This window comes from Triticum urartu, chromosome 3A (genome assembly GCF_056163025.1).
Source record: "Triticum urartu cultivar PI428250 chromosome 3A, HENAU_Tu73, whole genome shotgun sequence".
Classification (NCBI taxonomy): domain Eukaryota; kingdom Viridiplantae; phylum Streptophyta; class Magnoliopsida; order Poales; family Poaceae; genus Triticum; species Triticum urartu.
The window spans coordinates 19113137-19185225 of NC_141875.1; the positions used below are offsets into that span (position 1 = coordinate 19113137).

The window sequence follows — 72089 nt, forward strand, 5'->3', positions numbered from 1 at the left end:
GTTCAAAATGGATCAGTCAAAGAAGGGGTTCTTGCCTGTATTGCAAGGTACGAGATTGAGCACGGCTCAATGCCCGACCACGGCAGAAGATAGAGATAAGATGAGTGTCGTCCCCTATGCCTCGGCCATAGGGTCTATCATGTATGCTATGTTGTGTACCAGACCTGATGTAAACCTTGCCGTAAGTTTGGTAGGAAGGTACCAAAGTAATCCCGGCATGGAACACTGGACAGCGGTCAAGAATATCCTCAAGTACCTGAAAAGGACTAAGGAAATGTTTATCATTTATGGAGATGACGAAGAGCTCGTCGTAAAGGGTTACGTCGATGCTAGCTTCGACACAGATCTGGATGACTCTAAGTCACAAACCGGATATGTGTATATTTTGAATGGTGGGGCAGTAAGCTGGTGCAGTTGCAAGCAAAGCATTGTGGCGGGATCTACATGTGAAGCGGAATACATGGCAGCCTCGGAGGCAGCACAAGAAGCAGTCTGGGTGAAGGAGTTCATTACTGACCTAGGAGTCATACCCAATGCGTCGGGCCCGATGACTCTCTTCTGTGACAACACTGGAGCTGTTGCCCTTGCCAAGGAGCCCAGGTTTCACAGGAAGACCAGGCATATCAAGCGTCGCTTCAACTCCATTCGTGAAAGTGTTCAAAATGGAGACATAAAGATTTGTAAAGTACATACGGACCTGAATGTGGCAGATCCGTTGACTAAACCTCTCCCTAGAGCAAAACATGATCAACACCAGAACTGCATGGGTGTTCGATTCATCACAATGTAACTAGAATATTGACTCTAGTGTAAGTGGGAGACTGTTGGAAATATGCCCTAGAGGCAATAATAAAATGGTTATTATTATATTTCTTTGTTCATGATAATTGTCTATTGTTCATGCTATAATTGTGTTATCCGGAAATCGTAATACATGTGTGAATACATAGACCACAACACGTCCCTAGTGAGCCTCTAGTTGACTAGCTCTTTGATCAAAAGATAGTCATGGTTTCCTGACTATGGATATTGGATGTCATTGATAACGGGATCACATCATTAGGAGAATGATGTGATGGACAAGACCCAATCCTAAGCATAGCTCAAAGATCGTGTAGTTCGTTTGCTGTAGCTTTTCTGAATGTCAAGTATCATTTCCTTAGACCATGAAATTGTGCAACTCCCGGATACCGTAGGAGTGCCTTGGGTGTGCCAAACGTCACAACGTAACTGGGTGACTATAAAGGTACATTACAGGTATCTCCGAAAGTGTTCGTTGGGTTGGCACAAATCGAGACTGGGATTTGTCACTCCGTATGACGAAAAGGTATCTCTGGGCCCACTCGGTAATGCATCATCATAATGAGCTCAATGTGATCAAGTGGTTGATCACGGGATCATGCATTACGGTACGAGTAAAGTGACTTGCCGGTAACGAGACTGAACAAGGTATTGGGATACCGACGATCGAGTCTCGGGCCAGTAACGTACCGATTGACAAAGGGAATTGTATACGGATTGATTGAATTCTCGACATCGTGGTTCATCCGATGAAATCATCGTGGAGCATGTGGGAGCCAACATGGGTATCCAGATCCCGCTGTTGGTTATTGACCGGAGAGTCGTCTCGGTCATGTCTGCATGTCTCCCGAACCCGTAGGGTCTACACACTTAAGGTTCGGTGACGCTAGGGTTGTTAGGAAGACTTGTATGTGATTACCGAATGTTGTTCGGAGTCCTGGATGAGATCCCGGACGTCACGAGGAGTTTCGAAATGGTCCGGAGGTAAAGATTTATATGTGGGAAGTTGTCAAACGGTCGCCGGAAAGGTTCGGGGGCATATCGATATTGTACCGGGGCCACCGGAGGGGTTCCGGGGGGGTCCACCGGGAGGGGCCACCGCTTCCGGAGGGCCTTATGGGCTGTATGGAGAAGGGAACCAGCCCAAGTGGGCTGGGGCACCACACCCTCCTAGGGCCCATGCGCCTAGGGTTGGGGGAAAACCCTAAGGAGGGCACCCCCCTCCCCTTGGCCGCCCCCCCTCTAGATCTCATCTAGAGGGGGCCGGCCCCCTTCCCCTTCCCCTATAAATAGAGGGGTGAGGGGAGGGCTGCATACAACATCCAAGGCACAGCCCCTCCCCTCCCCAACACCACTCCTCCTCCGTAAGAGCTTGGCGAAGCCCTGCCGGAGTACTGCAGCTTCACCACCACCACGCTGTCGTGCTGCTGTTGGAGCCCTCTTCCTCAACCTCTCCCTCCTCCTTGCTGGATCAAGGCGCGGGAGATGTCCTCGCTCCGTACTTGTGTTGAACGCGGAGGTGCCGTCCGTTTGGTGCTAGGATCTTCGGTGATTTGGATCACGACGAGTACGACTCCATCAACCCCGTTCTCTTGAACGCTTCCGCTCGTGATCTACAAGGGTATGTAGATGCACTCCTCTCTCCCTCGTTGTTAGATGACTCCATAGATTGATCTTGGTGATGCGTAGAAAATTTTAAAATTCTGCTACGTTCCCCAACACTCCGCAATTATCTTCCCTACACACACATGATTGCTTCCTTCAGATTTGTTTACCGATTGGCTAGCACCATTATCACATGCAAAAATATCGGGAGCAACAAAATCGCCAGAGAGATCGCTCTATTTATTGCATTGTATACTCTTACTCTGAGTTGAAACATCGCATCCAGCGAGAAATTTGGTGAGTCTACGGCGGATAAGACGGAATCACACAGCAGTCAATTTTTTGAGTCTTTTGATATTCGTTTTGCTAGAAGGACATCAAATGTTGATACTCATGAGTCATGACTGTGCATGAGTGGCGCAGAAGTACGTTGGCGCCAGGTAAACCACGGTGATAGAAGAAAGGAACTGATTGAAAGAAGGAAGGAGATAGAAGGAAGGAATTGATTGAAAGAAGGAAGGATTGATCACCGTCATCGAGTTATTGTCTTATCAAATCAGATTTTTTTTATTACCATGCATGAATTGATTGCGTTTGGTTACCATACATGAATTATTTGTTTATACCAAAATTAGAAGAAGGGAGTGAAAACCAAGGATAAAACCGGTAGGGAGAAAACCGGTGCAGGGAGAAAAGAAAACCGATGGAGGGGAGAGGGGGTCGTACGAGAGGTTGGACGAAGCGAGGGGAACGTAAGAAGGGAGAGGGAACCTTACATTTCTTTTACATAGTAGAGATTTCTTAACATTTGAATGGTCTGGCGACCTGCCTTCCACCATGGTCGTCCTCGATGTCGTGATGCACGCCCTGACATTCTTGAGTATCGCCCTGGCATCATGCCCGGCTACGGCGTCCTCCATGGTGTTGCGCACGACGCCCCTTCGCAGGGGCACGCGGATGTGTACGCCCATAAGAAAAAGATATATTATTTTTATTATATTAGGAAACTTGTGATTGTCAATTAACAGTAGAGATAATGATAATAGTAAATGGCATAATGCGCGGGGTTAATGATTTTCTGTTAAGAAATATTGCATTTTGTTTTGAAAGGTTACAGAGAAAAATATTATGTCTATATTTTAGGAAGGTGATCTCACATATATGGTGCGATTTCCAAATCATCAATTACCTACTATTTACATGATTAAAATGAATCAACACCTGCCAAAGTAAGCACGAAACAAGATCTCTCTATAATGAGATTTAGTTTTTAAATAAAAGGAGAAAACTCATGAGAGGATGGTGGAGGAAATAAAACCGGACGAAAATAAAATTGAAATACCAGGCTACCAACTGTTTCGTTAGGAGTAGAAATTATATTTGAATGTTTCCCAAATAAAAAAATCAGACATTATACACTGTACTTGCAAAGCGAACGTGGAACCTACAGAGATGTACTGTACTACTGTACGTAGTTGGTCAAAGGAGTTGGCGATGGAGCGCGCGAGCGCACGCCCGATCGAGGCCAACGCTGCTACGTGCCGTGTGGAGACGAGCATCATCAGTTCTTTGGTTAGAGCTAGTCTAGAGTTAGTTTAAGATTAGAATCTAATTTTAACCTCTAACTAAGTTAGAGTATACAAACAGGGCTTAGTCGATGATACGGATGGATAAGAAAGAGACGGAGTAGGCGTGATCTGGACGTGGCAGCAACCCGAACCAATCCCTGCGATGGTCGTACGTCCATCGACGTGCCCTCCCAAGCCGTCCCAGCTCACTGTACCACTGTGCAAGTAGGTATGGACACAGGTTTATTTACCAGATGGTCTTCAGCTTTTCCGCGGCAAAAGGAGTAAAACTCCTGTACCACTGTGCATGCACGTATGGGTACTAGCACAAGCCGAAGAATCTGGCGTCCGCCGGTCCACAGCCGCCGGCGACAGAGACAGATAGGTACGCGTTTGAGCCGCTTTTGAGTGAAACGGACAGTGCTCGGACAGGCAGGATGCACGCGTTTGTCTTTTTTTGACGCGCCCTTCAGTGACACAAAGCACCGGTCCGGCGCCCCACCACCCTCCTACCATGGTCGAAGCGCCGCCGAATTCCGGCGGTCAGGACGTCGATCCGTCCGGAAAGGTGAAGAAGAAGGCGGCGGCCAAGGGTCCGAAGAAGCTGCAGTCGGAACTCACGGCGGCGGGGTTCGCAAAGCTGGACATGGAATCGGCCAAGAGGAGGAACCGAAGGGCGGCGGCCAAGGGAAAGAACGCCGCGGCCAAGTTCGCCGTCGAGCGCACTGCGTTGGAGGCCCCGCGGCGCAAGGCCGACGTCGACGAGAAGGAGGACATCGTCAACAAAGCACACCCTCCTCATGCTTGGGACTTGCCGTCCGATGAGTTTCTCGGCAGCGTCCGTCGGCTCGGCGAGCACAGGCTCGTCGGTCGCCCAGCCTCCGCAGTGCCCCTCGTCGACGTCGCGGACCACGCCTTTGTCGCCCGGTTTTTCTCCGCCAAGGTACGAAGGCCAGACCCGTTTCTCGGGGTCGCCGGACGTTGGCGTGATCGCGCCGTCCACCCCGCGCCCCTCGGGCATCATTGACATCAACGTCACACTGGGGTCCAGCGGCGGCGGTCGCCCGTCCATCGAGATGCAAAGAAAGCAAGCACAGTCATCGTCTATGGCTACCATGTTGTCGCCCCGCGTCCTGTTCGGCGAAATGCCAACACCAACACCAACGGTCGACGACCCCTTCTACAACCAGTTCATGGATAATGTCATCTACAAGGGCCATGGCGAGGCCTTCCAGATGGGTGGGCGTGGCGATGCCTACGATCCCGAGGAGACCCAGAGTCAGGATGGCCGCGGCCAGTACGTTGCCGATGAAGACATTGAGGCCCACAACCATGGTGAGTCATGACATGAAGATGATGACATCTATTGCGAAGGTGAAGGTGATGAAGAAGAGGAAGGCATCGATATTGGGGGCGAGCCATTGTTCATCGACGAGCTCGCCAAAAAAGCGGAAGCGCAAAAAAGGAAGAAGAGCATTCGTACGTGATCATACTCACAAGAGGAGGACAAGTTGATTTGTCAAAGTTGGATGGAGGTTGGCCAAGATCCAAGGACCGGTGCACAACAAAAGGAACTTGTTTTTTAGACAAGAGTTTACAAAACATTCCATGAAAGAAAGTTGTTTCCGCCCTACCAATTTACGAGCGACCGTGGCATCACCTCGATTCAAAAGAGGTGGTTGTTCATCCAACAAGAATGCAACAAGTATTGTGCCGCACTTGAGAGTGTTGAAGCACGTCCCGTGAGTGGTCTTGGGATTGGGGACATGGTATGGTCTCTTATATTTCGTTGCTACGGCCATGACTTCGGCCTTCTATATGTTTGCATGTCCAATAGTTTGTTGATCGTGTAGGCATTTCAATCTTTGGAAGCATTCAAGGCCCGACACAATAACAAGTCATTCACTTTTACGCATTGTTGGACGCTCATCAACAATTTCCCTAAGTTCAAAGATCAATACCGTGAAGTTAAAAAAATAGGCAAGAAAATGGCCCCGTTGGCCGGAGGCGGAGATGGTGAGGCGTTGAAGAGGCCGAGGGTCAAGACCAACTCCGAGATGGACGACAAGCGTGATGCGCCATCCTTTGCCTTGCATGAGACTTTGCAGGGCATGATGTCTCAAAAGGATGTGAGGAACGAGAAAAAGCGACAATGCAAGGATGAGTAAATGAAGCAATACCTGGAGCTTCAAACAAAGAAGCTTGAGATGGAGGAGGCGGCCAAGAAAAGGAAGATCGACATGGAGGAGGTGTCCCGGCAGAGGCAGCTCGACATCGAGGCCGCCAATGCCGCGGCCAGGCAGAGGCAACTCAACATCGAGGCTGCCAATGCCGTAACCAAAGAAAAGGAGGTGGCGCTAGCGATCATGAACATGGACTTGAGCAAGATGAGCGAGAAGACGAGGAGGTGGTTCGAGGCCCGGCAGAACGAGATGTTTGATGCCGACGGCCTGAACTAGGTGGTCTGTTCAGCCGTGGCCGATCTTTTTGGAGGCTGGCATGGGTGTCGGGCACTGGATGTGTGCTGGCGACAAACCTATTCATTTTGGAGGCTGGTTGTGTTGCCGGCGACAAAACTATTCATTTTGGAGGTTGGCTATGTTGCCGGCGAGGTCGTGTAGGCTAGCTGTGTTGCCTGCATGAACTAGGGCCGCTAGCATGAACTATGGGTGTGGTTTTATTCGAATACTTGCATTTCAAAAGGAGGCGGACAGAATGCGGCCAAAGGATGCGTCCGCGCGTTGGGCGCACGGCCATCGCATCCCAGAAAAGACCCGGACAAGACCCCATTGCCCGCCCCAAACGGACAGAATCCGGGCTAGACGGACGTTCATTTGGGGTCGTGCGCTGGAGTTGGCCTTAGAGCATCTCTAGCAGACCCCGTATAACGCTGACCCACAAAACGTGTTTACAGTTCGCGTAAAAATGGCTTTGCGGGCCGGCGCGGGTGGCCATAGAGTCAAACCCCGGAAATGGACCCGTACAAAAGGATATTCGCAGAAGATGCTTTTTACGGGTCGGCTACCCCGGCTTTGCTCGGGCACCGCCGCGTCGACACGCAAACCGAAAACCCCCAATAAGCGAATTTAACAGCGATTCCGACAAATGAGTTCAAATTCAAACGATACAACATAGTTCGAGCGCAAATAAAAGCATAGTTTTGTAGGACAAATGCAAAAGGACTTGCAAAAGAGAGGACCACGTCCTTGATCATCTTGGTCGCTCTTTACTCCGCACCACCTCCATCGAGGTTATCGCCGGCACTTGTCCCAATTCCAGCACCGAAATCACCGGCGGGCGCACTGAATGCATTGGCGATATTGGTTTCAAATCCCGATGAGAAAACATCATCGACACTGTAACACGCACCGACCTACACAAGCATCCTCCTCTTCAAGATGTCCCTCCTTGCCATATCATGCCATTCTTTGGTGATGTCGTCCATGTCATTGCGGTTCAATGTCATGATCCTATTCTCTTCGGCAAAAGCTTGGACAAGGCTTTGTTCTCAGCGGCACGTGCTCTTCTCTCCTCAATGGCCGTCTTGCGCACCCCCTCGTCCTTGAGAAATTGCCACTTCTCTTGCTTCTCCCGCGCCTTCTCGGCCAACTCTTTCTTTGTCTTCAATGTCTTTGATAACATCAACTCATTTGGTTGCACCATGACATCTATCTTGCCCCACAAGCTCGATGCTTCGTGTTCCCTCTTGATCTTCTCCTTTGTCTTCTTGTCATCATCGGGCTTGTTTAAGTTACTTGGGCCATCATCATCTTCATCCATGTTCGTAAGTGAACCTCTCTTCGATGGGGATTCCTTGTCAATCAACTTCCACTTCTCGCACTCTTTGAGCATATCCCAACAATGCTCTAGCTTAAATTTTTTGCCTTCGAAAGCTTCCATGTCTTTGTATCTTTGCTGGGCAATTCTCTCCTACACAATTTAAACAAAGTTAAATGATGCAATCACTTCATATGATACAAAATGATGTGCACAACTTGGGACGTGAAAACGAACTCACATAGTCAGATTCCATGGTTCCACTTGGAGATGCATTGCATACTTGTTCCAAGCAAGCTGCCCAACGGCTGCAAATCGGCTTGATCACGTCCCAACGCCCTTGGAGTGACCGAAAGGTCCGTGGTGTCCTATTGGGATGCTTAGCCATCATGTGGAAGTATTGATCCTCGATTCTTTGCCAATATCTCTTGGAGGTTTGAGATGTGCCCGTGCAAGCATCAAGAGACACCACACTCCAAGCCTTGATCAAGATTTGATCTTCCAAGATCGTGTAGTTCTTCGATCTCATGCTTTTTTTGCTTGTGCTTCCTCATACGCCCCCTCATCTACCTCCTCCACTTCATCTTCACCACCGTGATCATGTTGGAAATATGCCCTAGAGGCAATAATAAAAGTATTATTATTATATTTCTTTGATCATGATAATTGTCTTTATTCATGCTATAACTGTATTATCCGGAAATCGTAATACACGTGTGAATACATAGACCATAATATGTCCCTAGTAAGCCTCTAGTTGACTAGCTCGTTGATCAACAGATAGTCATGGTTTCCTGGCTATGGACATTGGATGTCATTGATAACGGGATCACATCATTAGGAGAATGATGTGATGGACAAGGCCCAATCCTAATCATAGCACAAAGATCGTGTAGTTCGTTTGCTAGAGCTTTTCCAATGTCAAGTATCTTTTCCTTTGACCATGAGATCGTGTAACTCCCGGATACCGTAAGAGTGCTTTGGGTGTATCAAACGTCACAACGTAACTGGGTGACTATAAAGGTGCACTACAGGTATCTCCGAAAGTGTTTGTTGGGTTGACACGGATCGAGACTGGGATTTGTCACTCCATATAATGGAGAGGTATCACTGGGCCCACTCGGTAATGCATCATCATTATGAGCTCAAGGTGACCAAGTGGTTGATCACGGGATCATGCATTACGGTACGAGTAAAGTGACTTGCCGGTAACGAGACTGAACAAGGTATTGGGATACCGACGATCGAATCTCGGGCAAGTAACATACCGATTGACAAAGGGAATTGTATACGGGGTTGATTAATCCTCGACATCGTGGTTCATCCGATGAGATCATCGTGGAGCATGTGGGAGCCATCATGGGTATCCAGATCCCTCTGTTGGTTATTGACCGGAGAGTCGTCTCGGTCATGTCTGCATGTCTCCCGAACCCGTAGGGTCTACACACTTAAGGTTCGGTGACGCTAGGGTTGTGAAGATATGTATATGCAGTAACCCGAATGTTGTTCGGAGTCCCGGATGAGATCCCGGACGTCACGAGGAGTTCCGGAATGGTCCGGAGGTAAAGAATTATATATAGGAAATGCTGTTTCGGCCATCGGGACAAGTTTCGGGGTTATCAGTATTGTACCGGGACCACCGGAGGGGTCCCGGGGGCCCACCGGATGGGGCCACCTGTCCCGGGGGGGCCACATGGGCTGTAGGGGCTGCGCCTTGGCCTACATGGGCCAAGGGAACCAGCCCCTATAGGCCCATGCGCCTAGGGTTTCCATATGGGAGGAGTCCCACTAGTGGAAGGCACCCCTAAGTGCCTTGGGGGGGGGAGGGAAACCTCCCCTGGCCGCCGCACCTAGGAGATTGGATCTCCTAGGCTGCGCACCCCCCCCCCTTGGCCCTCCTATATATAGTTGAGGAGAGGGAGGACTTCAGACCTCAGCCTTGGCGCCTCCCTCTCTCCCCGTTACATCTCTCTTTCGTAGTATAGGCGAAGCCCTGCTACTGTGACGCCCTGCATCCACCACCACGCCGTCGTGCTGCTGGATCTTCATCAACCTCTCCTTCCCCCTTGCTGGATCAAGAAAGGAGGAGACGTCATCCGTTCCGTACGTATGTTGAACGCGGAGGTGCCGTCCGTTCGGCGCTTGGTCATCGGTGATTTGGATCACATCGTGTTCGGCTACATCATCCCCGTTCTTTGAACGCTTCTGCTCGCGATCTACAAGGTACGTAGATGCATCTAATCACTCGTTGCTAGATGAACTCCTAGATGGATCTTGGTGAAACCGTAGGAAAATTTTTGTTTTCTGCAACGTTCTCCAACAGTGGTTTCAGAGCTAGGTCTATGCGTAGTTCTCTTGCACGAGTAGAACACAATTTGTTGTGGGCGTTGATGTTGTCAACTTTCTTGCCGCTACTAGTCTTATCTTGCTTCAACGGAATTGTGGGATGAAGCGGCCCGGACCAACCTTACACGTATGCTTACGTGAGACCGGTTCCACCGACAAACATGCACAAGTTGCATAAGGTGGCTGGCGGGTGTCTGTCTCTCCTACTTTAGTTGGAGCAGATTCGATGAACAGGGTCCTTATGAAGGGTAAATAGAAGTTGACAAATCACGTTGTGGCTTTCACGTAGGTAAGAAAACGTTCTTGTTAGAACCCTACTTCAACCACGTAAAACCTGCAACAACAATTAGAGGACGTCTAACTTGTTTTTGCAGCAAGTGCTTTGTGATATGATATGGCCAAAGTTGTGATGAATGATGAATGATCTATATGTGATGTATGAGATGTTCATGCTATTGTACAAGGAATCACAACTTACATGTCGATGAGTATGACGGTGACAGGATGATCATGGAGCCCCAAGATGGAGATCAAAGGAGCTATGTGATATTGGCCATATCATGTCACTATTATTATTTGATTGCATGTGATGTTTATCATGTTTTGCATCTTGTTTACTTAAAACGACGGTAGTAAATAAGATGATCCCTTACAACAATTTCAAGAAGTGTTCTCCCCTAACTGTGCACCGTTGCTACAGTTCGTCGTTTCGAAGCATCACGTGTTAATCGGGTGTGATAGATCCTTACGTTCACATACAACAGGTGTAAGGCAGTTTTACACATGCAAAAACACTTAGGGTTAACTTGACGAGCCTAGCATGTACAGACATGGCCTCGGAACACAGAGACCGAAAGGTCGAACACGAGTCGTATGGAAGATACGATCAACATGAAGATGTTCACCGACGATGACTAGTCCGTCTCACGTGTTAATCGGACACGGCTTAGTCGACTTGGATCGTGTAACACTTAGATGACTAGAGGGATGTCTAATCTGAGTGGGAGTTCATTAATAATTTGATTAGATGAACTTAATTATCATGAACTTAGTCTAAAATCTTTACAATATGTCCTGTAGATCAAATGGCCAACGTTGTATTCAATTTCAACGCGTTCCTAGAGAAAACCAAGCTGAAAGACGATGGCAGCAACTATACGGACTGGGTCCGGAACCTGAGGATCATCCTCATAGCTGCCAAGAAAGATTATGTCCTACAAGCACCGCTAGGTGATCCACCCGTCCCACAGAACTAAGACGTTATGAACGCTTGGCAGACACGTACTGATGACTACTCCCTCGTTCAGTGCGGCATGCTTTACAGCTTAGAGCCGGGGCTCCAAAATCGTTTTGAGAGACATGGAGCATATGAGATGTTCGAAGAGCTAAAAATGGTTTTTCAAGATCATGCCCGGATCGAGAGATATGAAGTCTCCGATAAGTTCTTCAGCTGTAAGATGGAGGAAAATAGTTCTGTCAGTGAGCACATACTCACTATGTCTGGGTTACATAACCGCTTGACTCAGCTGGGAGTTAATCTCCCGGATGACGCGGTCATTGACAGAATCCTCCAGTCGCTTCCACCAAGCTACAAGAGCTTTGTGATGAACTTCAATATGCAGGGGATGGTAAAGACCATTCCTGAAGTATTTGCTATGCTGAAATCGGCAGAGGTAGAAGTCAAGAAGGAACATCAAGTGTTGATGATGAATAAAACCACTAAGTTCAAGAAGGGCAAGGGTAAAAAGAACTTCAAGAAGGACGGCAAGGAAGTTGCTGCGCCCGGCAAGCAAGCTGTCGGGAAGAAGTCAAAGAATGGACCCAAGCCTGAGACAGAGTGCTTTATTGCAAAGGGAAGGGTCACTGGAAGCGGAACTGCCCCAAATACTTAGCGGACAAGAAGGCCGGCAACACCAAAGGTATATTTGATATACATGTAATTGATGTGTACCTTACCAGTACTCGTAGTAACTCCTGGGTATTTGATACCGGTGCCGTTACTCATATTTGTAACTCACCGCAGGAGCTGCGGAATAAACGGAAACTGGAGAGGGACGAGGTGACGATGCGCGTCGGGAATGGTTCCAAGGTCGATGTGATCGCCGTTGGCACGCTACCTCTACATTTACCTACGGGATTAGTTATAAACCTCAATAATTGTTATTTAGTGCCATGTTTGAGCATGAACATTGTATCAGGATCTCGTTTAATACGAGATGGCTACTCATTTAAATCCGAGAATAATGGTTGTTCTATTTATATGAGAGATATGTTTTATGGTCATGCTCCGATAGTCAATGGTTTATTCTTAATGAATCTCGAGCGTATTACTACACATGTTCATAGTGTGAGTACCAAAAGATGTAAGTTTGATAATGATAGTCCCACATACTTGTGGCACTGCCGCCTTGGTCACATAGGTGTCAAACGCATGAAGAAGCTCCATGCAGATGGACTTTTAGAGTCTCTTGATTATGAATCATTTGACACGTGCGAACCATGCCTCATGGGAAAAATGACCAAGACTCCGTTCTCAGGAACAATGGGACGAGCAACCAACTTATTGGAAATCATACATACTGATGTGTGCGGTCCAATGAGTGTTGAGGCTCGCGGTGGCTATCGTTATGTTCTCACCCTCACTGATGACTTGAGTAGATATGGGTATGTCTACTTAATGAAACACAAGTATGAAACCTTTGAAAAGTTCAAGGAATTTCAGAGTGAGGTTGAAAATCAACGTGACAGGAAAATCAAGTTTCTACGATCAGATCGTGGAGGAGAATACTTGAGTCACGAATTTGGCACACACTTAAGAAAATGTGGAATAGTTTCACAACTCACGCCGCCTGGAACACCTCAGCGTAACGGTGTGTCCGAATGTCGTAATCGCACTCTATTAGATATAGTGCGATCTATGATGTCTCTTACCGATTTACCGCTATCTTTTTGGGGCTATGCTTTAGAGACTGCCGCATTCACTTTAAATAGGGCTCCGTCGAAATTCGTTGAGACGACACCGTATGAATTATGGTTTGGGAAGAAACCTAAGCTGTCGTTTCTAAAAGTTTGGGGATGCGATGCTTATGTCAAGAAACTTCAACCTGAAAAGCTCGAACCCAAGTCGGAAAAATGCGTCTTCATAGGATACCCTAAAGAAACTGTTGGGTATACCTTCTACCTCAGATCCGAAGGCAAGATCTTTGTTGCCAGGAATGGATCCTTTCTAGAGAAAGAGTTTCTCTCGAAAGAAGTAAGTGGGAGGAAAGTAGAACTTGATGAGGTATTACCTCTTGAACCGGCAAATGGCGCAACTCAAGAAAATGTTCCTGAGGTGCCTGCACCGACTAGAGAGGAAGTTATTGATGATGATCAAGATACTTCTGATCAAGCTCCTACTGAGATTCGAAGGTCCACAAGGACATGTTCCGCACCAGAGTGGTACGGCAACCCTGTCTTGGAAATCATGTTGTTAGACAACGGTGAACCTTCGAACTATGAAGAAGCGATGGCGGGCCCGGATTCCAACAAATGGCTGGAAGCCATGAAATCCGAGATAGGATCCATGTATGAAAACTAAGTATGGACTTTGACTGACTTGCGCATTGAACGGCGAGCCATAGAAAATAAATGGATCTTTAAGAAGAAGACAGACGCGGATGGTAATGTGACCATCTATAAAGCTAGGCTTGTCGCTAAGGGTTATCGACAAGTTCAAGGGGTTGACTACGATGAGACTTTCTCACCGGTAGCGAAGCTAAAGTCTGTCCGAATCATGTTAGCAATTGCCACATTCTACGATTATGAAATATGGCAAATGGACGTCAAAACGGCATTCCTTAATGGTTTCCTTAAGGAAGAATTGTATATGATGCAGCCGGAAGGTTTTGTCGATCCTAAGAATGCTAAAAAGGTGTGCAAGCTCCAACGCTCGATTTATGGGCTGGTGCAAGCATCTCGGAGTTGGAACATTCGCTTTGATGAGATGATCAAAGCGTTTGGGTTTACGCAGACTTATGGAGAAGCCTGCGTTTACAAGAAAGTGAGTGGGAGCTCTGTAGCATTTCTCATATTATATGTAGATGACATACTTTTGATGGGAAATGATATAGAACTCTTGGACAACATCAAGGCCTACTTGAATAAGAGTTTTTCAATGAAGGACCTTGGAGAAGCTGCTTATATATTAGGCATCAAGATCTATAGGGATAGATCGAGACGCCTCATAGGTCTTTCACAAAGCACGTACCTTGATAAGATTTTGAAGAAGTTCAAAATGGACCAGTCCAAGAAAGGGTTCTTGCCTGTTTTGCAAGGTATGAAATTGAGCTCGGCTCAATGCCCGACCATGGCAGAAGATATAGAAGAGATGAGTGTCATCCCCTATGCCTCAGCCATAGGTTCTATTATGTATGCCATGCTGTGTACCAGACCTGATGTAAACCTTGCCGTAAGTTTGGTAGGAAGGTACCAAAGTAATCCCGGCAAGGAACACTAGACAGCGGTCAAGAATATCCTGAAGTACCTGAAAAGGACTAAGGAAATGTTTCTCGTTTATGGAGGTGACGAAGAGCTCGTCGTAAAGGGTTACGTCGACGCTAGCTTCGACACAGATCTGGATGACTCTAAGTCACAAACCGGATACGTGTATATGTTGAATGGTGGAGCAGTGAGTTGGTGCAGCTGCAAACAGAGCGTCGTGGCGGGATCTACATGTGAAGCGGAGTACATGGCAGCCTCGGAGGCAGCACATGAAGCAATATGGGTGAAGGAGTTCATCACCGACCTAGAGTCATACCCAATGCGTCGGGGCCAATCAAACTCTTTTGTGACAACACTGGAGCTATTGCACTTGCCAAGGAGTCCAGGTTTCACAAGAAGACAAGGCACATCAAGCGTCGCTTCAACTCCATTCGTGAAAATGTTCAAGATGGAGACATAGAGATTTGTAAAGTACATACGGACCTGAATATAGCAGATCCGTTGACTAAACCTCTCCCTAGGGCAAAACATGATCAACACCAGAATTCCATGGGTGTTCGATTCATCACAATGTAACTAGATTATTGACTCTAGTGCAAGTGGGAGACTGTTGGAAATATGCCCTAGAGGCAATAATAAAAGTATTATTATTATTATATTTCTTTGATCATGATAATTGTCTTTATTCATGCTATAACTGTATTATCCGGAAATCGTAATACACGTGTGAATACATAGACCATAATATGTCCCTAGTAAGCCTCTAGTTGACTAGCTCGTTGATCAACAGATAGTCATGGTTTCCTGGCTATGGACATTGGATGTCATTGATAACGGGATCACATCATTAGGAGAATGATGTGATGGACAAGGCCCAATCCTAAGCATAGCACAAAGATCGTGTAGTTCGTTTGCTAGAGCTTTTCCAATGTCAAGTATCTTTTCCTTTGACCATGAGATCGTGTAACTCCTGGATACCGTAAGAGTGCTTTGGGTGTATCAAACGTCACAACGTAACTGGGTGACTATAAAGGTGCACTACAGGTATCTCCGAAAGTGTCTGTTGGGTTGACACGGATCGAGACTGGGATTTGTCACTCCATATAACGGAGAGGTATCACTGGGCCCACTCGGTAATGCATCATCATTATGAGCTCAAGGTGACCAAGTGGTTGATCACGGGATCATGCATTACGGTACGAGTAAAGTGACTTGCCGGTAACGAGACTGAACAAGGTATTGGGATACCGACGATCGAATCTCGGGCAAGTAACATACCGATTGACAAAGGGAATTGTATACGGGGTTGATTAATCCTCGACATCGTGGTTCATCCGATGAGATCATCGTGGAGCATGTGGGAGCCATCATGGGTATCCAGATCCCTCTGTTGGTTATTGACCGGAGAGTCGTCTCGGTCATGTCTGCATGTCTCCCGAACCCGTAGGGTCTACACACTTAAGGTTCGGTGACGCTAGGGTTGTGAAGATATGTATATGCAGTAACCCGAATGTTGTTCGGAGTCCCGGATGAGATCCCGGACGTCACGAGGAGTTCCGGAATGGTCCGGAGGTAAAGAATTATATATAGGAAATGCTGTTTCGGCCATCGGGACAAGTTTCGGGGTTATCGGTATTGTACCGGGACCACCGGAGGGGTCCCGGGGGCCCACCGGGTGGGGCCACCTGTCCTGGGGGGGCACATGGGCTGTAGGGGGTGCGCCTTGGCCTACATGGGCCAAGGCACGAGCCCCTATAGGCCCATGCGCCTAGGGTTTCCATATGGGAGGAGTCCCACTAGTGGAAGGCACCCCTAAGTGCCTTGGGGGGGAGGGAAACCTCCCCTGGCCGCCGCACCTAGGAGATTGGATCTCCTAGGCTGCGCACCCCCCCCTTGGCCCTCCTATATATAGTTGAGGAGAGGGAGGACTTCAGACCTCAGCCTTGGCGCCTCCCTCTCTCCCCGTTACGTCTCTCTTTCGTAGTATAGGCGAAGCCCTGCTACTGTGACGCCCTGCATCCACCACCACGCCGTCGTGCTGCTGGATCTTCATCAACCTCTCCTTCCCCCTTGCTGGATCAAGAAAGGAGGAGACGTCATCCGTTCCGTACGTGTGTTGAACGCGGAGGTGCCGTCCGTTCGGCGCTTGGTCATCGGTGATTTGGATCACGTCGTGTTCGACTACATCATCCCCGTTCTTTGAACGCTTCCGCTCGCGATCTACAAGTTACGTAGATGCATCTAATCACTCGTTGCTAGATGAACTCCTAGATGGATCTTGGTGAAACCGTAGGAAAATTTTTGTTTTCTGCAACGTTCTCCAACAGATCATCCACGCCACCCTCCTTTCATTGTAATCGAAACTATCGATATCGACGGCGTTGGTGTCCAACAAGTTCACGAACTCGGCAGTGGCATTGTTTGAACCACCGCTACATTGAGGGACATCAAGTCAAGAACAACCACAACGCCGAAAAGCGAAGCAAGAACAAAAGATCGACGATGCATACCTTCCGGCCATTTCATCGAACACCTCGCTTGTGGTGGAAGCAGCGCCATTGAACGACATTGTCGGGGAACATCTCGTCGGGGCGGAGGGAGTGGACGAAGGCGCCGACCTTTTCGTAAGAACCTTCCTTCGCTTCACGCCCGAAACCTTGCTCCCCTTCTCCGCCAGTTGCCGGGTAGATCACGCAGCGGCGGCGGTACCCGACGCGCGTGCCTTTCCGGCGGGGCCAGCCGGATTGCCGTCCTGCACGACAACATTGCGCTGCCGCTTGCGGGCAGGCGCGTTGGGGCCTTGGGCGACGGCGGGGGCGACATGGCCGGCGACGAGATCCGCCGGAGGGGATTGCGCGTGCGCGACCTCCACAGTGACGGGGGACGGCCGGGAGACTTCCATGACGGCGAAGAATGGCAGGGAAGATGGACCGGAGCGCGAAGTGGCGGGCAATGGCGGCCGAGGAGGGGGGGGAGCGGGAACAGCCACGCAGAAATTTTCCTCACGCCAAATCTCACTGCGGATAGTGGGCGAGCTCGGGTCGGCCTCCCGCCCCGTGAATCCAAAGGTTGAGGGCACACTTTTGCCGCCCCCCCCCCCTCCCCCCAAAAAAAAACTTCTACGGATCGGACACGTTTGCGGGGTTTGTTCGGACATAATTTTCCACGCCAACCCGTATTTCGACGGTTATTTTACGGGTTACGACTTTTTATAGGATGTGCTAGAGATGCTTTTAGCCGGGGACCGGCCGGCGACCGCGGGCCAGCCGGGAGTTCCGCCGAGGGGCGGCGCCGCCTCGTCTCGCGCACGGCGCACGGCGTATCATGTGCACCGTGTTTCCTGAGGCACAGCCATGGGACTGGGGCAATACAGGCGTGAATGTTTGCTCGCAATACCTACGGCGGCACCAAGTTTTGCCGGTAGACGCAGCCCGCGGGCCCACGGCCAACTGGAATGCACGCTGGCGACGGACAGAGAGATACTATATGTGTTCCCCACGGTGTCTCAGGCTTGTCCAGCCTAATCTAATCAAACAAAAACAAAAAATTGTTTGGCAACCACATTGCACGTGAAGTGACACCGCACAAGCGCAGGCAGCCCAGCGGGTGAGAACTTTGCATAAAGCCATCTTAATTATGGTCAAAACTGCACAAAACTGCCGATTTTTGCTTTCGAAATGGCGGTTCGAAGAATGAGGGCCTGGATTCGAGCAAGGTAAGGTAAGCTCGCTCTAATTCATCGGCAAACGATGTTTGCACCGGAAAAAGATGTTTCATTTTTGGCTTCCATTTCCATAAAAAGAAGAAAAATCCGGTTCTTTTGTAAGTTTACGCGTTTATTTTCATTTCCATTTCGTTATGTTTCCATGTATTCCGGAGTGGACGAAAGTCCATTTCGTTTTCATCACTACTCGTAGGGATGTGGAGACCTCAATATGACAAAATAAAACTAAAACAGAAAAGAAATGAGAGGCGCCACCACGATTTATTTATTGTGAAGCGTTGGATGTGTAGTAATAGAGGAGAAGCTGTAGAAGAACAACAACACCTCCAATCACGGTATTGTCCTCAATAAAGAGAAGAGCGGGGAAGTGAGGTGGCGCCTGCCATAAGAGAATCGACGTATTCACTTGTCAGTTTGTGTTTCTATAAACACAAATAATTTGATTTTTGAGCAATAAGGGGAAGGCGGACCTAAGAATAGCGGAAGGGGATTTGAGCAATTGTCTCGAAATTTAATCCAAGCAATGAGGAGTATATAGAAACACAACGAATTGGAAATGAAATTTACAAAAGGATAGGAAGGCCTAAGGGGGTGATTGTCGAGATAGAGTTGGTAAAATATATTTTTTCTATCACATAATTTTTATGTATTTCTTTTTCTTTCGAATCGAGAACCGCAGAACAATCCTTCTACGGTATCTTATATTTAATTAATGCTTTATTAGAACCATATGCGTGCTCCGAAAGAAAATCGACGGTTATCATGTCACATGGGTGTGTATACAAGACGAGAACGGCGTCGTGCCGATATGAATTCATCAAAATTTAGCTAGCCGTCAAGGTTAAAACCGAGTGGCCACCGAACAATTTTTGGCAGCCGATGATTCCCACGGCATGGATCCAGCGCCCCTGAGTCGCCGGCATTTCTGTCACGCCCTCCTTCGGGCAACACAAAGGACGGGGACGGGGACGAGACGAGACCCCCGCCCCACCTGGGCACATGCGGCCGCGGTGTTGGTGTCCAGATCGCACCGCCCTCCACCCTGCCTTTTAAAACCCCACCCCGCAGCCACCGAGCATCCCTCCCCCCACGTTTTCCACCCACCAGACACTCCCACGGCTGCCGGCAATGGCGGCGGCGGCGGCGGAGCAGGACTACTGGGGCCTGTTCCGGGAGGAGACGGGCTGGTACAACGAGATCTTCCTCAGCGCCGTCGTGCCGGGCGGCGGCGGCTGGTGGCGGGCGCTGCCGCACCCGCTCCGCTCCTGGCTGCGCAACTGCATCGGCGGCTACCTCCTCTACTTCGCCACCGGCTTCCTCTGGTGCTTCGTCATCTACTACTGGAAGCGCAACGCCTACATCCCCAAAGGTCCCGCCTTTCCTTAACCCCTCCCCTCCCCCCATGCCGTCCTAGAATCCCAGTACCAGCAGTATCAATCCCTCTCCCCCTCCCCCTGTTGATTGGCTCTTCTAATCCTCCGAGGAGGATGATTTACTGGGGCTAAGCGTGTTCCGTGAAAGGGATTTGGGCTTCGGCCTCTTTCACTGGTCCCGTGAGCCAAGAAAATGACGGCGAGAGGTTTGATTGGTTGGTGAGGGAAAGGAATGCCGCCGCTTTTCGATCCCCAATTATCAGTGGTCCGTTTGGAGTTCACTGCTCACGATTCGGGGGGCTTCGTGGTGATTTATCCGCCAGGTGCTCGGCCTGGGCTCAGCTCCTACCTCCCAGTCTGGTTGTTGGATGAGGTGGGTTTGGGGTCACATCTTGGATTTGTCTGCTGGCTCGTCGATGGTCACGAAGATCGGCTGAACAGATATTTCTCTGTCGAAACAGATCGCTGAAGTCCATTCCTGCTGCTTTTTCAAGCAACAATAAGCAGCTTGTTGCTTGATCGAACTGCTATTTGCTACCTAGTTGGAACAAACCTCCTGTTTTATCACTGCTTGGTTGAGGTGCGTAGCATTCAGTAATCAGTAGCATGGATGCATAATTAACCAAGCTGTTCAAAAGGTCTGCCTTTTGATTGGTGCCACATTTAAATTCTGTGTTCTCGGTCAGATCGCGAACCAAGTTAGATGACAGAGATGTAGACCACTAACATTTTTAAGTGGCTGATGTATGCTTGGACTGCTAACGTTTTCGGGGCGTTTTTCTAATGCCTTGCCAGATTGCATCATGTTTTAATTGATTACTTTTGCCGGCTTCTTAGCTCAATCACATGGCAACAAATGGAGGTCTCTGTCAATCTGGCAACATTGCTTAAATAGTACAGTAGTACAGCTACAACTTGCTGATTTATGCTCTGTCCTGGGCAATTTTCTGAAATGTCCCCCATACTTGTCATGACCCGTCTGCAATCAGGCATATCCTCATACTCGTCATGACTTGATCACATTGTAACAAATGGTCGTCTCTGTCAACCTGTCAATTTCCGTGTTTGCTTATGCTTAAATGCTCCTCCAACTCCAAAAAGAAGGCATTGATATGATCTGAAAATATATTTTATTTCTATTTTACAGAACTACAGATACTACTTCTTGTTATGCTTTCTCCTGGGCATTTTCTGAAACGTCCAGGACCTTGCAATCGTGCATATGCTCATACTAGACAGCTCGTCTTCCAGTACTATGAATAGATGGGGGACCTGTGTGGTAGATATTTATCTAACTCCTGTATCTTTATGGAGATAATTGCATGATGTTCTGGGTGCACCCACGTTCTGGACCACTCGAACAAAAACTCATAATTGAATTCACAACTAAAAAAGGCAGAGTGTCTCTTTCAGAAAACAGTAATAAGAAGGATATGGCACCCTATCTTCTCGAACAAAAACTCATAATTGAATTCACAGCTAAAGAAAGGCAGGGTGTCTCTTCAGAAAACACTAACAAAAAGGATATGGCAGCCTATCTTATCTGGTGTACACTTGTGTCTAGCGATTGTTGACTTGATTGTCCTATGGGACCAAGATGCTTTTTGTTTTTCTTAGGTTCGAGACAACTGTAATAGAACCTTTTCAGCTGGAATTCCTGCTTCTTTGGAAATTGAATTCCAGTTTGCTACATGATACTGTTCTGTGCAAGCAAAGCTGTTAGTCCAATTTGTTTGTTCATCATCACTGTAATATACTCCCTCTGTAATATAAGATCTTTTAGATTTAGATCACTACTTTAGTGATCTAAAAGATCTTATATTACTTTACAGAGGGAGTATTTTGCATTAGATGTGATTTAGTGTTTTATAGTCTGGAAGTGGAACTTTATCTTAAACGTCATGTCAACATTTTGCAGTGCTGCCATGGGTTTGGTTGTAGGACATCTGCTGGAACCAAACGGTCACGTGGTCATCGCTTTTAATTTTTCAGATTTTTCCCCCGACATTAGGAGCCCCCCCCCCCCCCCCCCCCCCTCCCAATTTCATAACATAATTAAACTCATAACAAACGTCATCACGCAAGTGTGACGCAAACAGATTCATGGAAATAAACCAGTTTGCAGGCCCAACCAAAACAGAAGATGCGTACAGATCATTTATATTAACTTTGTGACTCTTACCCTCTTAACTGCTGGCTGATGGTCTAAATAGATAGCAGTGCTATTTTTTTCGTTCTGCTCACTAATATAAATCATTTCTGACCTTTCATATTCCCCAATGCATTTTAATTAACATGGTAGCAAAAATTACATATTATGAAAGTACTTTGTAAGATAAATTTGCTTATATGGTTTGTCTTCATTCTTTAACTCCAAATGGCCAGTAAGTGCCACAATTATCGCACGCACTTCACTTCTGCTCGATTTTCCTGTTCGTCCTATGGATTTATTCGAGTAATTTTAAAACCTTGTGTATAGGTGTATTTGATAAGGATTTATAAAACGCCTTGCTGAAACATTATGTTATTTGATGCAGATGCTGTCCCTACAGTAGAAGCTATGAAGAAGCAAATAATTGTTGCATCAAAGGCTATGCCTTTCTACTGTGCTCTTCCATCCGTATCTGAGCACATGATTGAGAGTGGATGGACACGGTGTTTCTTTCATATCAGCGAAGTTGGTTGGCCTATGTACATTGTCTATGTGTCTCTATATCTCATCTTTGTGGAGTTTGGAATTTACTGGATGCACAGAGAGTTGCATGACATAAAGCCACTATACAAGCACCTACATGCAACCCACCACATTTACAACAAGGAGAATACCCTATCACCATTTGCTGGTAAGTTCTTATTGAGCTGTTGATTCTTGAATATGGCAAATGCATCTCTTTTCTTCTGTGCTAGATGTGCTAGAGTATATAACTTCGCTGTAACAGTGATGAACAAGGGTTCTAGATAACGGGCTTAGCTTACGTTAGCGTTCCTGTTTCTTGTTCTTGTGAAATGTTAATCCATTGCTAATAAATATTAATCCCTTGCTTATAATTGTTCTTATGACGCTATCTGTATGTCAGTATACTTGAGTATAATGGTTTATTTGTACTCTGGAATAATTATTCAGAATGCGGCAGACACTGGGCTTCTTTAATTTAATGTTTTGCCCCTCTGACGGGTAGAAATTGAATTGCCTCTTCATTAGGGACAGCTCTAATCTACGCCTTTTGTTCCTTCCAGGACTAGCATTCCATCCATTGGACGGGATACTGCAAGCCATATCGCACGTGATTGCTCTGTTCCTTCTCCCGATGCACTTCAGGACGCACATTGCTCTGTTATTCATAGAGGCGGTGTGGACGGCCAACATCCACGACTGCATCCATGGCAAGATCTGGCCGGTGATGGGCGCCGGCTACCACACCATCCACCACACGACGTACCGGCACAACTACGGCCACTACACCGTGTGGATGGACTGGCTGTTTGGCACCCTCCGCGAGCCGGAGGATCTCCTCAAGAAGGACTGAGCTCGTGCGAGCGCGGTCTTTTCGTCTCTGTAGCAATGTGAAGTGTAGTAGAAGTGTTAAAGGCTTAACCCTCCATCTGTTTATTGTGCTGAAAGATGTTTGATGTTGTGTTTACGACAGTTAGCGGTGTGCTGTTTCAGTCTCAGTCTGGTAGGTGGAAATAATAAGGTTGTTTATTTAGCTTTGTTCCTCTGGGATGCGGTGAAATCAAGGGGCTTGTACCCTTTTCGGCAGCATGATGGGTTTGTTTGTTGTTATATACATAGGGCTTGATGCTGTTTTTGCACACAAAGTTCATAGTGGTTTGGAGAAAAAATAAATCCGGGTGGAAACCGAGTACGCTGGACAAGGTGTGTTTTCAAATGTTCTAGAAATTCTGGAAACAAATACCCTGGACAAGGTATGTTTCAGTTCTGGAGCAGTATATATTATGCTGGAGAAGTGATGTTCTACAAACATGTGGAAAAAATAAAATTCACTTGAGAAGTATAAGAACAAAAAAAAAACATATCCAGCAATGGATGAATAGTGGCAACAGGCGTAGCATCGCTGTTCCTGCATAGTTCTTGTTCTTTCTTGTCTCACGAATGAACATGGGTTCGAAATATCAAATTCATCAGCTCCCAAATGTGATTTATATGGAGTTGTCATCGTGACTTGGTTTTCCATTGGGTACTTTCTCTGTAGTTTTCCTGCATGTCTCTGATGGTAATAGTGTTTTTTGTGGAATCGCTGGCCATGTTGCTGCTGCTGCTGCTGCCCACCAAAAGAATAAAACAGACTGAGAGAATACCATCAGCTAGTTTTCCAAGAATTCTTTAGAACTTCCGGCTTTCTTCTTTTAGTCTCTCTGCATTTGTCTGATTCTGACAGAAGTGCTCTTGAAGACAACAGCGGCCTCAGCGGCGACGGGCCATCTAATTTATTTTATATCTTTTAAGTTTTAGTTTAATTAAGAACTGTGTTGAACTTGCCTATTGTGAAGGTGTGGACGTTTTAATGTTTTTATATTATTTGCAACGTTTATTTGGGTTAGTTTGGGGCCAAAATTTAAGTCCAAACACACAGACACTTTGGGTACGCCTGGCTGGATGGACGCACAATGGCCGCACAACCGCAAACGAATGTGCGCGTCTGTTTGCCACCTCAAACGGACGAAACGGACGTCCGTTGGAGGTCGTGCGTTGGAGTTGCCCTAAGACTGAACATGTTGGTAGCTCCTGTACATCAACCAAATGCGCATATTTTTTTTCTCGTAATAGTGATAAAAATCGTGCGAATCTCGGATGCCGAAACGGAGTAGCATCAGTATGTGCGTGCGTCTCTAGTTAGTTGTGTTCTCCATCGAGTTGGTCTTGTGTTTCTTTTTTAACTGTCTCTCTTGAACATTAGTATTCGCATGTTACAACACTCTGTTCTTTTTTTTAACATCAGTATAGACGTAAGCGCTTATACATACACGCATACACTTATTTTTATGAATGTACACACATATATCCTATCCCTATGAACAACTTTGAGAAACTGAGCCGGTATGTCATCTTGAAATTCTTAAGCGTGCGTGCGTGCGTGCCCACTGCTCGTTCTGATCAAAACCAGGCAGGACAGATGGGCAGAGCCAAAGGCCAGGTTTCGCCCACCTTGCGCCGGCTCACTTCCGGCATGAAGCTGGCCACTGAGCGGAGCCGTATCCTGTTTTTTTGTGGAGCGTTGAAGTTGGCAGCACGAGTAGCTCATAGAGTTTGATTCTTGTGCACGTGAGTGTCTACAAAAAGCCTTCTACATATGCGATCTTCCGTTAGAAACAAAAGTTAGAAAAAAGGTTTTTTTATTACACGATCAACGCTCTTGAAGTACATATATTCCATAACTTAAATTATTTTTAAAAAACTAAAAAAACCACGAATTTGAAAAATGTTAACACGGTATCAAAAATTGTTAGCGTAAATTTTAAAAATGTTGATAATATTCAATAAAATATTTGTGCCATTCAAAAAATTATCACCCGTATCAAAAAAAGTACATGGCATATTTAGAAAATGTTTATTCAATGTAAAAAAAATATTCATGTATTTCAACGAAATTTGCTCCGTACCGTTCAAAAAACATTCAAGTGCTTCAAAAAACATATGTTCATGACATTTCCATACAATGTTAAAAAAAGTCTGTGCACTTAAAAAAATATTTTTTTAATCATTAGAAATATATTCCAACTTGTGTTTGAAAAATGTTCGAAACGCATTTAAAAAAAATTGAGTGTGTTTAAACCAAAGATTAAATCGTGGGCGATGGGAAATAGCGGAAGGAAAGTTTGCCGCGATCGTTAAGAAAGAAACGACGCGTTCTCCGGCGATTGCGGCGCGATCTCCCGCGATTCTGGGGAGGAAGTAAATCGTGAAGGAAATATGCCCTAGAGGCAATAATAAAGTTATTATTTATTTCCTTATATCATGATAAATGTTTATTATTCATGCTAGAATTGTATTAACCGGAAACATAATACATGTGTGAATACATAGACAAACAGAGTGTCACTAGTATGCCTCTACTTGACTAGCTCGTTAATCGAGGATGGTTATGTTTACTAACCATAAACAAAAGAGTTGTTATTTGATTAACGGGATCACATCATTAGGAGAATGATGTGGTTGACATGACCCATTCCATTAGCTTAGCACCCGATCGTTTAGTATGTTGCTATTGCTTTCTTCATGACTTATACATGTTCCTATGACTATGAGATTATGTAACTCCCGTTTACCGGAGGAACACTTTGTGTGCTACCAAACGTCACAACGTAAATGGGTGATTATAAAGGTGCTCTACAGGTGTCTCCAAAGGTACATGTTGGGTTGGCGTATTTCGAGATTAGGATTTGTCACTCCGATTGTCGGAGAGGTATCTCTGGGCCCTCTCGGTAATGCACATCACATAAGCCTTGCAAGCATTGCAACTAATGAGTTAGTTGCGAAATGATGTATTACGGAACGAGTAAAGAGACTTGCCGGTAACGAGATTGAACTAGGTATTGAGATACCGACGATCGAATCTCGGGCAAGTAACATACCGATGACAAAGGGAACAACGTATGTTGTTATGCGGTCTGACCGATAAAGATCTTCGTAGAATATGTAGGAACCAACATGAGCATGCAGGTTCCGCTATTGGTTATTGACCAGAGACGTGTCTCGGTCATGTCTACATTGTTCTCGAACCGTAGGGTCCGCACGCTTAACGTTACGATGACAGTTTCATTATGAGTTTATGTATTTTGATATACCGAAGGTTGTTCGGAGTCCCGGATGTGATCATGGACATGACGAGGAGTCTCGAAATGGTCGAGACATAAAGATCGATATATTGGAAGCCTATATTTGGATATCAGAATTGTTCAGGGTGAAATCGGGATTTTACTGGAGTACCGGGGGGGTTACCGGAACCCCCCGGAGGGTTATTGGGCCTACATGGGCCTTAAGGGAGAAGAGGAAAGGAGGCAAGAGGTGGCCGCACGCCCCTCCCCTTCCTAGTCCGAATAGGACAAGGGAAGGGGGGCGGCGCCCCCCCCCCCTTTCCTTTCCCTCTTCCTCCTCTTTCCCCTTCTCCTTATCCAACTAGGAAAGAAGGGAGTCCTACTCCCGGTGGGAGTAGGACTCCCCCTTGGTGCGCCCTCCTTGGCCGGCTGCCCCCTTCCCTTGGCTCCTTTATATACGGGGGCAAGGGGCACCCTAGGACACACAAGTTGATCTTCGTGATCGTTCCTTAGCCGTGTGTGGTGCCCCCCTCCACGATATTACACCTCGGTCATATTGTAGCGGTGCTTAGGCAAAGCCCTGCAACGGTTGAACATCAAGATCGTCACCATGCCGTCGTGCTGACGGAACTCTTCCCCGAAGCTTTGCTGGATCGGAGCCCGGGGAACGTCATCGAGCTGAACGTGTGCCAAGAACTCGGAGGTGCCGGAGTAACGGTGCTTGGATCGGTTGAACCGGAAAGACGTACGACTACTTCCTCTACGTTGCGTCAACGCTTCCGCTTCGGTCTACGAGGGTACATAGACAACACTCTCCCCTCTCGTTGCTATGCATCACCATGATCTTGCTTGTGCGTAGGAATTTTTTTGAAATTACTACGTTCCCCAACAGTGGCATCCGAGCCTAGGTTTTATATGTTGATGTTATATGCACGAGTAGAACACAAGTGAGTTGTGGGCGATATAAGTCATACTGCTTACCAGCATGTCATACTTTGGTTCAGCGGTATTGTTGGACGAAGCGGCCCGGACCGACATTACGCGTACGCTTACGCGAGACCGGTTCTCCCGACGTGCTTTGCACATAGGTGGCTTGCGGGTGACAGTTTCTCCAACTTTAGTTGAACCGAGTGTGGCTACGCCCAGTCCTTGCGAAGGTTAAAACAACACCAAGTTGACAAACTATTGTTATGGTTTTGATGCGTAGGTAAGATCGGTTCTTGCTTAAGCCCGTAGCAGCCACGTAAAACTTGCAACAACACAGTAGATGACGTCTAACTTGTTTTTGCAGGGCATATTGTGATGTGATATGGTCAATACATGATGCTAAATTTTATTGTATGAGATGATCATGTTTTGTAACTGAGTTATCGGCAACTGGCATGAGCCATATGGTTGTTGCTTTATTGTATGCAATGCAATCACGCTGTAATGCTTTACTTTATCACTAAGCGGTAGCGATAGTCGTGGAAGCATAAGATTGGCGAGACGACAACGATGCTACGATGGAGATCAAGGTGTCGCGCTGGTGACGATGGTGATCACGACGGTGCTTCGAAGATGGAGATCACAAGCACAAGATGATGATGGCCATATCATATCACTTATATTGATTGCATGTGATGTTTATCTTTTATGCATCTTATCTTGCTTTGACTGACGGTAGCATTATAAGATGATCTCTCACTAATTATCAAGAAGTGTTCTCCCTGAGTATGCACCATTGCGAAAGTTCTTCGTGCTGAGACACCACGTGATGATCGGGTGTGATAGGCTCTACGTTCAAATACAACGGGTGCAAAACAGTTGCACACGCGGAATACTCAGGTTATACTTGACGAGCCAAGCATATACAGATATGGCCTTGGAACACGGAGACTGAAAGGTCGAGCGTGAATCATATAGTATATATGATCAACATAGTGATGTTCACCAATGAAACTACTCCATCTCACGTGATGATCGGACATGGTTTAGTTGATTTGGATCACGTAATCACTTAGAGAATTAGAGGGATGTCTATCTAAGTGGGAGTTCTTTAAGTAAATTAATTGAACCTAAATTTATCATGAAACTTAGTACCTGATAGTATCTTGCTTGTTTATGCTTGATTGTAGATAGATGGCTCGTGCTGTTGTTCCATTGAATTTTAATGCGTTCCTTGAGAAAGCAAAGTTGAAAGATGATGGTAGCAATTACACGGACTGGGTCCGTAACTTGAGGATTATCCTCATTGCTGCACAGAAGAATTACGTCCTGGAAGCACCGCTGGGTGCCAGGCCTGCTGCTGGAGCAACACCAGATGTTATGAACGTCTGGCAGAGCAAAGCTGATGACTACTCGATAGTTCAGTGTGCCATGCTTTATGGCTTAGAATCGGGACTTCAACGACGTTTTGAACGTCATGAAGCATATGAGATGTTCCAGGAGTTGAAGTTAATATTTCAAGCAAATGCCCGGATTGAGAGATATGAAGTCTCCAATAAGTTCTATAGCTGCAAGATGGAGGAGAACAGTTCTGTCAGTGAGCATATACTCAAAATGTCTGGGTATAATAATCACTTGATTCAATTGGGAGTTAATCTTCCAGATGATTGCGTCATTGACAGAATTCTCCAACCACTGACACCAAGCTACAAGAGCTTCGTGATGAACTATAATATGCAAGGGATGAATAAGACTATTCCCGAGCTCTTCGCAATGCTGAAAGCTGCGGAGGTAGAAATCAAGAAGAAGCATCAAGTGTTGATGGTCAACAAGACCACTAGTTTCAAGAAAAAGGGCAAAGGGAAGAAGAAGGGGAACTTCAAAAAGAACGGCTAGCAAGTTGCTACTCAAGAGAAGAAACCCAAACCTGGACCTAAGCCTGAAACTGAGTGCTTCTACTGCAAGCAGACTGGTCACTGGAAGCGAAACTGCCCCAAGTATTTGGCGGATAAGAAGGATGGCAAGGTGAACAAAGGTATATGTGATATACATGTTATTGATGTGTACCTTACTAATACCCGCAGTAGCACCTGGGTATTTGATACTGGTTCTGTTGCTAATATTTGCAACTCGAAACAGGGACTACGGATTAAGCGAAGATTGGCTAAGGACAAGGTGACGATGCGCGTGGGAAACGGTTCCAAAGTCGATGTGATCGTAGTCGGCACGCTACCTCTACATCTACCTTCGGGATTAATATTAGACCTAAATAATTGTTATTTGGTGCCAGCGTTAAGCATAAACATTATATCTGGATCTTGTTTGATGCGAGACGGTTATTCATTTAAATCTGAGAATAATGGTTGTTCTATTTATATGAGTAATATCTTTTATAGTCATGCACCCTTAAAAAGTGGTCTATTTTTATTGAACCTCGATAGTAGTGACACACATATTCATAGTGTTGAAGCCAAAAGATGCAGAGTTGATAATGATAGTGCAACTTATTTGTGGCACTGCCGTTTGGGTCATATCGGTATAAAGCGCATGAAGAAACTCCATACTGATGGGATTTTGGAACCACTTGATTATGAATCACTTGATACTTGCGAACCGTGCCTTATGAGTAAGATGAACGTTGAGACTCGTGGCGGATATCGTTATTTTCTCACCTTCACAGATGACTTAAGCAGATATGGGTATATCTACTTAATGAAACACAAGTCTGAAACATTTGAAAAGTTCAAAGAATTTTAGAGTGAAGTTGAAAATCATCATAACAAGAAAATAAAATTCCTACGATCTGATCGTGGAGGAGAATATTTGAGTTACGAGTTTGGTGTACATTTGAAAAATTGTGGAGTAGTTTCACAACTCACGCCACCCGGAACACCACAGCGTAATGGTGTGTCCGAATGTCGTAATCGTACTTTACTAGATATGGTGCGATCTATGATGTCTCTTACTGATTTACCGCTATCGTTTTGGGGATACGCTCTAGAGACGGCCGAATTCACGTTAAATAGGGCACCATCAAAATCCGTTGAGACGACGCCTTATGAACTGTGGTTTGGCAAGAAACCAAAGTTGTCGTTTCTGAAAGTTTGAGGCTGCGATGCTTATGTGAAAAAGCTTCAACCTGATAAGCTCGAACCCAAATCGGAGAAATGTGTCTTCATAGGATATCCAAAGGAAACTATTGGATACACCTTCTATCACAGATCCGAAGGCAAGACTTTTGTTGCTAAATTCGGAAACTTTCTGGAGAAGGAGTTTCTCTCGAAAGAAGTGAGTGGGAGGAAAGTAGAACTTGACGAGGTAACTGTACCTACTCCCTTATTGGAAAGTAGTACATCACAAAAACCTGTTTCTGTGACACATACACCAGTTAGTGAGGAAGCTAATGATGATGATCACGAAACTTCAGAACAAGATACTACCGAACCTCGTAGATCAACCAGAGTGAGATCCGTGCCAGAGTGGTATGGTAATCCTGTTCTGGAAGTCATGCTACTAGATCATGATGAACCTACGAACTATGAAGAAGCGATGGTGAGCCCAGATTCCGCAAAATGACTTGAAGCCATGAAATCTGAGATGGGATCCATGTATGAGAACAAAGTATGGACTTTGGTTGACTTGCCCGATGATCGGCAAGCAATTGAGAATAAATGGATCTTTAAGAAGAAGAATGACGCTGACGGTAATATTACTGTCTACAAAGCTCGACTTGTCGCAAAAGGTTTTCGGCAAGTTCAAGGGATTGACTACGATGAGACCTTCTCACCCGTAGCGATGCTTAAGTCTGTCTGAACCATGTTAGCAATTGCTGCATTTTATGATTATGAAATTTGGCAGATGGATGTCAAAACTGCATTCCTGAATGGATTTCTGGAAGAAGAGTTGTATATGATGCAACCAGAAGGTTTTGTCGATCCAAAGGGAGCTAACAAAGTGTGCAAGCTTCAGCGATCCATTTATGGACTGGTGCAAGCCTCTCGGAGTTGGAATAAATGCTTTGATAGTGTGATCAAAGCATTTGGTTTTATACAGACTTTTGGAGAAGTCTGTATTTACAAGAAAGTGAGTGGGAGCTCTGTAGCATTTCTGATATTATATGTGGATGACATATTACTAATTGGAAATAATATAGAATTTCTGGATAGCATAAAGGGATACTTGAATAAGAGTTTTTCAATGAAAGACCTCGGTGAAGCTGCTTACATATTAGGCATTAAGATCTATAGAGATAGATCAAGACGCTTAATTGGACTTTCACAAAGCACATACCATGACAAAGTTTTGAAGAAGTTCAAATGAATCAAGCAAAGAAAGGGTTCTTGCCTGTGTTACAAGGTGTGAAATTGAGTAAGACTCAATGCCCGACCACTACAGAAGATAGAGAGAAAATGAAAGATGTTCCCTATGCTTCAGCCATAGGCTCTATCATGTATGCAATGCTGTGTACCAGACCTGATGTGTGCCTTGCTATAAGTCTAGCAGGGAGGTACCAAAGTGATCCAGGAGTGGATCACTGGACAGCGGTCAAGAACATCCTGAAATACCTGAAAAGGACTAAGGATATGTTTCTCATATATGGATGTGACAAAAAGCTCATCGTAAAAGGTTACGTTGATGCAAGTTTTGACACTGATCCGGACGATTCTAAATCGCAAACCGGATACGTGTTTACATTAAACGGTGGAGCTGTTAGTTGGTGCAGTTCTAAACAAAGCGTTGTAGCGGGATATACATGTGAAGCGGAGTACATAGCTGCTTCGGAAGCAGCAAATGAAGGAGTCTGGATGAAGGAGTTCATATCCGATCTAGGTGTCATACCTAGTGCATCGGGTCCAATGAAAATCTTTTATGACAATACGGGTGCAATTGCCTTGGCAAAGTAATCCAGATTTCACAAGAGAACCAAGCACATCAAGAGACGCTTCAATTCCATCCGGGATCTAGTCCAGGTGGGAGACATAGATATTTGCAAGATACATATGGATCTGAATGTTGCAGACCCGTTGACTAAGCCTCTTCCACGAGCAAAACATGATCAGCACCAAGGCTCCATGGGTGTTAGAACCATTACTGTGTAATCTAGATTATTGACTCTAGTGCAAGTGGGAGACTGAAGGAAATATGCCCTAGAGGCAATAATAAAGTTATTATTTATTTCCTTATATCATGATAAATGTTTATTATTCATGCTAGAATTGTATTAACTGGAAACATAATACATGTGTGAATACATAGACAAACAGAGTGTCACTAGTATGCCTCTACTTGACTAGCTCGTTAATCAAAGATGGTTATGTTTCCTAACCATGAACAAAGAGTTGTTATTTGATTAACGGGATCACATCATTAGGTGAATGATCTGATTGACATGACCTATTCCATTAGCTTAGCACCCGATCGTTTAGTATGTTGCTATTGCTTTCTTCATGACTTATACATGTTCCTATGACTATGAGATTATGCAACTCCCGTTTGCCGGAGGAACACTTTGTGTGCTACCAAACGTCACAACATAAATGAATGATTATAAAGGTGCTCTACAGGTGTCTCCAAAGGTACATGTTGGGTTGGCGTATTTCGAGATTAGGATTTGTCACTCCGATTGTCGGAGAGGTATCTCTGGGCCCTCTCGGTAATGCACATCACATAAGCCTTGCAAGCATTGCAACTAATGAGTTAGTTGCGAAATGATGTATTATAGAATGAGTAAAGAGACTTGCCGGTAACGAGATTGAACTAGGTATTGAGATACCGATGATCGAATCTCGGGAAAGTAACATACCGATGACAAAGGGAACAACGTATGTTGTTATGCAGTCTGACCGATAAAGATCTTCGTAGAATATGTAGGAACCAATATGAGAATGCAGGTTCCGCTATTGGTTATTGACCGGAGACGTGTCTCGGTCATGTCTACATTGTTCTCGAACCGTAGGGTCCGCACGCTTAACGTTACGATGACAGTTTCATTATGAGTTTATGTATTTTGATGTACCGAAGGTTGTTCGGAGTCCGGGATGTGATCATGGATATGACGAGGAGTCTCGAAATGGTCGAGACATAAAGATCGATATATTGGAAGCCTATATTTGGATATCGGAATCGTTCAGGGTGAAATCGGGATTTTACCGGAGTACCGGGGGGGTTACCGGAACCCCCCGGGGGGTTATTGGGCCTACATGGGCCTTAAGGGAGAAGAGGAAAGGAGGCAAGAGGTGGCCGCGCGCCCCTCCCCTTCCTAGTCCGAATAGGACAAGGGAAGGGGGGGGCGCCCCCCCTTCCTTTCCCTCTTCCTCATCTTTCCCCTTCTCCTTATCCAACTAGGAAAGAAGGGAGTCCTACTCCCGGTGGGAGTAGGACTCCCCCTTGGCGCGCCCTCCTTGGCCGGCCGCCCCCTCCCCTTGGCTCCTTTATATACGGGGGCAAGGGGGCACCCTAGGTCACACAAGTTGATCTTCGTGATTGTTCCTTAGCCGTGTGCAGTGCCCCCCTCCACGATATTACACCTCGGTCATATTGTAGCGGTGCTTAGGCGAAGCCCTGCGGCGGTTGAACATCAAGATCGTCACCACGCCGTCGTGCTGACGGAACTCTTCCCCGAAGCTTTGCTGGATCGGAGCCCGGGGAACGTCATCGAGCTGAACGTGTGCCAAGAACTCGGAGGTGCCGGAGTAACGGTGCTTGGATCGGTTGAACCGGGAAGACGTACGAGTACTTCCTCGACGTTGCGTCAACGCTTCTGCTTCGGTCTACGAGGGTACGTAGACAACACTCTCCCCTCTCGTTGCTATGCATCACCATAATCTTGCATGTGCGTAGGAAATTTTTTGAAATTACTATGTTCCCCAACAAATCAAGGGGCTGATTTCACGCGGAGATAGCGGCGCGATAGCGGTCTTTTCGCCTGCGATTTAAAACTTTGGTCTAAACAAATGTTCCATACGAATACAAAAAATATACAATATGCAATAAAAAATGTAGAAATCAAAACATGTATTGAAAGTTTTTGCTATATACAATATGTATGAAAGAAGTAGACATCAAAATATATATTAGAGAATTAATTATGTATGTGAGTAATGTTAAACATGTATAAAAATGCTCTTGCTATATACAATGTGTGTGAAAAAATTAGACATGCGTTGAAAAAAAAAAAGGTAAAGAAACACTGAAGACCAGAACCCAAAAGAAGCCAATGAAAACCATAAAGGAAACACACAGATGAAAAATTAAAAGAAAAACCCTTATGAAAACCGATGAAAAACACACAAAAATGAAAATAAATAAATGAAAAACAATGAGAAACTTAAAGAAAAACATGGAAAAAAAGAAATAAAGAAAACAGAAAATCAAAGAAAAATCAAAGAAAATTAGTAATGGTTATACTTGTCCGCGCTACTATTAGGCTTTTTCCTAGTAGTGGTTGTACTTGTCAAGCATCGGCGGTGAAAGAATTTCGGTACCCCGACGTACGAGACGAGCTAGAAACTCTATGCTAGTAGTGCGTGCGCCAGTAATCAATCACTCGTGAAGAACAGCGCGTATGACACGTACGTACTATTCTACTGTTCCATGAGATATTTCCTTCCATATTCTTCTTCTTCTTCTACATGGTCTTCAACATTTTAGAATGAGATAATTTCACATGTCTTTTGAAGAAGAAAATCAGAAGCATTGGCATGTACTATTCTACCGTTCCATGTCAGAATTCCTACATGGTCTTCAATATTTTAGAATGAGATAATTCCTACCACATGATTCTTCTTCTTCTTCTTCTTCTTCTTCTTCTTCTTCTTCTTCTTCTTCTTCTTCTTGGGTTTTAGACACAATCCGTCACAACTCGAGTCGTTTCGTTTGAATTCCTAGTACATCAATTGTCATGTTCCAAACATGCACATATCATTTTTCCGTCGATCGACCAGGGTAGTTTGTACGTGACCGTACCGGTCGGCCTCATCGCGACTAAGACGTGTGACTAGCACCACTACCACCGTTCAATCAATCAATTTCTTCCGCTGCCAAGTTTGATTTCGATTCCTACGAAAAGTCGACCACCGGCCGGCCGGTCGGGATCACCATTCGCCGAGGAGGCGCCAACAAAAGATGCCCAAAGATAGCACTACTATAGTTGCAACGATTGGTTAAACTAGACCAAACACAACTGATCAAGTTTAGTTTAATCGCTCACACGTAGACCATGCGTACGTAGGGGCATACGCACGTCCGTTCCTTGCACAGCACGTACGCCCGGCCCAGTGCACGCGTACGTGGCCGGAGGCGTGCCACTGGCTCGTCGTCCGTCGACGAATTGGTTGGGTTCATTGCGTCGATCCGTCGCCGTCCATCCTACACGGAATTTGCCATTGCACGTACTTTTGGTTGCACAAGTCCAAGCCATCATATACTTTTTGTACCTTGTCCATGCAGCTGGCGAGCGTACAACGGTACAGGTCTAGCTACTTGCCTACTTGCTGGACGTCGTGGCGCCTTCGATGCAAAACATTGGAACCAACCTACCTGACAAATGCTAACTCTCTTATCTTACTGAAAAAAAAACAGTTGCCACTATGCTTACAGTCACATGCAGTTACAGTTGGCTTGATTATTGCCAGCGACGTGTTGCATTGTTTTCTCACTACTACTCGTCCCGACGTACGGCTCGCACCGGAAGGCGGAGGTGGACACGCCCGGCACTGGGACAGCGACCTGGTGGCCTGGGTCGTAGTATGTGTCGGTACTTGCATGGGACTGAGGTGGCGACGGCTGCATATATATTGGAAGGGAATGGCGAGATATGTTGATTTTGGTGCCATGGCCGTGTAAATGTCGGTTTCTCTGCCGCGGGCGCTATTTGGAGCTTGGAGCGAGAAGCTTCGCCTTAATCATTACTTACTCATCACCAGCTATTCCAACAAAGTGTAGTGTAGTCGTTACTCCTCGGAAGTGATCTTCCCGACAAGTAGATATATTAGGGTAATTTCTCCATGAGGACAGAAAAGGTTGCAAAAGGGTTTAACCGTATCACAACGATGTTAATCAAGCCAACGTCTAAACTAGCTAGCTAGCTACTCCTCCCGTTTCAAATTACTCGTCATGGTTTTAGTTCAAATTAGGAGTATCGCCAAGGACAGAAAAGGTTTCCAAATGATAATCCACCATGCATGGAAATGTATAGTACTATGTCCCTGTTAGGATGATCTCCATCATGTAGGCCCAACGGCCCACCGGGCCCTTAGATCTGCGCCCTGATCGGGGGCGCTCAACCCACTATGATTGACGGGCCCCTGTTGATACGTCTCCAACGTATCTATAATTTTTGATTGCTCCATGCTATATTATCTACTGTTTTGAACTATATTGGGCTTTATTTTCCACTTTTATATTATTTTTGGGACTAACCTATTAACCGGAGGCCCAACCCAGAATTGCTATTTTTTGCCTATTTCAGTGTTTCGAAAAAACAGAATATCAAACGGAGTCCAAACAGAAAAATCCTTTTTGGAACGTGATTTTCTTCTCGGATAAGACCCAGGAGACTTGGACCCTACTCCAAGAAGTACCGGAGGCGGTCACGAGGGTAGGGGGCGCGCCCCCCCTATAGGGCGCGCCCCCTGCCTCGTGGGCCCCTCGGTGCTCCACCGACGTACTCCTTCCTCCTATATATACCCACGTACCCCCAAACGATCAGAACAGGAGCCAAAAACCTAATTCCACCGCCGCAACTTTCTGTATCCACGAGATCCCATCTTAGGGCCTGTTCCGGAGCTCCGCCGGAGAGGGCCGTCATCACGGAGGGCTTTTACATCATCATAGCCCCTCCAATGAAGTGTGAGTAGTTTACCTCAGACCTTCGGGTCCATACTTATTAGCTAGATGGCTTCTTCTCTCTTTTTGGATCTCAATACAATGTTCTCCCCCTCTCTTGTGGAGATCTATTCGATGTAATCTTCTTCTTTTGCGTTGTGTTTGTTGAGACCGATGAATTGTGGGTTTATGATCAAGTCTATCTATGAACAATATTTGAATCTTCTCTGAATTCTTTTATGTATGATTGGTTATCTTTGCAAGTCTCTTTGAATTATCCATTTGGTTTGGCCAACTAGATTGGTAGTTCTTGCCATGGGAGAAGTGTTTAGCTTTGGGTTCGATCTTGCGGTGTTCTTTTCCGGTGACAGAAGGGGCAGCAAGACACGTATTGTATCGTTGCCATCGAGGATAACAAGATGGGGTTTATTTCATATTGCATGAATTTATCTCTCTACATCATGTCATCTTGCTTAAAGCGTTACTCTGTTTTTAACTTAATACTCTAGATGCATGCTGGATAGCGGTCGATGAGTGGAGTAATAGTAGTAGATGCAGAATCGTTTCGATCTACTTGTCACGGACGTGATGCCTATATACATGATCATGCCTAGATATTCTCATAACTATGCTCAATTCTGTTAATTGCTCAACAGTAATTTGTTCACCCACCGTAGAAAACTTATGCTCTTGAGAGAAGCCACTAGTGAAACCTATGGCCCCCGGGTCTATTCTCATCATATCAATCTCCATCACTTTAATCTTGCTTTGTTTTTACTTTGCCTTTTACTTTTCACTTTGCATCTTTATATCAAAAATATTATCTATTGGATCTCACTTCCGTAAGTGACCGTGAAGGGATTGATAACCCCTAATCGCGTTGGTTGCGTTGAGCTCTTTGTGTTGTGTAGGTACGAGGGACTTGCGCGTGGCCTCCTACTGGATTGATACCTTGGTTCTCAAAAACTGAGGGAAATACTTACGCTACTCTGCTGCATCATCCTTTCCTCTTCGGGGAAAACCAACGCAAGCTCAAGAGGTAGCACCTGTCACCTGCACTATATAAAGAGGTGGGGGCCGGCGGCTCGCATCACGAGGTTCGTCGCAGCGTCGTACACCCCACCGAATCCCCTACCGATCTAGGATTAGTGCAGTGCTGACGGGAAGCACCGTCACCACTTCGCCCACTACTCTCTGCCATCGCCACCATTACCCTCTCCACGATGGTCTCCGGCTTGAGTTCATCAACCGCTGGAGAAGGTAGGTTTACCGGAAATCCTACCCTACTCGATCCCATGGATCTATCAATGGTATCAGCCAGATGGGTGTGGGATTTTTCGGTACAAAGAACAAACAGAGAAATAAAGATCCCTCCCTCCTCCCAAGAACCCTAAACAGGGCAAAGAAAAATTCCTCAATGGACAAAGAAGCGCCGCCGCAAGGCCACGCTGTTCCTCTTGATCCCGAGTCGCATCGGCATGCCGAGGATTCGGGAAGAAGAACACCACCCCGAGAGGGGCAAAGGGCGCCGCTCGCCAAACCGCTCGACGGCGGCGCGCTCACCACGAGGGGAACGCGACACCGGTGAAGGGGATGGCAACGTACGCTACTGCAACGGGTGCTCCACCGTCGAACGCACAGGGGGAGTAGAGTTTGACTTTGCTCGTGGCTCTCTCTCTCTAACAGGAGGCGTGAGGTGGAAGGAGAAAAAGGGGTAAATGAAAGGGGCTCGCGCGCAGCGGCGGTTCGTCGCCGTCGCCGACGGCCGGCGAAGCCCGAAACCCCGCTGCGGGACAGAGACGACGCAGGGAGAGCGAGCGCAGCTGGACCTCGTTCTTTCTGCCACAGTAGGTGGAGAAAATGAAAAGGAAAGGCAAGGAAAACCGGTGGCTTGCGCGGTGAGGTGGCTTTGGACGCCGTCGCCGGCGGCCGGCAGAAGCCTCACCTATGGCTGGGCGCAGCCCGTGCGAGGGACGGAGACGACGAGGGGAACGGGGAGAGACAAAAGGATTAGGTTTTTTTCCCCGATCTGTGCGGCGTAGGCTGTTTTGATCGAGCTAAAAGGGCGCCGGACCGTCCGATCAGATCGAACGGGCACGAGCAAAACCCTAGCTCAGCCTCTGGGCCAGTGGGCCGAAAGCACTGATGGGCCTTTTTGATCCGTGGGACAGGCCGCAGCTGGCACGGCTCGCTGCGGGCCTTTGGGCCGTTTTCGGCCAGAAGTGACCCGAACGACACGCGCAAAGACCATTTTCAGTATCCCTTGTTTTTTTCTTTATTTTGTCCAGTTTCTTGGACAATTATAATACAATTTTTTCTATTCAAATTATTCAGAGAAATTTTTTGTTTCGAAAATAAAAAAAGTAAACAGAAAATGTTCTGAAAATGAAAATAGAAAATTTTCAGAAAAATAAAATTTCATGTATTATATAAAGTAAAAGTTTCAGTAGAACTAAAGAAGTTCATGATTTTTTATTCGGTGAAAGAAAAGTTTCTGTAAAAAGTAAAAAGTTCATGATTTTTATTTTATTCATGTTTTTCCGCTGCATAAATAATTAATAGTACTCTTTTACAAAGAAAGAAAAAGTATTATCCTCCAATTAAATTGGAACCTACGGGAAAATTTAATTGGATGAACATTTTTTTTGAGAGAAGTTTTTTCACTTGTGGGGGAAATCAGATTCAGATAGCTTCTGCTATGACAGTAGAAAGATATTTGATTAAAGTTTAATTATGCTATTGTTATTTTCTGACCAACGTTGATGATGAAAATATTATAATTCAATGAGTCTTATAGTTAAAAGTTCAAATCTCTGATAATTTTTTGTATCAAAGTGACCAATTTTCAGAGCATTTGATAAAGATTGAGAACTGTATATTGCTAGTTTTTCGCTGCAATAAAGTTGATGATGATGATTTTTTTCTTAGCAAAGTTGTTTAATAGAAATATTATCATCACATTGTTTATGAGTTATATGCATTATTTCCATTTCAGCCCAACGGTGATATGGAATTAATGTAGAAGAATCAGTTTTATTTTAATTCTACCACAACGGTGATTTAGAGTATAAAAAGGAAGTTTTACAAAAGTTTAATGTGCATATTTTTTAACCAGACCAACGTAGGGTTATTTTTATGCTCATTATTGTTGCTTATTGGCTAGGTTTTCTCAGACTAAAAGTTTTCCATGCTTTCATTCATGAAAGCGAATGGCTGGGTACTTGTGATCCAAAAGATGACCAGGAAAGGTCATAACATGAGGGAGTATGTTCTCTCTAAATAATGGCTTCAAAAGAAAAGAATTATTGGATATTAATCCAAGAGAAGAAAACAGATAGATCATTGAGAGTCTTGGTTGACGAATGTCTTTCATGTATTCTATATGAAGAAGATTTATCAGTCAACATGATTTGAGATGAAACAAGCAACATGTGTGTTTAATTTGACCAACGTCGGATCAAGCATGTATGTCAAAGAGCATTAGGATTTATTCCTAAATTTAATGATTGAATAATGCAGTCAAAAGAGTCAATTCTTGCATTTATGTCCCTTACAGGGAATTACCCGCATAGCGGGAGAAGATGATTATGATAAAACCCGCATGGCGGGAAAAGTCTGAGAAAATACCTGCGTAATTAACGGGGTAAAGTTGACATATTATTATGTCAAAAATCTCGTATGGCGGGAGAAATTCTGGCAAAGGACTTATCCTGTATGACAGGAGAAAGAAATGATGACTCATGTGCTTTTAATGTGTCCCACTCTGGGAGAAAAGTATGGAGTAGCTATTATGCTTTCCTAGTATCGACCGTACACCTTATGTGTAATGGTCATTAAGCACTCAATAAATCCAAAGAGATTAAAAGTTACAGAAGAACCTAAAGATAAGAATGATATGCAAGTGTGACTTGCAAAAGTACTAATGATAAAGAACTCTGTTGAGTTTCTGAAATGAAATGAGGAAAAAGTACTCCCATACTAGTTAAAAGATAACTTCATTTTGTATGAAGAGATAACTTCATTTCGTATGAAGTAATCTGATGAATGAAGTAGATAATCGAAGTTTCCTCAATTCACAAGAGTTATCAATGGTTTTCGAAATTGCGGCAGAAAAGTTCTTACCACATTTCGAGGGGGAGAAAGATATGTGAGATAAATTAAGAATGATGAAACTCCCCTATACTTTAGATATTGTGATGACGAATGTGATCGTCTGGGGGAGTACGACGGTCATATTAATACCCCTAAAGAAAAGAAATAGTTGTATTTCTAGATCTTTTACAGTTCCGAAAGCAGAGTAAGGAATACTAAGATGGTGCTTAAAGTGCCATAAAGAAGAAAGTTTTAACAGAATAAACCCAAATTATAAAGTTTAAAGATACACCAATTTTAGTGAAGATGGAGTAATCTGGGGGGAGCATGTTGCATGACCTATACAACACGTGTTGTTAGCTCTATAAAGGATGAATGAGTAAACATGGATCTTATGATACAGGTCCCTGTAAAACCTATTGCCTCTTGGAAATGAAAGACTATAGAATTAGTTTGCCTCTTGCAATGACAGAGCAACAACATCCCCATATGAAAGAAGTGCTAGTACCTGAGACACTGATGGTCTCAAGGAATGAGAAAATCAGATACTTTTGATTACTATAAAGTCTATGTTAGTGAAATTCAAATGAAGGTTGATCCCACCTCATTTAAAGCGCTCATTCGAGCTTTGAGAAGTGTCTGCTTATCTAAATGATAAGAGACTATGTGAGATGAAATGAAATTGATGAATCCCAACGATGTTTGGGACTGATGAGTAATTTCCAATGGAGCCAAAACAGTAGGTTGTAAAGAGTCTACAAGGACAATGTGACTCCAAAGGAAATATGTAAAGGTGTAAAACACGACTTAAATCGAGAGGTTTTTGCGCGTTTTGCACTGAATAGATTACAATGAGTGTTGGTAGCACATCATGATCTGAGTTACATCAGATGAAAGATATTATGGTCTGAGTTACATCAGATGAAAGTAAAGAACACAGGGGATACTGCCTGAAGAAGTCTTTTATGGACTAAAGCAATCAAATGTTGTTTTGGGTTAAAGAAAATAAGAGGACAATTGTATTCGTGCAAAGTTATAGAATGGGAAATTCGTTTCCTAATCCTGTGCATGTGAATGACATCCTACTTGCTAGTGGTGATGTCAACCTACTGCGGGAGGAGAAAAGAAGTTCTTGTCCTCAAAGTTCAAAAGAATGTTCTCGGTAGAGTGTCTCTCGTTATAAGTATCGAGATTCACGAACAAAAGAATAAAAAGGGGTATTAGGGATGTCGAATGGACATGCTAAGAAAGGTCACTAAAGTATGCATGCGAGAAAACCTACGCCTGTTCTTATAGACAAGGGTAATGGAAGTGGAAACTATGGTGTTCCAAAAGTTGATGAGAAAAGATTGAAAACGGATATGGTGCCATATACTTCAGCTGTTGAAAGCTCAATATATTACCCTGACACAGTCCACGTATCCGGGTTGTTTAGGCAATGTCCAGTCCATATAAAGACCACTGGAATGGAGTCAAAGATATCGGCCTCATGCTGAAAGAAATAAGTGCTCTCAAAAGATTGTGAGTACAAAGACAGGACTTGTGAAATGTATAGCGAAATCCACAATTGTCGCTAACTTTCGCACTTGGAGTTTTGGTGTGGAAAATCTCCAATGAATGAAACAATTATCATCAATGTGATGCAAAAGATATGTTATAGCTTGATATGAGGCTGAGGGACAGGGGAAATGGTTAAGGAGACCTGTACCCGAAGTTGATAATGGTTGACAACAGCGATAACTATTTTATGTCTTTCGCTCCTATGACAACGAGTCAAGTGTTGATGCCAAACACACTGACACAGAGTTATGTGTTGTAAAGGAGAAAGTCCGGAATTATGTAGGAATGCTTGAAGCATAAAAGCAACAGACAAGTGTTTGCAGATCTGCTTATTAAAGGCTTACCGCCCAGTGTGTTCGGAGAACACACAGTCGACATGGGTTTTATGGTATAGTCTAAAATTTCCGGACAATAAAAGGGCCCAAGGTTAAAGAATTTGTTTCAAAACAGAGAGGTACGTTGTGGCTGTCTGATTCTATCGGCAATTGAGCTGTGATGATGAAACATGTTCTATGTATTGATCTGTTATGAAACGAGTAAAGTAAAAGTATACGGTCAAAAGTAAAAGTTGAGATCAAGGGGGAGAATGTTAGGATGATCTCCATCGTGTGGGCCCAACGGTCCACCGGGCCCTTAGATCTGCGCCCTGATCGGGGGCGCTCAACCCACTATGGTTGACGGCCCCCTGTCACCTGCACTATATAAAGAGGTGGGGGCCGGCGGCTCGCATCACGAGGTTCGTCGCAGCGCCGTACACCCCACCGAATCCCCTACCGATATAGGGTTAGTGCAGTGCTGACCGGAAGCACCGTCACCACTTCGCCCACTACTCTCTGCCATCGTCACCATTACCCTCTCCACGATGGTCTTCGGCTCGAGTTCATCAACCGCTGAAGAAGGTAGGTTTATCGGAAATCCTACCCTACTCGATCCCATGGATCTATCAGTCCCTACCACATCCGGAAGAGAAATATTAACTTGCTCTTGGCAATCATGAAAGGTCACTCAACGTACACGAGGTGTGCTACAGACCAAGGAGTACAAGTCTAGTAGTACGACAGAGCAGACCAGCTTTGGTTCAGACTCAATAATTTAGTGCTGCTAACAACTTTGTGTCGCTAACTGCCTATTGTTAATGTTAGCTTGACAAGACTCGGGCATTTTTGCGGCCTTTGTTTAATTTGACCAACAGTATGAGAAATTGAACGGATGACTCGAAGTTTATTCGCAACTTTACCACAAGAGAGGTGCCCTTTCTTCCAGATTCTTGGTGCATTATTTCGATAAATATCGGGTTAACAAAGGTCCGGTCTTATAGTTTGTAAAATGTTAACAGGCACAGCACGAGCTTGTTGTACTTTTTTTTGTTATTTACAATAACGAGCTTGTTGTACTTCGTTATGCAGAAAGATAGTGAGATGGCCCTTGGTTTCTTTACAATAACGAAAAGGGAAACAAGTGGGCGAGGAGCAAGATGGCGAGACGTGCGGTGCAAACGAGTTGGACCGACGAGTTTCAGAAAACAAGACAAAAGAAAGCGATGGATGCCCATCAAAGTCTCCACGCGCCGTAGGACTGACATGGCGATCCAGATTTCGTGCCACGACGGCGACACAGTGAGTGCCATGCCACAGCGGTCCGTGTCCCATAGCCACAGGAGACTCGGTTCCTCTCTTTCTATCTTAATGGAAAGACATGCAGCGCTCTTGCATGTTCTTGAAAAAAAAAACTCGCCCAAGCCAAGGCCCAAAAAATCACACCACTGTTTAAGAAAAGTATTGAACAGTGTTGACTGATGGATCGATCGATGTGCGGCGTTATTCCTAGAGAGATCTTGACCGGAGGGACGATAGATAATACAAGTCTTTGTCTCGCTACGCGCTTTGTGACCCAAGCTAGCTCGTCCAGAGCAGGGAACCATATCCTTTGTAATGCTTGACACCGATCTCCATCAGTTTTTTAACCTGGCAAGTTTAAATTACTACTACATCATATTGAAGCAGGGGGTAGAATTAATAGCTAATATAGTATCTAGGATTCCAGAATCAACCGAGTGAAGAAGCCACCCCCTTTTGTGTACTTAGAGCAACTCCAACGGGCCGACCTAAACGGACGGCGATTTCGTCCGCTTTTTGTCCGTTTGGGTCGGCCGCCCTCCCGGCGTCCGCCCTGTTTTTCATATGGGTCGGCAGCGCGCCCAACGCGCCGACCCATATGTGCAGGCGTGGTCGGCTGCCCGTCCAATTTTGCATTGCATTCAACATATTGTGAAATGAAAATTTAATAAACAAAATAGTCTGCCCAAATAAATAGCATAGGACCAACATGGCAGCCAATATCTCCTCCTTGTCGTCCGACGGCGAATCGTCGGAGTCGCAAATGAAATTATGAAAAAAGAACTCGTCGGCGAAGTCCATTTTCGTACCTTGGCAAACTTTCGAACAGCTTGCGGGCGTCGAAGGAGACGGCCGGCGAGGGAAGACGCGGCGCACAGACCAGCTAGCTGCCCTGCCGGAGTCCGACGAGTGTAATGGTGTTCGACGAGCGTGCCGGTCGTATGAGGCGGGGGCGGCGAGGCGTCTTCTTGGTCGCGGGCGGCTGGGTGGTGGGGGAAGCGGCGGCGGGAACCAGCTTGCTCCCCGGCGGCAAAACGGCGGCGACGGGCGACTGGGGGCAGGGCGGCGTTGCTGGGCGGATGTGGAGGCGGCGGCAGCTGGAAGAATAGCCGGCAAAATGGGCGGCGGCGTAGGTGACGGAGGAGGCGGTGGCGAGGGTTGCTTGTTGGCCGGGGGGAGGGGAGGCCAATGTGTCACAGACGAGCGGGCCCGGGGACAGGAGTAGGCGAGCACGCGCGCGTCCGTCTCGTGTTCGCGCCGACGCAAATCAGGCTCAAAAATGAACCGGGAATGGATCGCCCAGGGACAAAAACGGACGCACGTCCGTTTGGGTCGGCGCATTGGGCCGTCTTTTCTGTCCATGCCGACCCAAACGGACGGCCGCAGACGAAATGGGTCGCTCCATTGAAGTTGCTCTTATTATGCATGGATTCTTTGGCATCCAATGGTGATCATCATTGGTCGCCAAGTCTGAAAGAGGATCTGATGACGCGGTTAACAAAAGTACGTGTACGTTTCCCTGCTGCTTTGGTCCTACCACTATATATACCAGCAACACACTGTGCGTACATGTCATTGGCAGCCGGGGAACTCGATAGAGCTCGAGTCTACACGCGGTGAGGATGAAGAAGTACTGGTGACGCGTTTAGAAGATTCGATGCCTACCTGGTTCGTCTGTCGTCCTCTTGTTGTGACAAAGATAAAATGGATACGACAAGAGCACTATTCACATCCGCATTCGCAGCCCTCTCGTTTCTGTACCAGCGTTTTACGTTGAATAACGATTTGGCGAGTCGATCTAGACCTCCCAAGGCCACGCGGGAAGCTGCGGCACCTGCCATAGCCGGTTGGATCAGTAGTTGCACGTACGTACGCACGCGCTTTTCACGCCTTGGTATGGCTATTGAAAAGAGAAAGGATTTTCAGTCACAGATTATCAGATTTAGAAGAAAAATATGTCCATGGTCTGTGTGATACTACGGCAGTGCGATCATCTTTTTTTTTTTTCAAAACGGAGGCAAAAGCTTTGCCTCATCTCATTAATTAAGAAGAGTTTTGAAATACGTGACCGACCGTCCATGGACGGCCTCAATTCGAAAGTCTACTCTCGCGGCATAAGAGAACTCAAATGCTTGGCCCCCGCCAACCCCAAAGCCTGGCTTCGGTCTTAATTCTAGATGTGATCATCTTTGAGCAAGTGGGATTGGTGGCACTTGCGAGGCATCGCGGCTGGAGAATTTTGGGACCCGACGTGACGAGGTACGTACGTAGGAGAATTTTGCGGTAATTTTGGGTGACATGGAGGGTCCACCTCGTACGTAAAACACGGAGGGGCGATTTGGGCGATCGCAAGGCGATCGTCGCGAGAGCTAGGGTTAGGGTTTTGCGAGCGGTGGTGGTTGTTTTTCCGGCGGCACGGGAGGGATCGATGGCGATCCTGAGCGTGTGGGTCGGTGTGATGCTATCTCTCCGGTGGGAAGACCATGGCGGAGAGGACGAAGGAAGGAGTTGCGGAGCCGCGGAGCGCCACGAAAGCTGCAACGGAGGCGGGGACGCCGGGGCCGCAACCGCAGGGAACGTCGACGGCAACACCAAGACCACCGCCACAGAAGGAGACACCCGCTGGATCGATGAGAACGCCACTGGGCTCTCACAGCAGGAACAATTCTGTATCTCCAGTAGATGGAAAAGCGACGGTGATCTCGCCGGGACTGACGGCTCGGCTGGGTGGTCTGGTGCTAACGGAGGAGTCTAAGAGGTTTGTCTTCAAGGAATCTGAACAGGAACATGCGCGCCCGCCGAAGTGGTCGGCGATTGGGAAAGCTTTTTCCCCCCGCCCGATGAATAAGCGAGCCTTGGAGATGTCAATGGCAAGGGCGTGGGGCTGCATAGGGAAGCCCAGTTCAAGATCATTGGGAGAAATCATTTCTCGGTGGCGTTCGGAAGTGAAGGAGATTGGAGACACGCCCTAAACAACGGCCCATGGCAATTTGACTTCAATGTTCTAATTCTCAAGGATTATGATGGTGTAACTAGACCGTCGGAGATGACTTTCGAAACAGTGGATATGTGGGTTAGGGTCGACGATCTGCCCCTGGACAAACGCTCGAAGGCTTTTGGGGAAGCACTTGGAAATTGGCTGGGCGAGATCGTGCGTGTGGATGTAGAGAAAGATGGCTTTGCGAAGGTCTCCGAACTGCGTTTCAGAGCTAAACTCTCAGTCTTTGAGTCGTTAGTGAGGGGTTTCTATCTTAAGAAGGATGAAGATGACCTGGAGCAAACATGGTTTGATTTTAAGTACGAAAGGATCCCACACTTCTGCTTTGAGTGTGGTAGGCTTGTTCATGGCGCAGGTGGGTGCACTCCGGCCGTGGAGCCGGATCAGCAGTGGGGAGAGTGGCTCAGGGCCTCGCCGGGGCATTCATTGGGACCAAAAGAGGGATCTCACCGTACCCCTTCTGGAAGTGCCAATAGCTATGGGAGTGTGAGGTTGAGCGACGGCGAAAGGAACGGAAGGAAGACCGGAACTGTCCGCGATCTTCCCACCAAACGTAACCTGCAAAGGGAGTTCACTACCCCGGCTGCATCCCACACTGGTGGGGGCGGTAGAGGAGAATATGAGGGTGTTTCAAGTCCAAACACACAGAGGCATGGTGAGAATGCATCCCGGGAACGGGACCTTCGTGATGACTTGGAGCTGAGACGGGAGAGAGTGGTGCGATCTGAACTGAGGCAGCGACAGCAGGAGAAGCAGGCGGATATCAGAAATAAGTACAAGCAGCAGGATTCGCGTAACAATGATGCTGCTGAGAGCTCGGACAGATTCAGAGGGCGAGAACGCAGGCAGGGATACTATATGCGCCAACCAAGGTCTGGGAACTATACGGAACAGCGTCCCCTCTTAGCCCAAGACATGAATTCAAAGGAGAAAGGAAGAGGTGGCCGAAACAACAGTGGGTGGTTAAAGGAGACATGGACAGGCAGGTTGGTAATGATATCTTCATTCGCGAGACGAGGCAAAAAACCTCTTCTGTGTTTGATCGTATCTCTGAGCAACACGACGAAGCGGCGGTCCCTGCTAGGCAGGGCCGCCGGACGTCATGAATCTTCTGGCCTGGAACTGTCGAGGCTTGGGGTTAGACTCGACAGTTGGCGAATTAAGAGACCTGATACGGTCCTACAACCTAGCGGTGGTTTTTCTTTGTGAAACAAAGAAAACGGCGAGAGCAATGGAGCGACTCCAGTGGAGCATGGGATTTAATCGAGGGGTAGCGGTAGACTGTCAAGGAAGGAGTGGGGGTCTGGCTCTATGGTGGAGAGATCATCTTCAAGTTACCGTTCGTCCGTGGAGCCAGTACTTTATTGATGCAGAGGTGATGTGGGAGGGAAAAACTTGTAGGATCACTGGATTCTACGGGGAACCTCAAACGGAACTACGCAAGAAATCATGGGATGCTATTAGATACTTGCGAGCTCAAGACGATCTGCCGTGGATTTGCATGGGTGATTATAATGAAGCCTTGTTTCTTTCTGACCAGATTGGCGGTAACCCAAGACCTTTCATGCAAATGGAAGATTTTCGCGACTGTCTTGCTGATTGTGGCTTGGCAGACTTGGGGTTCTCGGGCTATCAATATACATGGGATAATAAGAGGGATGGTGTGGAAAATATTCAGATGCGGTTAGATCGAGCCACTTGTACTGATTCCTTCTTACGGATGTTCCCGGAGACAACAGTTGAGCACATCATGACCGAAGAGTCTAACCACCAAGCTTTGCTGGTCCGGGCGCTGGAGACGGCTCCGCGTCGGGATGGGCCAAGAGAGAGAGCTTTCAGATTTGAGGAAGCTTGGACTCGCCACGAAACATATCAAGAAATGTTTGAGGAAGCGTGGGAGGCAACACAAACGGGCGGCCAAGGTATAGCTGCTGTGTGGCAAAGACTCAAAGGCACGACGGGGGCGATGCAAAGGTGGGCACGGGAAGTATTTGGCTCGATCAGAAGGCAGATTGCAAAGTTAAAAGGACAGCTTAGTGATGCCAAGGTGAGAGCTCTTTCGACCGGACACTCACTGGAGGTCCGTGAGATTGAAGCGCAGCTTAAGGAAATCTATACACGTGAGGAGATTATGTATAAGCAGAGGTCACGTGTTGACTGGTTAAGTGCGGGAGATCAGAACACAAAATATTTTCAAAGCCGTGCTACTCATAGGAAAAAGAAAAACACAATCAAAGCCCTTCGAAGGGAGGATGGAACTAGATGTACAGTGGATGAACAAATGAGAGAAATGGCGGCAGGTTTCTATGAGGGGCTGTTTACCTCGGATGGTACGTCAGGTGCCAATGCATTGTTACAGAATATTCATCAAGTGGTCTCTCCGGACATGAACGACGCGCTTACCGCCCCTATCACTGATGACGAGATACATGCAGCTCTGTTCCAAATGGGGCCAACGAAGGCGCCCGGTCCGGACGGGCTCCCGGCTCTTTTCTACCAGCGGCACTGGCCGCAGGTCCGTGATGATGTGTGTCGGGTTGTGAGGGATTTCTTGGGTGGTGTGGCCGCCCCGGAGGATTTTAATGATACGGTCATTGTTATGATTCCTAAGACCAACTCACCGGAGTTGTTGTCTCAGTTCAGACCAATTAGTTTGTGTAACGTGCTTTATAAGATTGCTACCAAAGTTTTGGCAAATAGATTGAAAGGCATTCTCCCCATTCTTATCTCAGAGGAGCAAAGCGCGTTTGTACCGGGTCGTCTCATCACTGACAATGTCCTGGTTGCATATGAGTGTGTTCATGCAATACGGACTAGGAAAGGAAGAAACCGTTGTGCGCGGTAAAACTGGACATGATGAAGGCATATGATAGGGTAGAATGGGTGTTTTTGCGACAGATGTTAGAGCAGTTTGGTTTTGCACCACGATGGATTATGATGATCATGAGATGTGTCACCACAACTAATTTCTCTGTCAAGTTGAATGGTGCTTGCTCCAGGAGGTTTTCACCATCCCGGGGGCTACGGCAGGGTGACCCGCTCTCTCCATACCTCTTTCTCTTTTGTGTTGAGGGTTTCTCGGCGCTGCTGAAGAGGGCACAAGAAGACGCCAAGATCAAAGGGGTGACGTTTGGGAGCACTGGCCCCCATGTAACTCACCTCCTTTTTGCGGACGACAGCATAGTTTTTCTGGAAGGATCGAGGGACAATATGGTGGCCTTAAAGGGGATTTTAAATAGTTATGAAGCGGCTTCGGGGCAACGTGTGAATTTACAGAAATCCTCAATATTTTTGGCAAGGGGTGTGGAGAGAATACAAAGGCAGAGTTGAAGAGTGCACTTGGAATCGATTCAGAAGCTCTAAGTGAACGCTATCTTGGGCTGCCAACATTGGTTGGTCGTTCAAAGGAGGGCACTTTCAAGTATGTGATGGAAAGTTCCAAGTCAAAAGTGAGTGGCTATAAGGGCCAAGGTTTGTCCAAAGCGGCGAAGGAGGTTTTGGTGAAATCCGGACTCCAAGCTGTACCTACTTTCACCATGAGTTGTTTTCAGCTCACTAAGAAAACGTGCCGGAATCTGACTTCGATCTCTTCAAAATTCTGGTGGGGTGAATCAAATGGTGACAGGAAAGTACATTGGATCTCTTGGCAAAAAATGTGTGCTGCAAAAAGAGTTGGGGGTTTAGGGTTTCGGGATCCAGAGGGCTTCAACCAAGCATTGCTAGCAAAACAAGCGTGGAGGATTTTGCAAGAACCGAACTCACTATGCGCAAGGGTCCTCAAGGCCCGCTATTTCAAGGAGCAATCTATCATGACGGCCACATGCCCTTCCAACGCCTCCTACACCTTCCGCAGTGTGCTGCATGGGAGAGATCTCTTAAGGGAAGGAACAATATGGCGCATAGGAGACGGGTCGAAGGTGAATATTCATCACGATAACTGGATTCCGAGGCAGGGAAGTTTGAAGCCATTGGGCTAACTCTTCATACCCGGTGTGACAAGGGTGGCAGATTTGTTAACTCTCGACGGCCGTTCATGGGACGCAGCAAAGGTGGATGCCATGTTTAGTTCGACTGATGCAGCGGATATCAAACACATCGCTATTGGGGGTCCGGAAGAACAGGATTACATGGCCTGGAACTACACAAAAAATGGGTGTTTTACTGTCAAATCTGCATACCACCTCAGAAAGGCGATGGGAAGAACGAGGACCGGACAGCCGGAGTCCTCTGATACGCTGACTGCACACAAGGGGTTCATGGCGCTGTGGGACACATGTGCACCGGCAAAAGCAAAGATTCATATGTGGTGTTTGATTAAAAATGGGCTGGCTGTGGGGTTCGAACTACATCGACGACGGATTAAACCGGGTGTTTTTTGTGTTGCATGCGGAAGAGAAGAAACCAACTATCACCGGTTTTGGGCATGCCAACATTCAGCAAGGTTCTGGCAGCTCTTCCACTCAGAGAAGGGAGTTGCGGTGGCGATCCCACCATGCACGACGGACTCCCAGAGTACTCTAGCTCGCTGGCTCCTCGATTGGTTTGCCGGGGCATCTGATGAAGACCGAGAGGTTATGGTGCATTCGGTGTATGGCCTCTGGCTCGCTCGGAATGATGCTCGAGATGGTAAGCCGATCGCCACAGCACATGAAATAATGAACTCTGTTTTTTCCCACATGAAGGAATGGAGGGAGATACATCCACAAAAGCCGGGTGCGCCTGTTAGGCAAGAACCACAGCGCTGGGAGCCTCCTGACGAGGGATGGGTTAAAGTAAACTCAGATGGTGCAGTGTCAAAATTTGAAGCGAAAGGAGGAGGAGGAGCAGTTCTTAGAGATCACAATGGTGCCTTTCTGGCAGCTACCTGTCATCATTTCTCAAACATTATGGATCCGGAAGCTACTAAGGTCTTGGCGTGTCGACGTGCTTTGCAGGTAGCAGCAGACATTAACGCAACAAGAGTTCATCTGGAGTTGGATGCTCAAGCTGTGGTGAATATGCTGAAACATTCAGCGAGGAATCCGTCGGCTAACGGCCTTTGGATTGAGGAGGTGAAACCTCTTCTTGGGTCCTTCGTCGAGTACAAGATTTCGTGGGTTCGGCGTTCTGCTAATATTGCCGCGCATAAATTAGCTAAAATAGGTGTTGGTGATGAATTGTGTAAGATGTGGTTGGGGGTCTCCCCAAACTTTGTTATTTCTGTAATCGCGGATGACATTCCGGGGTTTGAGTTTTAAATAAATGCGGCAATATTTATCCTAAAAAAAAGCATCCCGGTGGGTACGTGACCGTACCAGTCGGTCTCATCTCTTCTCACTGCGACCAGGGCCAAGCTAGATCGCGGCGTGACCTGTGACTACTAGGAGTGTACATATCATGTGTCCAAATCAATCAACTTCGTTCGGTCGCCAAATTTGATTTCGAGGACGAGAAAGTCCACCGGTAGCCGGCCACGGGGTTCACCGAAAGGCCAACACAACAAGATACATACCAAAAAGAAACCCTAAGAAACGATATATACCAGAACAATTAGCCCAAAAGGATACCAAAATACTCATCATTGGTCGATCGCATGCGTACTGTTGAACGCAATAGATAAAGTTTTGCTTACTTTAATCGGTCACACGTAGACGTGAGTCGTAGGAGGCATGCGTCTGTCCGTTCCATTTGCTGGTCGACCGACCGGGGACGCCGCGGGTTTGGTTATATTGGATACATCGATCGACCGATCCGTCGCCGTCCATCGTACACGAAAACTGCGATTCCACCTACTTTTGGTCGCACAAGTCCAAGCCAATGCAACCTTCATGTATGCACTGTATTTGTATACCTTATTATCTCTCGTCGTCACTACAGCTCGCGAGCGTACAGGTGTACTTGGCTCTTGCCATGCAACTTGGAACGAACCTACCTGACAAATGCTAACTACTATGCCCCTTACTGGCTCATACTTGATGTCACTTGCACAGTTGGATTAGTTGCCAACGACGTGCTGCACAAATGATTGTTTTTTCACTGCTCAAGACGTACAGCTCGCAGTGGACATGGACAAGTGGACACACACGGCGTTGGGGCAGCGACCCGGGTGAGCTGGGTGGTGTCGGTACTTGCGTGGGACTGAGGTGGCGACGGCTGCATGCATATTGGAATGGAATGGCGACATATGTTGATTTCGGTGCCATCGCCGTGTAAATGTCGGTTTCTGCCGCGGGCGCTATTTGGAGTTTGGACTGAGAAGCTTCGCCGTAATTGTTCTCACCATCACTTTGAAAGGAAAAAAAAAAAGAGAATTTAGTGTAGTCGTCAGTCCTCGTAAAGCGTTCTTCGCGATCAGTAGAGTAGGGTAATTTCGCACTGCTTCGTGTAGTTGAATGCCTCAGGGGTATGTTAACCGTATCAAGTATATATGTTTATCAAGCACACGACTAAACTAGCTCTGAGTGCAAATGTTGCAAATAAGTTCCTAAATCTTGGTAATCCACCATGTATAGTAAGTTTAATCCTACTACATTTGCAGAAGCATCTATACGCTTCTTATACGCGTCCGGACGCATCCACGGACAACGCTTGACGGCCCCTCATTTGGCCTGCCGGATAACCACACACTTCAAATATGAATTCTCAAATCCATAATGTGGATCATAGTTCACAAATTAAACAAAGTAAAGTAAATCATAGTTCAATAATCCAGACATGCCAAAATAAAATTTAAGTCCGAGTGGACAGCACGATCCTTGTCAGCGGCTCGATGGAAGGGTTCCGTAGGGTTGGGCGTGGCGGGGGTGAACGCTACTCCTCGAGGTCCACATCCGCTCCCTGCGAGACCACTTCCCTCTCCTGTTGCTACGGGCAGTGTTCTCCGGCTTGCACACCGTAGCCGAGGATGGGACACCCACAGATGACGACGCCGTGGCAGCAATGTTGGATGAGCTAGTCGACATCTAGGGCAGAGGATGGGGGCCGATGGCGAGGTTGGCGGAGGAAAGGGTGGAACGACGGCGACGTCTCGAACGTGCGAAATGGTGGATGGATGCGGTAGGATTGCAGTGTGTTTGGTGTATTGTGGGGAATTTGATACAATTTCTGATGAGGTCGGGCTGTCTGATCTGGCATGACATACGCGTCTGGGCCTCCTCACACCTGCCCTAGATTTGGGTTGTATATGAGGTGTGCTGATCAGTTCGGGCACTTAGGGCCGGTATGAGGAGCCTATCTAGGTTAGTTTGTTTTTCGATCGGTGAGTTTTCCATCGAGCCATCTGCCCGGACGTTTGTGGCCGGATTGAGACACCGATTATAGATGCTGTGAGAGTACTATTAATCGATACTTGGTCAGTCGGCACATCGATCGGTATTCAAATGCTCCGTTTGGACGTCCCTGCTCTAAGAGTGTTCAAATAGTGCAATGGTCATGTATAGGTATATATGGTTCTTCACAATCATGATAGGTCACTCAATGTACACTAGCGAGAGACCAAGAACTAAAAGTCTACAGCAGACTAACTTTGCTTCAGACCCAATAATTTCATGCTAACAGCTTTGTGCTGCTAACTGCCTATTCTTAATGTTAGCTTGACAGGATTTTGGCCATTATCTGCCCTAGGTTAATTTGATCCATAGTAATGAAAAATTGAACGGGTGGTTCTAAGATGATAATTCGGTTCTTTGCACACACAAAAATACGAGAGAGGTGCACCTTCAAGTAAGTCTTACAAACCCTTACAAAAACATTCTTGCAGATTTTCAAATAATACATCTTTTTTTTGGTTGGAGGGGGGGGGGGGGGGGGGGAGGGGGGGAGTGGGTGACGTAGTCTTCTTCTTCTTGCATCCACCGATGGCACAGCATGAACAAAGCTCGTTGCCATCTCTAAGCCTCCGTCTCAGCGGGTCAAAAAGAAATTAAACCTAAACTTTACTCCTAACCTTAAGAAGGTAGACCTGTGGCTGCCCTAGTGGCCTACTAAGGTGGGGAGGGGGGGGGGGGGGGGGAGTGGGTGACGAAGTCTTCTTCTTCTTGCATCCACCGATGGCACGACATACCACTCACTATACCAGCAACACTCGTGTACATGTCATTGCCACCCGCTGATGGTGCGTTGAGAAGATAATTCAATGCCCACCTTGTCCGTCCATCCTCTTGTTCTGACAAAAATAAAATGGGATACGACAAGAGCACTATCTGCATCCGCATGGCAGCCCTCTTGTTTGTGTACTAGCTTTTTACGTTGAATAACGACCAACTCCGGCGACCAAGTTGTGCCCGGCTGCGGCGACGGAGGGGCGATGATGGCGTCGCGCCTTCGGCTCGCTTCGGTGCTTGTAGTCGTCGTCGCTAGGTGGTCTACGGATCTGGATGTAATTTTTATTTATGGTGTTTATTGTACTGTCATGATTGAAGATGAACAGATTGAAAGTTTTTCTGTAAAAAAAAACGACCAACTGCAGCGAGTGGATCTAGATGCTCTCAAGGCCACGTGGGAGGGGACGTTCCCGTCAGCGACGAGGCGCCTGCAGTAACTTCGTAAATCTCAAGATGATATGCCGGCTCAGTCTTTCGGAGGTGCTCATAAGGATAGGATGTACGTGTGTGCATTCATAGGGGCAGTGGCGGTGCTTAGTGAGGGCCAAAGGGGGCAATGGCCCCCCCCTACCAAATTTATTTCTTTGTATAAGCATATAGTAATATTTAATAAATTGAACAAATTTTAATAGAATACACTAGATTAGGCCCCTCAACTCTATTTAAGACTCATTTAGCCCCCTCTCAAATCGCGTTGAAACTCCGCCACTGCATAGGGGTGAGTGTATGCGCGTGTATATGAGCGCTTGTGTTTGTATTGATATTAAAAAAAAGCCACGAGGGAAGCTGCGACACTTGCTGGCCGTAAACTTACCTGCCGGTAGTTGCACGGGATGTATTGATGTTAAAAAAAAAGACGGTGCGCGGCGGCCTTCTCCTCCTCCCTCGCCGAACGCTCCATGATGACGCGCTCTAGGTGCTCTTCCTACCCCGAGGGAGAGGTAGTCCTCGGGGCCGATTACTTGTCGACGCGGCGGTGGGTTGGCCTCGAGCTTGACGGCTCTCTCTTGACCGGAGTGAGCCGCGACGAGCTCCCCGCGACAGAGGAGCCGGAGGAGGCGTGGTGGCGACCGCGAGCTCGCGCTCGTACTCATCGAGATCGCCGGGGAAGAAGGTAAACTAGCCGCCGCCCCTGGTGGCCTAGTCCACGGAGGCAGCTTGACCCCCTTCAAAAATTAAGATTCTTAGAGCATTAGGTCGGTCTTGAATTAAATTAATTGTTAAATGTCAAAATATATTCCCTCCTTTTCTCCGACATAAAGCTCGAGCTTGTGGGTTAGTGTATGTGTAGATCAACTTTTTTTCTTCAATACTATAATCATTTGTATGTTTTGAGTCGAGCTCGGGCTTAGGATTTCAAGGTTGGGTTTTTGTAGCCTAGGCCAAGGAGTGAGCAAGGTGTAGGATTTCAAGGTCTGGCTGGTCAAGTGCATACAGTTAGCACACTGGAAATTTATCTATTATCTTGTTCAGTTGATTCATTTCAGAATTGTTGGATCGTGCACTTACAAAATCGCTAGCGAGATACCCTTCGTTTATTTCAAAGTTTTAAAAGGAAAATATAAAGAGGATAGGAGATGGAGAAGGATGGCAAGATGTGCACTGCAACGAATCGACGGACGAGCTTCATCATCATCAGAAAAGAAAAGGATTTGTCCCCATGAAGTCTCCACGCGTTGTAGGACTGACATTACAATTGAGATTCCTTGCCACGCCAGCGACACGGCGACATGCGACGGGATTGAGAGCGAGCACATGATGGGCCACGCATGCATGCACGCTCAAGCTCAACCGCTCCCACCAACGGCGATACCGACCCTGTCAACAGCAATCAAAATCTCATGCACCTGCCGTCAACTGCGCGCCCCAAGCAATCCAAACATACCCACGCACACAAGACCAAAATAAGTACGCCACTGCTGCTACTGTTTAAGAATTGGACAGTGTTTGGTTGATTGATGGATCTGTCGATGCGCGGCATTATTCGGAGGGAGATCTTGACCCGAGGGACAATAGACAATACAAGTCTTTGCGTCGCCACGCGCTTTGTGACCCAAGCTTTGCAAAGCTCCCTCGCTCCCTCCCTCCGTGCATGTTACCACCAAGATCTTCTGCTCGTTGAGTCCCTGCCATGGCAATGCTTTGCCACCGATCTCCATCAGTTTCCCTATATACTAACACTGGTTCCATGCTGATGTTATCTCGTCTGATTGGCCGGAACCAGGCGCGATGGTACCACACGGAGGGGCCACAAACACAAAGTAGAGCAGCGCCTTGAGACCTGGGGGGATCTAACATTCCAAGTCAAGGTCTTCTTTGCTTCCGACGTGGTAACGCGTCTCGCCTCTCGGGCACCACGACTTCCTCCCATTATATTTGCATCCCATCCCTCTGCCCCAACCCAATGGCATCGCTGCCAAGCAACCGCGTGAGCCACCACGACGGCGACGCCGACGACGACGATGAGGAGGAGGAGGTTTTTCATTTTAACGGGATTAATTACAACACACACACCTCTCCGCTCTGAATTTAGCTTATCTCCCCACAGGCTAAATAAGCTTATCCATTTAATTGGCCATCAAAATAGGCCATCGTAGCTAGCTACTTGCATTGATTTAAATGGCCAGAATGAGCAGCTCAAGTGTTTGTCTGTAGATGTTGCTCCATTTCTGTGCTTGATTGTTGCATACAAAATAAAAAAATTCAGCGAGCCATCTGGACCAGGGTTCAGAACTGAAAACTGACGACGGTTAACGCGTCTTCCCTACACCACTTGTTGTACCACTACCAGTACACAAGGAAAATACAATTCCTACGTAAAGCTTTTCAAATTCATCATTGGAAATGGTAATTCAACGAGATTCTGAGAATATACATGGTTAGGGGAAGCGCATTTAGCCAAACAATATCCATTTCTATATAACATTGTACACCAAAAGGAGGCTTACGTTGCTACAGTATAACAATCCAACCCTCTAAATATTCAATTCTGGAGATCTTTGGTAGGAGGCTTACGTTGCTACAGTATAACAATCCAACCCTCTAAATATTCAATTCTGGAGATCTTTGGTAGGAGGCCGATGGGACGCGTGGCTTCATCTCGTCAGAAGGTTGATGGATGTTCACCTTTCTGATGAGGTTGATAGTATTCACTAGAGACTAACTATGAATGGCATCTTCTCAGTGAAATCTATGTATTTGGACCTAATTGATTTCGGCTCGATTCCGAAATCGATACATATTTGGAAGATCAAGGTCCCGTTAAGAATCAAAGTCTTCATGTGGTTTGTTCACAAGGAGGTGGTTCGGACTAAGGATAACTTGGCAAAACGTAATTGAGAGGGTAGTCAACGGTGTAGCTTTTGTGATCAAGATGAAACCATCAAACACCTCTTTCTCGATTGTCCGCTGGCCAAACTATTATGGCGTTCAATTCATATATCCTTTAATATCACACCTCCAAAAAGTATTCATACGTTATTTGAGATGTGGGTAAATGGAGTAGAGACCAAAATTGTGAGACATATTCGGATAGGAGTACGTCCATTACTTTGGGCTATATGGAACTGTAGAAATGATATGGTTTTTAACAGACAAACTCATATAAATTTTTTGTAGGTTATCTCTAGGGCCACTGCTTGAATCCGTACGTGGTCGTTATTCACTCCTGTGGAAGCCAGGGAGCCTTTGGTTACTGGATCTACCCGATGGAAGATGATAGTTTGGGATATCTACAACCGGTTTGAATGGTGGTCCAATAATAGGATAAGTGTTTAGTCGTCTAGTCCTGTTTTTGCCGGCTGTGACATATTTTACATGCATTTTTTACCTTTTCAGCTCTGAGCGAGCTTGTTCTGGATTGTAGACTTATTGGGTACTTTGATTAATAAAAGGACTGCATGCATCATTTTGATGCAGAGGCCTGGGTAATCCCCCTTTTCTAATAAAAAAACTGCAAGAATAGACCATTGAATCCAATGGTCCTTACGAATGTGTTTAAAATAGTTATTTTCAAATCCACGGGGAAATAGCAAAATTGTGAAAAAAAGACACATCATTGTTTCTGGTTTGTGCTTACTGTAAACTTTGTGTAAGTGCATCTAGTGCCACCCCTAATTGGTTTTGAAGTATTGACGACAAACCTAGTTGAGGGACTAATGTGTTTGTGAGAATTGCAGGATAACACAGGTAGAAGTCCCTCATTGATTCGGTTTTCCTACCAGAGATGACCCCTAAAAATGTATGAAGACATTGAAGTCAAAGGTGGTATATGAAGATATTCACATTGAAGACTATGACAAGAGAAGACATCGCATGAAGCCTATGGAGCTCGAAGACTTAGATCTTTCATAGTTCTTTTTCTTCCCCTTTGTTGAGTCATAGGAACCACCGTACTGTTAAGTGGGGTCCAAAAGAACCATTCAGAATGACTGAAGTGATGCTTAAACAAAACCTATGTCTTCGAGTGAAGACTTTGAGAGCGAATCTTGTCCAGAGTCGGACAAGTCAGCTTTGCTTGTAGCCCAAGTAAAGTTGCCGTGTGAGTTTGAAATCTGATCGTTGTAACACGTGTCAGTTCCTTAGTGATCAAGGGTCATTTCAGACAAATCAGGTCGGGTTGCCAAGTGGCTATAAATAGCCCACCCCCTACAACCATAAACGGTTGGCTGCTCAGATTCAGAGTACGGCTTTTGTCGTTTGAGAGCAACCCACCTCGAAGCCTTTGAGAGAGAATTCCTTGCGAGGATAAAGCCCTAACCACCCACAGCCAAAGAGAATTAGGCATCACTTAAGTCTTCTTGTCTGTGTGATCTGAAGACTTATTACATTTGAGGACTGTGCATCCTCCAGCCGATTAGGCGTCGCGTTCTGAGCATCCAAGAGACATTGTGGATTGCCGGTGAACGAAGTCTGTGAAGGTTTGGGAGTCTACCTTGAAGACTTACCAGAGTGATTGGGCGAGGTCTGTGTGACCTTAGCTCAAGGGGAATACGGTGAGGACTGGGTGTCCTAAGCTGCGTGTTCAGGACTGGGTGTCCGGGACTGTGTGTCCTAAGGTTTAAATACCTAGCCGCCTAACCAGACGTACAGTTGTCACAGCAACTGGAACTGGTCCAACAAATCATTGTCTTCAACGAGTCACTGGTTTCATCTTCTCTTTCCTTTACTTAATGTTACTCCTTGTGAAGTCATTGTATGATTGCACTATCTTTTATCTTCACCGAGTGACTGCGTTTTCTGTTTGGCTTCATAATATCTTCCTACCTGATCCTTACTACATTGCTGCTATTAGTCATTGTGCTTTCACTCCATTGAATACTTGACTATGGCTTGCCTAGTGTAGTCTACCTTCCGCTGCAGGGTAATAGGTTTATTTCTATCGTTTGTCTTCATAACTTCCACGTTTTGAAGACTTTCATAAAAATTGCCTATTCACCCCCCTCTAGTCGATATAACGCACTTTCAATTGGTATCAGAGCAAGGTGCTCCCTTGTTCTATGTGATTCGGTTTAACCACCTGGAGTTTTAACTATGTCGACTGCAGGGATAATTAAAGTCTCCGCTGCGTGCCCCGTCTTCGATGGAACTGAATATCCCTACTGGAAGAATAAGATGTGCATGCATCTTGAAGCCATTGACGTCGACCTATGGTATGTCGTCAAGAACGGCGTTCCCAAGGCTGGAGAAGGTGTCACTGCTGCTGATGTCAAGAAGTTCGTTCAACTGGACTCTACTGTCAAGAATATCATCTGTGGTCATTTGACCAAAGGACAGTATGGCCGTGTGAGTGCTTTGGAAACATTTAAACTGGTCTGGGACTGGCTCTCCAAGGTCAATGAAGGTGTCTCAACCCAGAGAGATCAGAGAATCAGTGTCCTTCGCAACCTCTTCAACCGCTTCAAGCGAAATGACAATGAGAATGTCCAGCTCACATTTGACCGACTCACTGACATCACAAATGAGCTTCAAGCCCTCAGCGCTACTGAGATCACCAAGCATGAAGTCGTCAAGACACTACTGAGATCACTTGATAGTTCGTTTGACACCCTAGCCCTGATGATTCAAGAACGTCCTGATTTCAAGACACTCGATCCGTCTGACAAACTTGAGAGGCTCAACACACATGAGTAAATGGAGTAGAGACCAAAATTGTGAGACATATTCGGATAGGAGTACGTCCATTACTTTGGGCTATATGGAACTGTAGAAATGATATGGTTTTTAACAGACAAACTCATATAAATTTTCTGCAGGTGATCTCCAGGGCCACTGCTTGGATCCGTACGTGGTCGTTATTCACTCCTGTGGAAGCCAGGGAGCCTTTGGTTACTGGATCTACCCGATGGAAGATGGTAGTTTGGGATATCTACAACCGGTTTGGATGGTGGTCCAATAATAGGATAAGTGTTTAGTCGTCTAGTCCTGTTTTTGCCGGCTGTGACATATTTTACATGCATTTTTTACCTTTTCAGCTCTGAGCGAGCTTGTTCTGGATTGTAGACTTATTGGGTACTTTGATTAATAAAAGGACTGCATGCATCATTTTGATGCAGAGGCCGGGGTAATCCCCCTTTTCTAATAAAAAAACTGCAAGAATAGACCATTGAATCCAATGGTCCTTACGAATGTGTTTAAAATAGTTATTTCCAAATCCACGGGGAAATAGCAAAATTGTGAAAAAAAGACATATCATTGTTTCTGGTTTGTGCTTACAGTAAGCTTTGGAACATTTTCTTTACAAACAATTGTACAGCTACTTGTCTAGTAACTTAATTTGTTGCCTCCCTCGGCTTGCAAATATCCGTGTCTTACCAAAATTCACATGTGTGATGGTCTTTTATCCCCATCAATCCTCCATGAATATCCTTACCAGGAAACTAGACCTTAGTCCATGCATATTCCTGCTAAACTTCTTCTCTTTAGCATCCAAAGGGGCTATAGAGATGATGGTGATGTTTTATTAGTGTGAAACCAACGGATGACTCATCTTCATTAGCACCCTCCATGGGGTAGGGAATAGTTTTCTTTGTTGGGTTCACATTTGGAACGAATCAATGATGCTCTGCTTTGCTTCCATGCTCTGTTTTTTTTGCTTAGGGAAGATGAAACCGGTATCATCGACAAACATCGGAGGTTTGTGTCCCTTTCGCATCTTGCTCGCGTGCAAACGCTTGACTTGACCTCTCACCATGCTGCTGCCCCTTTTGTTTTCCGCAGGGTCCTTTTATCAAAAGAGAGAACTTTGTTGTCATACATCTGATTTTATCAAGACTGTAAAACCATTTCCCTCTGCCTGGATATGAATGTGCCTGGCTTTGATTTAGTCATCTTGTTTTTAATCGACAGTTTTCATCATACATTTACATAATGCATCTTGAATTTCTTCTTCAACTCCACATCTAGCTCGCAGGTGGCGTGCTTTTGATGGCAGAAAAGTAGTTGCTCCCTAAGTTATAAACAGAATGCTCAATTTCTAGCTGGTCAATATGTTCATTATCTCACCTTTTGGAGTGCTTAAATACATGCCAGCAGGGCATGAAAATGTTGGGAAACCAAAGACAACTAGTATGATTGTTGTTGGGGAACGTAGTAATTTCAAAAAATTTCTACGCACACGCAAGATCATGGTGATGCATAGCAACGAGAGGGGAGAGTGTGATCTACGTACCCTTGCAGATCGACAGCGGAAGCGTTAGCACAACGCGGTTGATGTAGTCGTACGTCTTCACGGCCCGACCGATCAAGCACCGAAACTACGGCACCTCCGAGCTCTAGCACACGTTCAGCTCGATGACGATCCCCGGACTCCTATCCAGCAAAGTTTCGGGGAAGAGTTCCGTCAGCACGACGGCGTGGTGACGATCTTGATGTACTACCGTCACAGGGCTTCGCCTAAGCACCGCTACAATATTATCGAGGATTATGGTGGAAGGGGGCACCGCACACGGCTAAGAATATGATCACGTGGATCAACTTGTGTGTCTAGGGGTGCCCCCTGCCCCCATATATAAAGGATCAAGGGGGGGAGGGTGCGGCCGGCCAGGAGGATGGTGCGCCAGGAGGAGTCCTACTCCCACCGGGAGTAGGATTCGCCCCCTTTCCTAGTTGGAATAGGATTCGGGAGGGGGAAAGAGGAGAGAGAGAAGGAAGGGGGGGTGCCGCCCCCCTCTCCTTGTCCTATTCGGACTAGGGGGGGGAGGGGCGCGCGGCCCAGCCCTGGCCACCTCTCCTCTCTTCCACTAAAGCCCACTAAGGCCCATATACCTCCCGAGGGGTTCCGGTAACCTCTCGGTACTCCGGTAAAATCCCGATTTCACCCGGAACACTTCCGATATCCAAATATAGGATTCCAATATATCAATCTTTATGTCTCGACCATTTCGAGACTCCTCGTCATGTCCGTGATCACATCCGGGACTCCGAACAATCTTCGGTACATCAAAACTCATAAACACATAATATAACTGTCATCAAAACCTTAAGCGTGCGGACCATACGGGTTCGAGAACAATGTAGACATGACCGAGACACGTCTCCAGTCAATAACCAATAGCGGAACCTGGATGCTCATATTGGCTCCCACATATTCTATGAAGATCTTTATCGGTCAGACCGCATAACAACATACGTTGTTCCCTTTGTCATCGGTATGTTACTTGCCCGAGAAGGTATCTCAATACCTAGTTCAATCTCGTTACCGGAAAGTCTCTTTACTCGTTCCGTAATACATCATCTCACAACTAACTCATTAGTTGCAATGCTTGCAAGGCTTATGTGATGTGCATTACCGAGAGGGCCCAGAGATACCTCTCCGACAATCGGAGTGACAAATCCTAATCTCGAAATACGCCAACCCAACATGTACCTTTGGAGACACCTGTAGAGCTCCTTTATAATCACCCAGTTACGTTGTGACGTTTGGCAGCACACAAAGTGTTCCTCCGGTAAACGGGAGTTGCATAATCTCATAGTCATAGGAACACGTATAAGTCATGAAGAAAGCAATAGCAACATACTAAACGATCGGGTGCTAAGCTAATGGAATGGGTCATGTCAATCACATCATTCTCCTAATGATGTGATCTCGTTAATCAAATAACAACTCTTTTGTTTATGGTTAGGAAACATAACCATCTTCGATTAACGAGCTAGTCAAGTAGAGGCATACTAGTGACACTCTGTTTGTCTATGTATTCACACATGTATTATGTTTCCGGTTAATACAATTCTAGCATGAATAATAAACATTTATCATGATATAAGGAAATAAATAATAACTTTATTATTGCCTCTAGGGCATATTTCCTGCAGTCTCCCACTTGCACTAGAGTCAATAATCTAGTTCACATCCCCATGTGTTTCAACACTAAGAGTTCACATCATCATGTGATTAACACCCATAGTTCACATCGTCATGTGACCTATACCCAAAGGGTTTACTAGAGTCAATAATCTAGTTCACATCATTTATGTGATTAACACCCAAAGAGTACTAAGGTGTGATCATGTTTTGCTTGTGAGATAATTTTAGTCAACGGGTCTGTCACATACAGATCCGTAAGTATTTTGCGAATTCTATGTCTACAATGCTCTGCACGGAGCTACTCTAGTATGATTGTTCTGTACAAAAAGGCAAGTTTTTGTTCCCTTTATTGAGACTTGGAATTTACAAGACCCAGAACCCGTGGAAATGCTAGAAAAGGGTGAAGTTGCCACCCCCAACATTACAAGCGACACCATCACCATGGACGCCCAACACTTAGAGCTTATAGCGGAAGTATATATGACTACAACAAAGCATACGAATAAACCAAAGAATTTCACTCGACCGACCGATCGATCGCCTCTTGTCGCCGCCCGCGGATGCTTGAGCGCATCCTCGGCGAGCGGCGAGGGCCGCCCAAGTTCACCTAGTTGCCTTACACCTTGGTGTGACTGAACTGAACTGATCTGAACACACACACATTCTGAAATAGAGTAGATAATAGACAGTAGTGGTAGTAGTAGTAGCATTGGTTAATGTACACCAGAAGGACGCTTACGTTGCTACAGTATAACAATCCAACCCTCTAAATATTCAATTCTGGAGATTTTTGGTAGGAGGCCGATGGGACGCGTGGCTTCATCTCGTTAGAAGGTTGATGGATGTTCACCTTTCTGATGAGGCTGATAGTATTCACTAGAGACTAACTATGAATGGCATCTTCTCAGTGAAATCTATGTATTTGGACCTAATTGATTTCGGTTCGATTCCGAAATCGACACATATTTGGAAGATCAAGGTCCCGTTAAGAATCAAAGTCTTCATGTGGTTTGTTCACAAAGAGGTGGTTCGGACTAAGGATAACTTGGCAAAACATAATTGAGAGGGTAGTCAACGGTGTAGCTTTTGTGATCAAGATGAAACCATCAAACACCTCTTTCTCGATTGTCCGCTGGCCAAACTATTATGGCGTTCAATTCATATATCCTTTAATATCACACCTCCAAAACGTATTCATACGTTATTTGGGACGTGGGTAAATGGAGTAGAGACCAAAATTGTGAGACATATTCGGATAGGAGTACGTCCATTACTTTGGGCTATATGGAACTGTAGAAATGATATGGTTTTTAACAGACAAACTCATATAATTTTTTTGCAGGTTATCTCCAGGGCCACTGCTTGGATCCGTACGTGGTCGTTATTCACTCATGTGGAAGCCAGGGAGCCTTTGGTTACTGGATCTACCCGATGGAAGATGGTAGTTTGGGATATCTACAACCGATTTGGATGGTGGTCCAATAATAGGATAAGTGTTTAGTCGTCTAGTCCTGTTTTTGCCGTCCGTGACATATTTTACATGCATTTTTTACCTTTTCAGCTCTGAGCGAGCTTGTTCTGGATTGTAGACTTATTGGGTACTTTGATTAATAAAAGGACTGCATGCATCATTTTGATGCAGAGGCCGGGTAATCTCCCTTTTCTAATAAAAAAACTGCAAGAATAGACCATTGAATCCAATGGTCATTACGAATGTGTTTAAAATAGTTATTTCCAAATCCACGGGGAAATAGCAAAATTGTGAAAAAAAAGACATATCATTGTTTCTGGTTTGTGCTTACTGTAAGCTTTGGAACATTTTCTTTACAAACAATTGTACAGCTACTTGTCTAGTAACTTAATTTGTTGCCTCCCTCGGCTTGCAAATATCCGTGTCTTACCAAAATTCACATGTGTGATGGTCTTTTATCCCCATCAATCCTCCATGAATATCCTTACCAGGAAACTAGACCTTAGTCCATGCATATTCCTGCTAAACTTCTTCTCTTTAGCATCCAAAGGGGCTATAGAGATGATGGTGATGTTTTATTAGTGTGAAACCAACGGATGACTCATCTTCATTAGCACCCTCCATGGGGTAGGGAATAGTTTTCTTTGTTGGGTTCACATTTGGAACGAACCAATGATGCTCTGCTTTGCTTCCATGCTCTGTTTTTTTTTGCTTAGGGAAGATGAAACCGGTATCATCGACAAACATCGGAGGTTTGTGTCCCTTTTGCATCTTGCTCGCGTGCAAACGCTTGACTTGACCTCTCACCATGCTGCTGCCCCTTTTGTTTTCCGCAGGGTCCTTTTATCAAAAGAGAGAACTTTGTTGTCATACATCTGATTTTATCAAGACTGTAAAACCATTTCCTCTGCCTGGATATGAATGTGCCTGGCTTTGATTTAGTCATCTTGTTTTTAATCGGTAGTTTTCATCATACATTTACATAATGCATCTTGAATTTCTTCTTCAACTCCACATCTAGCTCGCAGGTGGCGTGCATTTGATGGCAGAAAAGCGGTTGCTCCCTAAGTTATAAACAGAATGCTCGATTTCTAGCTGGTCAATATGTTCATTATCTCACCTTTTGGAGTGCTTAAATACATGCCAGCAGGGCATGAAAATGTTGGGAAACCAAAGACAACTAGTATGATTGTTCTGTACAAAAAGGCAAGTTTTTGTTCCCTTTATTGAGACTTGGAATTTACAAGACCCAGAACCCGTGGAAATGCTAGAAAAAGGTGAAGTTGCCACCCCCAACATTACAAGCGACACCATCACCATGGACGCCCAACACTTAGAGCTTATAGCGGAAGTATATATGACTACAACAAAGCATACGAATAAACCAAAGAATTTCACTCGATCGATCGCCTCTTGTCGGCGCCCGCGGATGCTTGAGCGCATCCTCGGCGAGCGGCGAGGGCCGCCCAAGTTCACCTAGTTGCCTTACACCTTGGTGTGACTGAACTGAACTGATCTGAACACACGCACATTCTGAAATAGAGTAGATAATAGACAGTAGTGGTAGTAGTAGTAGCATTGGTTAATGTACACCAGAAGGAGGCTTACGTTGCTGCAGTATAACAATCCAACCCTCTAAATATTCATTCTGGAGATCTTTGGTAGGAGGCCGATGGGACGCGTGGCTTCATCTCGTCAGAAGGTTGATGAATGTTCACCTTTCTGATGAGGCTGGTAGTATTCACTAGAGACTAACTATGAATGGCATCTTCTCAGTGAAATCTATGTATTTGGACATAATTGATTTCGGTTCGATTCCGAAATCGATACATATTTGGAAGATCAAGGTCCCGTTAAGAATCAAAGTCTTCATGTGGTTTGTTCACAAGGAGGTGGTTCGGACTAAGGATAACTTGGCAAAACGTAATTGAGAGGGTAGTCAACGGTGTAGCTTTTGTGATCAAGATGAAACCATCAAACACCTCTTTCTCAATTGTCCTCTGGCCAAACTATTATGGCGTTCAATTCATATAACCTTTAATATCACACCTCCAAAAAGTATTCATACGTTATTTGGGACGTGGCTAAATGGAGTAGAGACCAAAATTGTGAGACATATTCAGATAGGAGTACATCCATTACTTTGGGCTATATGCAACTGTAGAAATGATATGGTTTTTAACAGACAAACTCGTATAAATTTTTTGCAGGTTATCTCCAGGGCCACTGCTTGGATCCGTACGTGGTCGTTATTCACTCCCGTGGAAGTCAGGGAGCCTTTGATTACTGGATCTACCCGATGGGAGATGGTAGCCCGGGATATCTACAACCGATTTGAATGGCGGTCCAGTAATATAATAAGTGTTTAGTCGTCTAGTCCTGTTTTTGCCGACCGTGGCATAATTTACATGTTTTTTTTTACCTTTTGAGCTTTGAGCGAGCTTGGTCTGGATTATAGACTTATTGGGTACTTTGATTAATAAAAGGACTGCATGCATCATTCTGATGCAGAGGCCGGGGTAATCCTCCTTTTTAATAAAAAAACTGCAAGAATAGACCATTGAATCCAACGGTCCTTACGAATGTGTTTAAAATAGTAATTTCCAAATCGACGGGGAAATAGCAAAATTGTGAAAAAAAGACATATCATTGTTTGTGGTTTGTGCTTACTATAAGCTTTGGAACATTTTCTTTACAAACAATTGTACAGCTACTTGTCTAGTAACTTAATTTGTTGCTTCCCTCGGCTTGCAAATATCCGTGTCTTACCAAAATTCACATGTGTGATGGTCTTTTATCCCCATCAATCCTCCATGGATATCCTTACCAGGAAACTGGACCTCAGTCCATGCATATTCCTGCTAAACTACTTCTCTTTAGCATCCAACAAAGGGGCTATAGATGATGGTGATGTTTTAGCCTGAAACCAATGGATGACTCATTTTCATTAGCACCCTCCATGGGGTAGGGAATAGTTTTCTTTGTTGGGTTCACATTTGGAACGAATCAATGATGCTCTGGTTTGCTTCCATGCTCTTTTTTTTTGCTTAGGGAAGATGAAACCGGTATCATCGACAAACATCGGAGGTTTGTTTTTTTTGCTTAGGGAAGATGAAACCGGTACCATCGACAAACATCGGAGGTTCGTGTCCCTTTCGCATCTCGCTCACGCGCAAATGCTTGACTTGACCTCTCACTGTGCTGCTGCCCCTTTTGTTTTCCGGAGGGTCCTTTTATCAAAAGAGAGAACTTTGTTGTCATACATCTGATCTTATCAAGACTGTAAAACCATTGCCCTCTACTTGGGTATGAATGTGCCTGGCATTGATTTAGTCATCTTGTTTTTAATCGGGAGTTTTCATCATATATTTTCATAATGCATCTTGAATTTCTTCTTCGACATCCACATCTAGCTCGCAGGTGGCAGAAAAGCGGTTGCCCCCTAAGTTATAAACAGACAGCTGGATTTCTAGCTGGTTAATATGTTCATTATCTCACCTTTTGGAGTGCTTAAATACATGCCAGCAGGGCATGAAAATGTTGGGAAACCAAAGACAACTAGTATGATGGTTCTGTACAAAAAGGCAAGTTTTTGTTCCCTTTATTGAGACTTGGAATTTACAAGACCCATAACCTGTGGAAATGCTAGAAAAAGGTGAAGTTGCCACCCCCAACATTACAAGCGACACTATCACCATGGACGCCCAACACTTAGAGCTTATAGCGGAAGTATATATGACTACAACAAAGCATACGAATAAACCAAAGAATTTCACTCGACCGACCGATCGATCGCCTCTTGTCGCCGCCCGCGGATGCTTGAGCGCATCCTCGGCGAGCGGCGAGGGCCGCCCAAGTTCACCTAGTTGTCTTACACCTTGGTGTGACTGAACTGACCTGAACTCACACACATTCTGAAATAGAGTAGATAATAGACAGTAGTGGTAGTAGTAGTAGCAGCATTGGTTAATGTACACAGCTGAAGCTCTGCTCCTCCTGCATCTTTAGCCGAAGTTGCTCTGGAACATCTGGAAGCCGAAGTTGCCCTGGCCGCCGGAGAGCTCGTCGACGATCTGGAGGTCCAGCTCCTGGTTCCCCGGGAACCAGAGCGGCGTCGCCGGAAGCGGCGTCGCCGGAAGCGGCGGTGGGGCGGCCGGCGCTGCGTCTGAAAGAAGAAGGTTTGGAACATGAGACGTTAGCATTTCAGAATAAAAACAGAGCATTGTCAGGAGCAGAAGGAATTTTGGTCGGAGGATGTGTTGCTTACTCTGCAGCATTGGGAGGCTGCTGCTGCTGCTGCTGGCGTGGAGGAGCATGGCGGCGGGCAGGGGCTCGGCCTCCTGGAGGCTGTGCCGCTGCTCGAACGCCTCCACGTACAGCCGGTGCACGTACGCCTTCTGGTCCCTGCTCAGCTGCTGCGCCGCGCACTCGACGCCGGCGAACTCGAGCCGGACCAGCTGGCAGAGGGAGTTGACGTAGACGGTGGCGCCGTGCCCGGCGTACGCGTACACCTTGTCGCCGGCGCCGCACGTCTTGGCGTGGCTCGTGGTCACCTCCCACATGCGGTCCGTCATGCCGTCGCCCATTATCGCGCGCAGCATTTCCGGCCTCACGGTGAGCATCCGCACGAACTCCTGCACGGTCTCCACGCCGTTCTGCCGCAGCTTCCGGTGGAAGGCCCCCTCCTTGCCGATCTTCTCCAGCCGCCACACGTCGTCGGTGAGCGCCGGCGGGTAGTGCTTCCGGTACACTGCATGCGTACAGTAGAGAGATAATGAGCACGCGCAGTTGAGAATGTTCAGGGAGAAACAGAGAGGCGTCGGAGTTCGCGTCGACGTACGTTCACCGCGGTGATCGCGGACGTTGAAGGCGTCGGTCATGGCCTCGGCGACCCTGCCGCCCTCGTAGCTGCCCGGCATCACGCGCGCGCCGATGCGGAACTTGCGGCAGCGGACCCAGGAGGAGTTGTCGGTGAACTGGAGGTCGTTCACGACGGCGCGCCCGTCCCGCATGGTGAGGCCGACGTCGCCGGTGAGGAGCGGGCGCTTCCCCGCGCGCTCCTTGACGACGCCGCGGGCGAAGTCGCCGGTCGTCCAGTCCTCGCGGCCGTCCGGCGGGAAGTCCCCGAAGAGCGGCACCAGCTCGACGCGCATGAACTGCGGGAGCGCGCCGCAGGGCGACCCGGTGACCGCGTCGACGAGGATGACCTGGAGCGGCTCGCCGTGCACGTCCTCGATCTTGCTGCCGGTGAAGATCGGCAGCGCCGGCGGGAACAGGAACGCCAGCCTCAACGCGGGCGGCTCCGCCGCCGGCGGCGTCTCCGGCGACGACCTTTCGATGTACCGCGGGCTGCGCACCAGCCCCGCCTGGATCTCCTCCTGCACCTGCACGCGCGCCATCAAGAAACGAAGCAACCGATCAGAACACTCGATTCCAAGAACAGAGCAAGCATCGAGCGAGACAAGCAGCAATCTGGTGAAAGGCTCTGCTTACCACTCGGCGCAGGAGAGGCTCCAGCACCAGGAACACACTCTGGACCTGCTTCATCACCATGGCCTCACGGATGACCCTGTAACCCCAACACACACGCACGCCATGGAATCAGCAAACACCTCCCTGAATGAACGAGGCACACGACGAACCAAGAGCCGGCGGGTTGGAAGGAAGCTCACGTGGAGAAGGAGACCGACCGCTCCATCCGCTTCTTCTCGGGCTGGTCGGGGTCCTGCTCGAAGCCGTCGTGGAGCCGCTTGTGAGCCGCC

At 46.3% G+C, this 72089-nt stretch overlaps 2 protein-coding genes and 1 pseudogene across 2 annotated transcripts in view; 2 read left to right on the forward strand and 1 right to left on the reverse strand.

Annotated features, from left to right (window-relative positions):
- Nucleotides 1-19312: 19312 nt before the first annotated feature.
- LOC125542410 (delta(7)-sterol-C5(6)-desaturase) lies at nucleotides 19313-23436 on the forward strand. Its single transcript, XM_048705448.2, has 3 exons — nucleotides 19313-19672; nucleotides 22214-22519; nucleotides 22914-23436. Exons 1-3 carry the CDS (start codon nucleotides 19432-19434, stop codon nucleotides 23201-23203), a joined length of 837 nt encoding a protein of 278 aa, XP_048561405.1. The 5' UTR covers nucleotides 19313-19431; the 3' UTR covers nucleotides 23204-23436.
- Nucleotides 23437-46956: 23520 nt separating this feature from the next.
- Nucleotides 46957-48577, forward strand: LOC147977931 (uncharacterized; annotated as a pseudogene).
- A 21320-nt stretch (nucleotides 48578-69897) lies between these two features.
- Nucleotides 69898-72089, reverse strand: part of LOC125542411 (calmodulin-binding protein 60 B) — a 2357-nt gene continuing 165 nt past the window's right edge. The window contains exons 1-5 of the mRNA XM_048705449.2: nucleotides 72000-72089; nucleotides 71821-71896; nucleotides 71168-71711; nucleotides 70595-71077; nucleotides 69898-70492 (exon numbers count right to left, since the gene is read on the reverse strand). The exon at nucleotides 72000-72089 is cut by the window's right edge and continues 165 nt beyond it. Of these exons, the coding sequence (XP_048561406.2) occupies nucleotides 70332-70492; nucleotides 70595-71077; nucleotides 71168-71711; nucleotides 71821-71896; nucleotides 72000-72089 (1354 nt within the window). The 3' untranslated portion in view covers nucleotides 69898-70331. The remainder of the gene's footprint in view (nucleotides 70493-70594; nucleotides 71078-71167; nucleotides 71712-71820; nucleotides 71897-71999) is intronic.

Coding starts and splice junctions, on each gene's coding strand:
- LOC125542410 (XM_048705448.2), top strand. CDS start 19,432: ATGGCGGCGGCGGCGGCGGAGCAGGACTACTGGGGCCTGTTCCGGGAG. Junction 19,673..22,213: donor CAACGCCTACATCCCCAAAG/GTCCCGCCTTTC, acceptor TATTTGATGCAG/ATGCTGTCCCTACAGTAGAA. Junction 22,520..22,913: donor TACCCTATCACCATTTGCTG/GTAAGTTCTTAT, acceptor TGTTCCTTCCAG/GACTAGCATTCCATCCATTG.